The sequence below is a fragment of the Halichoerus grypus genome, chromosome 5, assembly GCF_964656455.1.
Source record: "Halichoerus grypus chromosome 5, mHalGry1.hap1.1, whole genome shotgun sequence".
Lineage (NCBI taxonomy): Eukaryota > Metazoa > Chordata > Mammalia > Carnivora > Phocidae > Halichoerus > Halichoerus grypus.
In genome coordinates, this window is record NC_135716.1 from 123,087,904 (window position 1) to 123,159,992 (window position 72,089).

The 72,089-nt window shown below is 35.5% G+C and overlaps 2 long non-coding RNA genes across 3 annotated transcripts; one reads left to right on the top strand and one right to left on the bottom strand.

The window, feature by feature from the left end:
- Positions 1-16,890: 16,890 nt before the first annotated feature.
- On the bottom strand, positions 16,891-38,447 carry LOC118523546 (uncharacterized). 2 transcript variants are annotated; one of them, XR_013447559.1, is made up of 4 exons: positions 38,381-38,438; positions 23,139-23,225; positions 21,529-21,729; positions 16,891-17,995 (listed from the first exon to the last, which is right to left on the bottom strand). It is a non-coding gene; the product is annotated as an uncharacterized LOC118523546 (long non-coding RNA). The 2 variants fall into 2 exon arrangements; XR_004911158.2 differs by lacking the exon at positions 23,139-23,225 and having other exon boundaries at positions 38,381-38,447.
- A 14,814-nt stretch (positions 38,448-53,261) lies between these two features.
- On the top strand, positions 53,262-58,784 carry LOC118523545 (uncharacterized). Its single transcript, XR_013447560.1, has 3 exons — positions 53,262-53,409; positions 54,145-54,211; positions 58,549-58,784. It is a non-coding gene; the product is annotated as an uncharacterized LOC118523545 (long non-coding RNA).
- Positions 58,785-72,089: the final 13,305 nt, after the last annotated feature.

Here is a 72,089-nt window from a genome sequence, read left to right on the forward strand (position 1 = left end):
CCAAACTAAAAAGCCCAAATGTTCATAAACAGAAAAATGCATAAGCAAATTATAGACTCATACAAAGAGCGATTTAGCACCAATAAAAATGAAAAGACTTGGACTATAAAAATGAGAACAATGTTGATATAAAAAGGAATATGAGGAAATTTTCCAGGGTGATAGAAACATTCTCTATATTGATCAGAATGCTGGTTACATGGTTTTATACATTTGTCCAAACTCATTAAAATGTTCTTTTAATATCCTTGCACTTCGCTGCAGGTAAATTTTACGTAAATGTAATTTTATCTCAATATGAAACATATAAAATAGTAAAACTTAATATGCCTTGGAATCCTTGTACATTGCTAGTAGGAATGTAAAAACGGTTCAGCTGATGTGGAAAACAGTTTGAAAGTTCCTCAAAAATGAAGCATAGAATGACCATATGACCCAGCATTTCAACTTCTAGGTACATACCCAAAACAACTGAAAACAAGCACTCAAACAAGTACATTGTACATGTATGTATGTTCCTAGCAGTGCTCTTCACAATAGCCAGAACACAGCCCGGATGGCCATCAACAGATAAATGGATAAACAAATTGTGATATATGCATACAATGGAGTATTGTTCAGTCATAAAAAAATGACATACTGATATATCCTACACATGGATAAACCTCAAAAATATTATGCCAAGTGAAAGAAGTCAGACAAAAAAGGTCGCATGTTGTATGATTCCATGTATATGAAATAGCCAGAAAAGGTAAATCCATAGGGACAGATACACATCGGTGGTTGCCGAGGGCTGGGGGTAGGTGGGAATGGGGAGAAATTGCTTAAGGGCTGTGGAGTCCTGCGTTGGTGCGCTGGAAATATTTTGGAACTGAACGGAGGTAGTTATTACACAACATTGTGAATGCACTAAATGCCGTGGAATTGTTTACTTTAAAATGGTGACTTGACTTTAGGTGAATTTCTCCTCAATAAGCTTTTGGTGAATGTCTCCTCAATAAGCTTTTTAAAAGGAATACTTCATATTGCATTGTCAAATTAAAAATTCTGAAGTGTAGTAATGAATGAATAAATGTTTGATCAGAGTACTTTCCAAACCTGAGGATCTACAATTTTCTGATGCTTTTATTATGGAGAGAGAAAAACATGCTCTTACATGTTTTCACTTTTTATTGAAGTAAAATATATATACAGAAAAGTACCTAAAAGTATGGCATGACAATTTTTCTCAAACCCAACCTACCTTATCACTAGCCCCAATATCAAGACAGCAAGCAGTATGGAAATCTCGCTAGTATCTTTTGAGAAACAGCATTTCTTGATTTTATTAAAGTTTAATTTATTAGTGTTTTTGTCTTAAATGATTTGTGCCTTTTATGTCCTGCTTAAGAAAAATCTTGGCCTACCCCAAGGTTACAAAAATATTCTACTATATTTTCTCTTTATATGTATGTTATATTATCACATTTATTTTAGCTATTGATCTAGAATTGAATATTTGGTGTAACATAAGGACCAAGATACTTTTTAATCACATATAGATATGGACTTGACCCAATACCATTGAAAAGGTCACTCATTTCTCATTGTATTTCAGTATTGTTTTTATTATAAATTGAGTGGTTATGTAAGTATAGAATTTCTGTCTTATCTAATTGGTCAGTTTGTTTATACTTGTGCTAATACCAATTTGTTATAATAATTACGGTTTCATGATAATCATTGATGTCTGTACTGTAAGTACTAAAGATTGGTTCTTCTTTAAGAATATCTAGGTAAAATTGTACGCTTTGCATATCCATGCTTTTATATATATATTTTTAAAGATTTTATTTATTTATTTGAGAGAGAGAGAATGAGAGAGAGAGAGAGTACATGAGAGGGGGGAGGGTCAGAGGGCAAAGCAGACTCCCTGCTGAGCAGGGAGCCCGATGCGGGACTCGATCCAGGGACTCCAGGATCATGACCTGAGCCAAAGGCAGTTGCTTAACCGACTGAGCCACCCAGGCGCCCCATGCTTTTATATTTTTAGTAAAGAAAATTTTCATTATATCACCCATCCTTATTGTGAAATAGGAAAAATATAGAAAGGTACAAAATGGAAAACTATTACTCATATTACACTTCCCAGAATTACCAAATTTTATCATTTGAGACATTCTATTGTTTCTGCTTATTTTTGGAATTCAGATCAAATGATATACTGAAATTGCATTGCCTGGTTTTTCAAACATGAGATTTGTGATTATACAATCAATGTAATAATTTTATTATAAAAAGTGGGAAAGAATATTAGAAATATTTTTAAATATTCATTTATCATTATTAAAATTTTGCCAGATTCATCGACAAATTTTAAATGCTTTTTCTCATAAGATTATGATATAATTATGTTTAAGCATCCTGAACTGAAACTTCACATATCATAGTAAAAAGATATAAAGTAGAATTCCTGATAGAAAATGTCTTCAACAGAGTAGTTTATGGACTTCTCACAATTAAAAAAATTCAATGACTCAAGCAATTTTTATGAGTTTTAATGGTGCAGAATGTCATTGTTCAGGTTCCTTGACGATGAAAATGATAATTATGGTTCTCAAATCTACTTTAATTTTTAGGATTTGAGAAAATGAGAAAAAAAATGTGTTTTTGGATAGTTCTTCTCCAAACAGTTAAACAGTTTAGCCCACTGAAACAATTACTGGATTAAAACATTGTTGGTTATTTTCTAGGTGGAATTCAAATTTGCAATATAGTCTATCCAAATGGGGGGGCAAGCTGGAAATTTATAAACAAATTTCTTAGAACTTGCAAAATGCATGAGAAAGAACTGCTGAGGAAAGGACAGTCATTTACTCATAGATTATTAAGTCTAGCTAATAGATATTAAATTCTTTAATCTGTGGCCCAAAGTATGAAAAGGAAAAATACCCAGCCCTAATTCTGTTGTGTCCTGTTATTTTATATCAGTCTGTATGAACATATGCATTTATTTAGCATCTCTTGGTCAGCAAGAGTAGTTCTTAACAATTATTATAAAATTTGGGGTGTGTAGTTTATTTTCTGATTTTCTTTCTGGTATATTGATTTTTTTTCCTATTACTCTCATGTACTTCGCTATATATAAAATCTTTGGGTTACTGCCTTTTTTATCTCATACCTCTTGGATAGTATTCTAGCATTTATTAGAGTGGAGGCTTTAGCCTTTGCAACTTAGCTATTATTTTTTTAAGCATCTATATGATGTTTTTTTTTCCTTTATCATGGAAAGTAAAATATTTTATGAACTTGTATCTATGTATGGAACTCTATGGATTTATTTTACAACTCAGCCTTTTACTTTGTATATTTATTTTTCCCCCCTCTCCCATGGCTTATATCATTATTTATTGCTTCACTTTCAATTAGCTTGTCTCTTTTCTAAGATAGACTTATTCAAATTAAATTTCATTTCATTATCACCCATAGCTTTCATCTTTTCCTTTGTCAGATTCACTTTTGGCCATTCTCCCTGCATGATCAGGGAATATTTCATGTTTGTTAACCATGTCACCAATTATGTCTTTAGTGGCAATTCTTTTATGTTTTTAATGTTTCTGATGCTTATTTCATTATGCTCATGCACTTATTTTAATTTGCCCTTTTCTTTGCATCTCTCACTTTTGTCTTATACTGATTTGTTTAAATCTTAACAAGCCTAAACTCTCCTTTTCCTCTGATGTCCAACACCATGTCTTCATGCATTGTATTGAGACTACATTCTCCATGCAGCACCTTGAGTAATCTTTTTAAATCATAAATCTAATCATGTGATTCCCTTGATTAAAATTTCTCAATAAATTCCAGTTGCATTTAGTAAAAACAAACAAACAAGCAGACAAAATGTCTGAAAAGACCCAGCACAAATGTGTTCCTATCCATGTTTTTATCTTCATATCTAGGAATCCTGCTCCTTTTTAAGTGTTTCACATATGCTTATTTAATGTGAAAATTATATTTCTATATGCACAGCATCACAAAAGCATATTAATATTTTTAAAAGATATTTCATGCCTTGCACATTCAACTATTAAAATTCAAATACTCATAGATTATTCTCAAGGATTTTTATAACGCTGAGAGTCTATTGGTTAGAAAATGTCCAAGTATATTAAAGTACAGACATACTTCTCTCATAGTATTTATATGTTTGCTTCAGTGTTTTCCTGTATTCCTCTCACAAACAAAACTAGACATAATAAATTGAATAGACTGGCAGCCTCTGATATACTTCAATAATTAGATTAAAATTGACATGATCATAAACTCAGGCCTCCAGGATGTTTCCATTTTTTAATAAATTTTATTTTTTAGAACAGTTTTAGCTTCACAGTAAAACTGAGGGAAAAGTATAGAGTTCCCATGTGTCCCCTGTCCACACACATGCACAGCCTCCCCCACTGTGAACATCCCCCACCAGAGAGGTACATTTGCTACAATTTATAAACCTACAATGACTCATAATTATCTCCTCAAGTCTATAATTTATATTAGGCTTCACTTTTGGTGTTGTACATTCTATAGGTTCTGATAAAGCTATAATGACATGTATCGACCATTATTAAATGATATCATACAGAATTGTTTCACTGCTCTGAAAATTCTAGTGACCCACCTACTCATCCCTGCCCACCCCACCCCCTACCCACAGCCTCTGGCATCATTGATCTTTTTACTACTCCCATAGTTTTGCCCTTTCCAGACTGTCATGTAGTTAGAATCATAAAGTATGCAACCTTTTCAGATTGGCTTCTTTTACTTTGTAATATGCATTTAAGTTTTCTCTATTTTTTTCATGGCTGATAATTTATTTCTCTTATGTGCTAAAAAAATATTCCATTGCATGGATGTACTACAGTTATCTATTCACCAACTGAAGGACATCTTGGTTGCTTCCAACTTTTGAGAATTATTTTTTAAAAGCTGCAATAAATAAATAAATGTAGAGGTTTTATGTGCATATATAAGTTTTCAACTCATTTGGATAAATACCAATGAGTGTAATGCTGGATCATACAGTAAGAGTATGTTTAGTTTTGTGAGAAACTGCCAAACTCTCTTCCAAAGTGGCTGTACTATTTTGCATTTCCACCACTCGTGAATAAGAGTTCCTGTTGTTCCACATTCTTGCCAGGATTTGGTGTTGTCATTGTTTGGGATTTTAGCCATTTTAATAGGCATGTAATCATTCCCATTGCTGTTTTAATTTGCAAATCCCTAATAACATATGATGTTGAACATCTTCTCATATACTTACTTGCCATCAGTGTATCTTTTTAGTTGATGTATCTGTTCAGATATTTTGTCCATGTTGTAGTAGGGTTATTCATTTTCTTATTGTTGAGTTCTAAAAGTTCTTTATATATTTTGGATAAAAGTTCTTTATCAGACATATCTTTGGCAAATCTTTTCTCCCAGTCTATGGCTTGTCTTATCATTTTCTTGATATTGTCTTTTGCAGAGCAGAAGTTTAATTTTAATGAGGTCCTTTTTATCAATTATTCCTTTCATGGATCATGCCTTTGGTGTTGTATCTAAAAAGTCATTACCAAACCCAAAGTCATCTAGGTTTTCTCCTATGTTATCCTCTAAGAGTTTTATAGATTTGCATTTTACATTTAGGTCTAGGAGCCATTTTGAATTATTTTGAGGAAGGATGTAAAGATGGTTTGTACATTCATGTTTTTTCTACTAGTGGATTGCTAGTTGTTCTAGCACTATTTGTGGAAAGGACTCTCTCCATTGTATTAGCTTTGCTCCTTTCTCAAAGATCAGTTTACTATATTTACGTGGGTCTGTTTTGGAGCTCTTCTGTTCTATTGCTATATTTATTGCAAATACCACACTGTCTTGATTACGATAGCTTTCTAGTAGGTCTTGATGTTAGGTAGTGTCAGTCCTACAACTTTTTCTTCTCCTTTAATATTGTGCTGGCTATTCTAGGTCTTTTACTTCTCAATATAGACTTTAGAATCAATTTGTTGATATCCACAAAATAACTTGCTAGGATTTTGGTTAGCATTACATTGAATCTATAGATCAAGTTGAGCAGAACTGACATTTTGACAATTTTTATCTTCCTATTCATGAACATGGAATATCTCCCCATTTATTTAGTTCCTCTTCAATTTCTTTCATTAGAATTTTGTAGTTTTTTACATATAGATCTTGGACATATTTTACTAGATTTATACTTAAGTATTTTATTGGGGGAGTTCTAATGTAAATGATTGTGCTGAGGTGTCTAGGTGGCTCAGTCAGTTAAGTGTCTGACTCTTGACTTAGGCTCAGGTTGTGATCTCAAGGATGTGGGATCCAACACCACATGGGGCTCTACGCTCAGTGGGGAGTCTGCTTGAGATTCTTTCCCTCTCCCTCTGCTTCATCCCCACTTGTACCCACACGTGCACTCTCTCTCTAAAATAAATAAATAAATCTTTTTAAAAATGATATTGTGCTTTTAATTTAAAATTCCATTTGTTCATTGCTGAGATATAGGTAAGAGGTTGACTTTTATATATTAACCTTATATCTTGCAATTTTGTTATAATCATTTATTAGTTCCAAGAGGGGTTTTGTTCTGTTTTGTTTTGTTCTGTTGGTTAATTCTTTTGGATTTTTTACATAGATAACAATGTCATCTGTGAACAAAGACAGTTTTATTTCTTCCTTCCCAATCTGTACACCTTTTAGTTCCTTTTGACAGCTGATTTTATTAGCTAAGATGTTCAATACAACGCTGAAAAGGAGTGATGGGAGGGAATATCCTTGCCTTTTTCCTGATCTTAGCATAAAAGTGTCTAGTTTTACACCAGTAAGTATGGTATTAGATATGGGGGATTTTGTAGACTTTTTTTATAAAGTTGAGGGCATTTCCTTCTATTCCTAGTTTGCTGAAAATTTTGAATGGAAGTTAGATTTTATTGAATGCTTTTTTTGTATCTATTGCTATTAATATGTGATTTTTCTTCATTAGCCTGTGATGTGATAGATCACACACTAACTGATTTTTGAATGTTGAACCAGATTCACATACCTACAATAAATCACATTGGTTGTGCTTTATCATTATTTTATGCATGATTGGATTTGATTTGCTAATATTTTATGGAGTATTTTTGTATATATGTTTATTAGAGATATTGGTCTGTAGTTTTCCTTTAAAGCCTTTTTAAGATTTTGATATTAGGGTAATGTTGGCCTCATAGAATGAGATAAGAAGTATTCTCTCTGCTTCTATCTTCTAAAAGATAATATAGAGAATTGATATAATTTCTTCCTTAAATGTTTAATAGAATTTACCAGTGAACCCATCTGGGCCTGGTGTTTTCTGGCTTGGAAGATTATTAATTGTTGATTCATTTTCTTTAATAGATTTAGCCTGTTCAGATTATCCTTTTATTTTCTTGTGCGAGTTTTAGCAAATTGTGTCTTTCAAGGAATTGGTTCATTTTATCTAGGTTATCAAATCTGTGGACATAGATAGAGCTGTTCATTAATATTCTTTTATTATATTTTAATGTCCTATAGATTGTAGTGATGACCCTTTTTCATTTCTGATATTACTAATTTGTATCTTCTGCCATTTTTAATTAGTCTGGTTAGAGGCTTATTGATTTTATTGATCTTTTCAAAGACTCAGCTTTTGGTTTCATTTATTTCTCTATTGATACTGTTTTCAAATTTAGTGATTCTGCTCTAATTTTGTATTTCTTTTTTTTCTTGTTAATTTCAGATTTAATTTGCTCTTTTTCTATAAACATCCAATATCTTACAAATATTTAGACATATTGACTTAATCTCCATTTTGGAAGTTACTGGAAATTGCCGAACTGTGCCTTAAGTATTAAGGAAAACTTCATTCATTGAACGAATGCCATATGCTTTTCACCACATTGAAATTCGATTTATCTTCTTTCATTGACTACTCATAACACTCCTTGAAGGCTAGACAATGCTATCTCCATTTTATTAAAGGAGGAACTAAAGCTCAGAGAATTTAGCTAACATAACTTTGACAGAAAAAGTAGGAAATAAACTTATCTTTGTCATCAAAAGCTATTTGGTTGACAAGTTTTCTAGGTATACTGCTTTATGTAGTATACAAGTTGAACTTTAAATTATTTAAGTAAGTGTTCTGTAAACTAATAAAAATATTAGATTGTTGCCCTAACCTTTATTGCAAAGAAGAGCAGTCATTTATTACAAACATATTCTATGACAGATGTATAGTAATTCACGTCATCCCAACAACAGCCTCATTAGATTAGTTACCCCAGTTTTACAACCTATCAATAAAAGGTCCAAAGAGAGACTAAATAATTTGCTTAAGGTCTGCCACTTTCAAACTGTAGAATATATAATCAAACTCAAACACTTTGGACGTAGAACCACTGGTCTTGCCACTAAGCTACCTAATTATGTCAGCAATAGCTTATTCTTAATATACGAATGATAATAGGGAGAATTTGCAATTGTATAAAAGTTTGTATGCAAACTGAGTATTTTGAAGTAGAAAATCAACCCAGTTCATATGAAGCCATCTGAAAGCCCTTAGATAGGTCTTGTCCAATTTATCGATATGATAACCACTTTAATAACTAGAATATTTACTAGGTTTTGATCCTTCAAAATAAAGACAGATGAAAAGGAGCAAATATTCTTTTACCATCTCTTCTCATTAATATATTTGGATTATACTTATGCAAAGAAAATAGAAGCAAATATTTTGAGAAAATAGAAGATAATCTAATTACTCATAACCAATAGGACAATTAATTTAGGAAATTGACTCTTTAATAAATGGAAATATTTCTCTTTTAAAGATCACTTGTTAGTTTATAGTGCTTACTATTTTGCAGCTTGATTTTTAAAGAGCCCTTTTATAACTTAGAGTTATCATTACCATGAAACACAAAAAGCATTCCTAAAATAAAAATGGCATTTGGAGCACATCTGTTTCAATGATATGCTTTAAAGAAATTTGCATCTATTGGAATCTGATGGCTTGTTTGTGTGTTGCTTTGAGAAGGTGCTCTGCATGACTCAAAATTAGCCTGTGTATCAGGAGAGATGGGTGTTGCTATGGTAAGTGCACATTTTTTAATTGAATAGCAAACTAATAGGCACATAAAACCCACATAACTTGTTGGCACATAAATTGCCTCTCCTGGGGCTGCAATTAAACATATTCCTCTTCTGAAATATTTTGCTATTTTTTTTCTCGGTTTTGTTTAGATAGTAGTCATACATCTCCTTTTGCAGCCTGAAGCCTCATTTCCTCAACTACCCAGTCTTTCTGACGTCCCTTCATTGATGGAACTGCAATTTTCCTCATGCAAGGAAGAATTACTTCCTGTACAAATAAGGCATTAAGATGTTAAAAGTTATGCAAACCCATGCTCTGATTTCTAGTAAGTGTATGGAATATTCACTGTAAAGCATGATGTGGGAGCAATATTAAATATGACTCAAGAAATTCCTCAATTTCATTCTAGAGTTCCCCAGAAAACAAGGATTGCTATATAAAGTGATTAAAAATGACCACCTTCTGATTTTACTAGATAAAAGTCATTGGCTAAATTTGCCAACTCAGAACCACCCTGCTCTCTCAGAAGTCTGGAATTTATTGAGTCTTCTCCTTCCTTACACCCCACCCCACCCCACCCCAACTTATCCTGTCCCTTTCATAGACGCCACAGTAAAAGCTTTTGTCCTTTTATCTTTTTTTTTCCTCCGCTTGCATATTATGGACTCACATTTCCTTATTCATCCTTTGCTTCAAAAAGGAAGGCCCTTTCATGGCATTTTGCAGGTGATATAGCAATTTGCAGGATGGTGCCCTGCCTCCCTTTCCCATTTTGAAGATTATTTTTTCTGGTTTTACTTTAATCACAATGAAGCATGTGGAGAGGACAGTCATTTGGACTCCTATCCAAGTTATTTTTGGAAGCACATTGACAAATTTTTAAGTAGACATTGTATTTTACAAAGAATGCTCTTCTGAGATCACTCTGGCTTGAACAATAAGAAAATTCAAGACTACGGGAGGCGAGCACAACAGGATATCCATAAGTAACAACGCCTACTTATCAACTAGGGGGAGCTTAACAGACTTGTTCCTGACTGTGACAAACAGTGAGCAGAATTTTTAGAGAGGCTGTAAGCAGAGAATGAACACAAAAGATAACTTTGGAAAAGATTTGGTTAGTGCACTAAGGCAGCTTCCTGGTGCAAATCAAGAGCGATTTGGAACAATAGTGACTGATCGTTTTCAGCAGCTGCCTCGACTTTCATTCTGTCACCTTGTAGAGTTCACCCACCTTTGTTTTCTCACTTTGACTTCAAAGTTCATTTTTCATGATGTTCATTTTTTATGATGAAAGTGGACCTGTCCTAAAGGAATAGATGAATAGCGCCTCGTGGGTTCAAAGACACCTTCAACGGCTTGGAACTAAAGGAAATTATTATACAGATCAAGGGACTACATGGAAATGTTTCTACAGATTTTAAATAAAATATAAACAGCTGTTAAGAGAAGCATGGCACAGTAACAGTTGTTACCAATCCATTAATAATCTGAACACAAATTCGATCCTGTTCATTATGTGTAACCCACATTCCTCTATGGGGAAAACAGTTTTGAATGTGTAAAAAATGGATTCAACAGCAAATCAGAACAAATATAGAGAAAGGAAATGGTGGATCAAGTCTGAATTTATTATGTAATTTTCTTGAAAGCCAAGTAATCAATATTTTCTAGCTATGTAATGAGTGGTGCTAATAGTGATAGCCTGCTTTTATTGGCTACCATTCAAGGGACTGCCAGTTGAACGATAAAACACAGCAAGGAACTCTTTCCCTCTGTCTTCTTAGATTTCCTATGCTAGTAAAATGAAGTCTTAGTTTCTAATCAGGAGCACTCAGTCTCTCTGGATAGTTGTTGATTAAAACAGAAAAAGTATTTCTCCTTTCTCCTTATAATTCATACATCTAAATCTTAATATGTGACTTAAATTCTCCCAGTAATATGTCTTCCCCAAACCCCCAAGGTCCTTCTGATGTGTACACTCTATAGGGTGGAAATAAGTAAGAGATTGTGGTCTTCTTTCTGAACTCCTTATTCACTTGTGAGATATAGAGCCTAAATAGGAAAGAGATTATGTTCCATTTTGCATTAAAAAACCTAAATGCACCAAAAAAGATTCACCAAAGCAACTCGATTACTATCAGTTGTATTTGTATTGACATCACATCATACAACAGAATAGAGACTATAGAAATCTGACTTCAGAAAAACCATATGAACTTTTTAAAAGTTGGTACACATGGTTAATGGCATTTGGTTTTAAAACAAAAACTGTGGAAAATGAGAGTGCAAACAGCAACGGGAATGTCTATCCTTCCGAATGACTGACTTGCTGAAAGTAGAACAGTCCTTCCTTCTTCAGTGTTCTGGAATGCAGCTACTCTAGGTTAAATTAATTAAACAAAGAGGCCATTAGACTGAGGTGGTTCCAGTACTTCAGCATTCTACCTAAGCAAACCAAAACCTAAGCCTTTAAATGTCTCAAGGGTAAGAAACCATAACCTAAGGAAAACCAATCACCAAAAACAGCCAGGTAGGCTTTTCCAAATAAGGCAACCACGTAAGCTATTGCCAAAGAGGGTGCTTGGGTGGCTCAGTCATTTGTTTACCTTCGGCTCAGGTCCTGATCCCAGAGTCCTGGGATCAAGTCCCACGTCAGGCTCCCTGCTCAGCGAGAAACATGCTTCTCTGCCCCTACTCTGGCTCAAAAAAAAAAGCTATTGCAAATAATTTCCTTGCTTTGCTTCCACCTTTTCTCTATAAAAAGTCTCTCCCCCAGCTCCTGTTTGTGAAGTGCTCCTGAACTCTTCAGGTTTGGCACTGTCTGGTTGGAATCAGTTTTTGCTCAAATAAACTCTTAAAATTATATTAAGCCTCAGTTTATCTTTTAACATCTATCAGCATGAAAATATTTGCTGTAACCATGCTATGCTATGCTAAGCGTAGCTTGTAACTATGCTATCCTAACAGAACGCATTTCTCAAATTATACTCCTTTGGAATACAGTTTGAGAATCATCCATGAGTATGTTATCCTATCTAGCAAAAATCTCCTTAATTTGTAGGTACTCCTTCATATATAGTGTGCACATAAAGAATCTTAACTGATGTGGGAAATCCATGGAATTCGAAGACAGACCACGAGAAATTAACTTAGTTTTGAATAAATGTGGAAGTTAGCTCAAATGTATTTATTAAAGGCAAAGCATTATGATTATAAAATGTTACATAAACATGGTATTAAATATTAAAAAAATCTTCTTCCCTACCTATGAAATAAGAAAAAAAAATCTTGTTTGTGACCTTACCGAAATGTTCATTATCTTCTCCTCTGCAAATTATTTTGTAATTTCTTTCCTCTTCAAGTTTACATCTTTGTAATGTTTGATACTCAGATTTATATCTTTCTAATGTTTGTAGTCATCCCATAGGAAAAATAAATAAATAAAATGGTTTTTAAACAGAAAATCTCTTGCCTAAAGAGTAAATAAATGGCTCCATTTTGTAAGTAAAATGAATCTGTGATATGTTCAGGGGTGACCTAGCACATAATGAAGGAAGAAACATATTTAATATGCTCATTAGTGGTATTTATTAGGAGACTTATGCCAGGAAGGAATGATCATTCAGAAACAACATTTTCATCAGGCAAAGTACCCCCTAGAGAGCCTTATTGTCCCCAGGAAGTCCAAACATGAGCCATGTTAACATCTGAACAATGGTATTTCTAAATAAAGTAATTAACAGGCATATGTGTCCTGACGATCTAGACATCAAAGGACAAAAATTTCACATCAAAATCAAACAATAAAAACATCAAATAAGAAAGGGCAGCCACTGTTGTTCTAGTAAATCCGGTCTGATGCATTTTTAAAGTGTAGTTATAAAAACTGTTATACTGAGTCAATATTTGTTTTTTCTCAATGATTTCCATTTCAGATTTTCTGTTTACAAGTCAGAGATGATTTTTCTCCATTTTTATGTTCCACGATCAGCCTGGGATTTGGAAACCAAACTGCATCCTCACCGTCTCCTCTCCTGGCCATTGATAAAGATCTGTAATTACAATGAGGCCAAAGATTTTCTTGATGATGTCAAGAGGCAGAACACAATCTCCCCTGACCTTTCCTGAACACATTACTCTGCCATGCCACCAGTCAAGGTTTCTTATGTCAGTAAAGCAAAAGGCAGGGCTGGAAGGAATAGAAATAGCCAGAATGCTTCTCATTCTCCTGCACAGCACAACCAAGCTGCACAAACTTTACTGTGTCCTAGAACAGAAAAACTCCTCTACTTGGTAGCTTTGCTCTCTGTCCTAGCTAGAGTCACATTCCAGTTTGGGGCCAAATTCTAGATCAAAGCCCATCCATTTAACAAAGCCAATAAAGTTGAGCTGATTTTGATTATTTAACAGTTAACATTTGCCACACTCCTTCCTTCCCTCATTGTCAGGGTGCCCTCCTCTGTGCATGAGAGGTAGTGTGTGATAGTGGTTAAAAGGTCATGGCCTCTGGAGCCAGGTGGCTGGGATCCATTGTCTGGCTGTGCCATTCAGCAACTATTTGACCTGGGACAACTAACTATATCTCTTAAACCTCATTTTCTGTAAAATGTGGGTGAATACGTACACTGCAATTTGTTCCTAAGGATTGAATTTATAAAACAACTAGTGGGCTTAGAGCAAGGCTTTGCAGACAGTAAGTGCTAAATACATTTAGACCATTGTTGTTGTTATTATTATTATTTGATATTACTTGTATTGGACGCTGATATTTGGCTCACTTAACATATGTTCCAGCATTTGTTTAGTTTCCTTTTCTTTACTATTTAGACCAGAAAGTTAAACACAAGTGTCATTGACTCCCTTCCAGCGAGGCTGCAGGACTGTGATCAGTTTCTTCCAATCAATGCACCTGCATAACATGGCAACTAGTCAAAGGGAAATCAGATGCTCTGGACAGCATGGTGGAATATGGGCATCCATATGGCTGCATAGTTTCCTAAGAATGGGTATCAACTTCACGGTCATTTCCCCTAAAAGAGTTCCATGGTGTGGTTGAGCATTTTTCCTGACTCCGTGAAACACAATCTGGTTCTCTGACTTCTCTGATGTTCCATAAACTATCAACTACACCTTAGTAAATTAATTCCTGCTTAAACTATTTGGAATGTACTCTGCTATCTGCAAGAAAAACCCTGGCTGTCACACAACATCATTAAGATTCCATGGAGCAGTATGGCCCTATATCTTATAAGTGTGATTACAGTATACAGAAAAAGGACCACTCTCATGCATGTGACCAATCCTGCTCCAAACAGTTGTCAAATAGATGGATCCTTTTCCTGTAATTCTTTACGCCACGGTCAGCTTCAGACGCCCAGAGAATTAGAGACATCGGCTCCAATGATTGCAACACATCCACAGTTTTCCTCCTGTACTTGGTGCTTTTTCTATAGCCTCCCTTTCACGTTGAGCCAGAACAGCGTGGTTAGTAAACAAACCCAATGCCAATTTTGTGTTATTGGAAAGGCAAGAAATCTCAGTATAAACAATGTAGACAAAGTTGGTGAATTCCTGGTTTAGAGATGGTCACTTTCCAGAAATTCCAGAAACTTTCCAGAAATTTCTGGTTCCATTGCCAACCCTGCCATTTTTTGAATGGCACTTCAAGGCTTATATTTATTTTCCATCCACTTTAATCAGTAAGGTGTCAAGATTGTTCTCAAGGAATCATGAATCAAAACTTCCCAGTTAGATAAGGACAGAGTTCAGAACAAAACATAGGTCTTGTAGTTGCTTGTTCAGAACTGTTTTTACTACTCTTTACTATCAGTGTTAACCAAACCAGGAGTTATGCTCAGTTCAGGTATGATAGGATTGAGGAAAAGACTACCTTATGCTTTCAGTTCCTTTATATTACAGATACTAAATTATAATTGAAAGCTTTTTAATAGACTTGTCATGGTCATTGACTGAGAGCATCATAACTCTTACCCTAATACAACAGGTAGTAATGTAAGTGTTGCCACTCTGATTAATCTAATTTAATTAAATCTTGGTTATTTTTAAATACATATTTAACCATACCAGCATAGATAATAATAGCAGGACAGTATTTTAGTATGTTATTGTATTTATAGCAATTACATTTAATATCAGGTGATCCCTCGGGGTATTTTATTTGTGATTTGCGATGTAAAAATAGAAAGGTTGTCTGGTGGTAACACAAATGCATCCAGGCATTTAGAAAGTAAATTTCTTTCATAGAGCCTCCAAGAGTCTTTTGGCATTCTCTCTGTCTGCAGTGCTCTTTCTCGTTCCCAACCTTTCCTTCCCCGCCCTCCACAGTTTCTCCCACTCTTCAAGTGGGAGTTATTTTCTTTCCCACCTGGTTCTTCCTCATCACCTGGGCTGGATAAAATTGCTCCCACAGCACTATTCTCTTAATGCATATGGAATTTATTGAACACTGCTCAATATTGCAATTTCTTTTCTACTTAATTTTGCTTCCCCATCAGAGAATTAACCAAATCTTAGAAGACGTATATCAAGTCTCATGCTTCTGTTCTCCGGTGCCTTGGAATGTCTGGGGCTTTTCACAGAGACAATAAATATTTGATGAAGGACGAGGTCGCAAACTCAACCTCCTAAAGGGGGTGGCAAGTCAACATAACAGTGTCACGAAGCCTAATACAAGGAATATGGGTATAAACTGCTTGTACTATGACCTAGCATAAGGCTACCTACTCACATGGCCTCTAAAACGCAGTGTGGGCTTAATGAGAACAAAACAAAGCACATCTAGATGTCATGTCAAGCCCAATGCCTGCCAAATGTGTCCCTTAAATAAAACAGTCAGCCCTCTTTCCTACAGTAAACATCAGCCAAGAAAGCTAAGCCACTTTTCCTGGGGATTGAGTTAATTTTCTTTCTTCCTCTAATCTCAAGTGAGGGGTATCTGTATAGAGGTTGAGGAGTGTTGTACTCATTAGTCAGTCAATGGTTTGGTCTTATTAAAATAAAAGAAATGTTACATTATCATAGATTTATAACTTACAAAATGATTTCAACATGCTTTTTTTTTTTCATGAATGAGAAAACCAAGGATGGAGAAGAGTCAATTGTCTTGCCCAGGTTCATGCACGATAGAAATGTGATGGAGATATCACTAAACCCAGAATATCTGATGCCAACCCCAGGGCTCTTGACACATTATTTCTCTCAGCACCAGAATGCTACTGTTATTTATGGGCCCAGGCTCACCACAGAAGTGAGAGGCACTTCTCATTGAGAGAGGAGCCAGTTATCTAGGGCTTGGGTTTTTCTATACCTTTTGCGTATTTTTTTCTTTTAGTTGACATACAAGATTCCACATAGTATCACGTGCTTATTTTCCACGTAATTATCTGCTATTTTCCATTCACCATTTATGTGTACATGTTGGCAAATGATGACAATTAACATCCTCAAGACTTTATCCACTTTGCAGTGCTTATCCTAAATTCAAAGACATAAAAACACACACATACACACCATAATTTACCTTTCAGAAGAACGTCTACATCGAATAAACCAGCAGCCAAATTGAAAATTCAAAATTGCATCTGGAGCTAATGAAAAACAAAATAATCTACAATAATGCCAGCAATGATCAATAGAATCTGTACTATTCAAGGAGTAATACACAAGTGGTTTTCACTGGCTGGGTGGGTTTTGGACATTGGTCTGCCAACCCACTTTCCTTTCTTCCATGGACTCAGGTAAAATTTCAACTTAGGAAAGGAGTCACCATTTTGTTTTGTTTTGTTTTCCCATGCTCACTCTATCTAGTGAAAAGTTACATGAGCGGGGCGCCTGGGTGGCTCAGTTGGTTAAGCGACTGCCTTTGGCTCAGGTCATGATCCTGGAGTCCCTGGATCGAGTCCCGCATCAGGCTCCCTGCTCGGCAGGGAGTCTGCTTCTCCCTCTGACCCTCCCCCCTCTCATGTGCTCTCTCTCATTCTCTCTCTCAAATAAATAAAAAAAAAAAAAAAAAAAAAGAAAAGTTACATGAGCAAGCCCCCTCAAAATTTAACTTGCTGAGGGACTGGGGGAGAGGATCACAAGCATGACACAGAATGACTGAGAGTGTGGATATGCTGCTCTGGAGTTTCAATTTTGATAAGACAGAAAGAGAAAAAGGGGACGGGGTGGGAGTGGGGGAGAGTGGGGAGGGAGTTTGGGGACAGCTATAGTCCTCTCAAGGTTCTGCTGTAGTGAACCAGGAACACTGGGTATTGGTTATAGTTAGTGAAGAAAGACAAGGGGCAGGAGGAAGCTGAGAGAGAAGCGCAGTGTGGGGTATTTGCTTCAGGAAATTTCCACTGGTATTGACAAGTTTCATCACTCAAAATATAATTATTTCATTATTTTGGTTTGCTAGTTCTTGACAATTATATACCTGTCAGTCCTCAAAGCTGAATCAAGAAACAATAGAAAAATGGAAAGAAAGTGAATATTTTGAAGAATAATGGCTATGTCACCTCTTATTTAGGTGACCTTGACAATATGACAAAACCTTTCAAAGACCAGCTACAAAATGATATCCAAACAGTTTGGTTCTGGATGTGTTAACTGTAACATTTTATTTGAATGTTTCCATTGAGGGTTGTTAAAAAAAATGGCAGAGGGGAGTCTTCAGTTAATCTCTGTGGGTTCTACAGTCTCATATAAATTTGAGGCCCAGAGACCACAGCTACTCAGGAATTTATATTTATAATTATAACTGAATACTTATGTTGAAAGAAAACTAATTTTGCATTAACATAACTTTGTAATGAGGTACTCTGAATGTCACACTCAAAAGAATCCATTGCAGATGTCGGTAACCTGTGAAAAGAAACAGAATATAGTCATGTTTAAATCTGCCAATCACAGGTTTTTCTTTAAGAAAAGTCCACTATAGAATGAGAAACTATCAAAAAAAAAAATACTCTAAAGATCGCATATCTGTATGTTAATATAGTATAATAAATAGGAAAACCACCCTAATCATTTAGGGGAAACATCTGAATTATTTTATTTATGGAAAAGAGGTTTTTTAAAATGCTTATAAGAAAAATCAATATTATTCAGGTTGTTAGTCTTATTACTGGGTAAGCCCTGAAATGACTATTTCACTGTCCCTGAAAAGTCAGTTATTGTAGTGATTGGCAGCATTTTATGCTAGTATTTTTAAGGGATAAACAAACAAAAAAAATTCATTATGATCTAGATGCGAGAAACTTGGTTTTGGGAATGAAATATAACTTAGGAAAAGATAAAAGTCAAAGAAACAAAACCGGTGGTGCAGATTTACATCAGTGATCTCTTCGCCATTCACAAATCCTATGACAATACTTTCAGGGCAGAAGGAAACCAAACCATAAATGAAAAGTGATCCTGACACACTTTCCTTCAGGACACTGGATAGAAGCTTTCTCTGCTTTCCTCTGTGAAATGTCATCTGAGCAGAGAAGTAAAGGAAGAGGAAGACATTGGAGAGCAATAGGGAAGGAGGGAAGAAAAGGAATCTGTCTGGAGAAGGAAGAAAGAAAGGGAAGGAGAATACCCTAATATAGGTTAGAGTAAAAGAGAGATAGGGAAGAAATTCATAGAGGGACATATGCCCATGAGTTAAAAAGAAAGAAAGAACTAGCCAAATGATAGGGGGGGAAAAAGGAAGAAAAGAAAAAAGAAAGAAAGGAAATAAAAGAAACATTATTTACATTGTCTAATAAGTAGAAAGTATGATGCTATTTTTGCCACTCATAATAGAAATTAGGAAACCAAGGAAAGTTCTCTGTGAAGGTTACACTCAGCTATCTCTCAAACAGGAACTCTAAACTCAAATGATGATTTTTGGGGGGGCAAATTATTTAGTGGAGGATAGGGATAAAGAAGTGACTGGAAACTTTGTGATATGTAGTGAAAGGGAAGGATCAATTTACAATTTGTGTTTACAGAATGTAGACATGTTTGTATTTACTTTGGAGTCAGTAGACAGCATGATATGTTGCATCTTGGAATACTTTTTTCCACTGGGTAAAACATGAATTTTTGGAAGTAGAATCCTATGAATAACTGCTTTATTATACCAAAGCTGAACTAAAGTCCCTTGTTGATTTATTTATCCCACCCTGAGAGGCAGCATAGAAGGAAAAAATATTTTACTTCAACATACAGTTAATCATTTCATATTTCTTTGCCAAAACGGAGGTACTTTTAGCCACAATCATGCTCACTTGTGCATCATGCAGCATTCACATGGTGGGGAAGAAAGCCCTGATATACAAACCATCAATTCATGATCCTCTTATGGAAACTTTTCTATACCTTTACTAGAAACAATCCCATTTGGTTCCAAAAGTGCTAAATAAACTGTTTATTACTTTGAAACTTTATCTTTATTATTTGGACTTGATGCTTGTCTACATTCTCACTTTCAAACTAGCCAGCTGGGGAAATAAAGACATATCCTGTTCTTAACATATTTCTGGATTTGCTTAGCTTAATAAAACATTGATATCCACACTTTGAAGGCAAGCCACCTCTAGCCCATCAATTTGACTCCATGATCTTTGAACTGCCCTCTTCATAACCTTCACATTAAATGTCTGCTGGGAAGCAATGAGTTGAGTGTTAGGACCTAAGCCTTGATTTCCCATAATGCTTTGGCTTAGAGTTTAATTCATGTGCATTTCTTTGCATGTCTTAACTATTCCCATGATTCTAACAGAAACTGCATTTGTCAAGCGCACTAATGAGCTCTATATTTTCTAATTCAATTGGCATATCTCCAGCCCCATTTTTTTGAGTAACATTTGACACAATCACTTGCTTTCCTTGAAACCATCAGCCCTTTCTACTTCCAATGTGCTTCCCACAATGGAGAGTGTGTACAGCGAGAATTATGTTTAACAGACTTCCTGGAACCTGTGATTAAAAATGGGATTTCGTTTTGAATAAATCAATGCCTTCTCATGTGAATTGAGAGGCAAAACTCAGGGGAGGGCAGAATTCCTACTGTTTTTGCTGCTTCTGCCTGGCAGGCAGAATCTTCAGAGGATTTATTTCTGCCATGGAACCACTGGTAGAGTTCTCAAAGGCCAGCCATTATATTCAAGAGTTTCAAGAGTGAGGTGTCCATTTTGTTTTCGTAGAGTGTGTCAGAGAACTTTAATTCTAGATCTGGCAGTAATAGTTTTCTGAAACATGCCAGTAGGAATGGAATTCTGTAGTCATGTTGCCTGATCTTAGAAGAGGCATAGTTCCCATGGTGGCTGGGTTCCCTGTTGTAGCTTGAGAATCATTTCTAGAGTTTAGAACTTAAGTCTTCCTTCAGTCACTGAAACAATTCTTAATACTCTGTAATAAAAGCCTTTCTACCCTTAAAACCATCAGTGTTTCCTACATCTCTCTCATTCTCCCTCTCTCTATCTCAGATAAGTATAAGACTGATGTATTGAAAGAACAGAGAGGAGGTGTTAAGTGTAGAAATACCACCTACTCTAGTTTGTATAGGCTCTTCTTTCAACACATCAATCTTGTTCCAACTACCAAGACATTTTTAAGCTGTTTCTTCTGTATCCAACACTCTTCTTCCGTTATTTCTTGTGCTTCACTCCTTCTATTTGCAGGTCTCAGTTGAAATAGCACTTTCTCAAAAAGGCCTTTCCAGACTACCAAAATATTCTGACATCCTGTACATTCCCTCATTGAAAATGTAAAACCTAAAGTTATATTTACTTGTTGATTATCCCTTTTCCCTCATTATAATTTAAGTTCTGCGATGGCAGAGATCTTGCTTGTGTTCTTTCCCACAGATGTTAGAATAGCGCAGACTGTATAGTTAGCATTGAGTAAATGTTTGCTGAGTGGAAAAAAAGATGAACAAATAAATGAATGGTTTGGGAATGTGTTTACTGTTTTCAGGAATTAAAGACTGAAGCTATGTAGATATTATTTATCACATGATTATTTTTTCTTTTACTTGAATACACACACATATCTGTATATATGAAACATATAGAAATTATCATTACTCTTCTTCTTTTAGATCTCTATCTCAACGTAAACCTCAGAAAAGAGAGAAAATCTTCCTTTATTTCTCAAACAATCTTTGTACCTGTCAACTTCCAAGTCCAAGCTTTCAGATTACAAAAATTTGTTATTATTTTTAAAATAAACTTTTTCTTTTAGAGTAGTTCTAGACTTACCAAAAAGTTGCAAAACTAATACATAGAATTCCTATATACTCCATGCCCAACTTCCTCTATTATTAACATCTTACATTAGAAAGGTACATTTGTTACAACTAATGAGCCAATATTGCTAAATTAACTGATGTCCATATTTATCAGATTACTTCAGTTTTTACTTACTGTCTTTTTTCTGTTCCAGGTTCTCATCGAGGATACATTACATTTAGTAGTTGTGTCTCCTTAGGCTCCTCTTGTCTGCAAGTTTCTCAGACTTTCCTTGATTTTGATGGACTTGAGAGCTTTGAGGAATACTGATCAGGTGTTTTGTAGAGTGTTCCTCAATTAGGCTTTGGCGTATGTTTTCCTCATGATGAGACTGGGCTAATGAGTTTTAGCGAAGAAGACCACAGAGCAAAAGTACCATTTTATCAAGAGTATATAAGGTCAACATGACTTACCACTGTTGATACTGAATCTGGTCACCTGACTGAAGTAGTGTTTGTCAGGTTTCTCCATGGGAAAGTTACTCTTTTCCCCCTTTCCAGACTGTACTTTCTGGAAGGAATTCACTATGCCTGGCCTGCACCACCTTTGAGGACAAATTATCTATATAAATTATTTGGAATTCTTCTGCATGGCAATTTTTCTCTAATCCTCTATTAATGTAGTTACTGAATTATTTATTAATGTAAGTATGGACTAATGGATATTTATTTTATACTTTGGGTGATAATCCAGTATTACTTTATTTTGTAGCTCAAATTGTTCCTGCTTTAACCATTTGGGAACTCTTTAGTTGCCAATATAGTTCCTGTGTCCCTTTAACATGTTCCCATAATTAAGGGTGTTTTGTTTTTTTTTTAATTATAACGTCCTTACTTTCTGTCACTACAAGATGCACTAAGCTCATCTTGTGTATTTCCTACCCATTCCTAGAATCATTCCTTTCTCCTAGGATACTTGGTTCCTTTTATTGGAGAATGGTATTAGAAATCAAGATTTGAGCATAGTTATGCTCATTGCTACTTGGGTGTTTTTGCTTCTAAACCCTCTCAGCTGACAAAACACAGAAGTGTGTGTGTGTGTGTGTGTGTGTGTGTACTAACCCATGTATATGCTCATATCTATAAAAATTTCATATGTAACAATTTATATCTCTTTGTCAAAATAAGTTCCAATTGATGTCTCCAATTCCAATCCATTACCATATGAGGCATTTTATCTCCCTCTCCTTGCTGATATGTAATCTTGCAGCATCTGCTGTCAAATCAATGAGCTGTTCAATTCCAGTATGTATGCATAATGGTATCAATAAGAGTACAGTGCTTAGTTTTTTGTTCATTTGTTTTTTGTTGTTTGCTTGTTTCTTGCCTTTAGTTTCAAAGATACCACATGTTTCCAGAGTTATTTATGTTGGTGTATTCTTCTCTTACCTCTTTTAGTGAGGTTGTTTCATACATTTGTAGTATGGTTGATTATTTTGCCACATTCTACATTCTATCCACAGATACATCAACTCCTCAATATTTTTTTAATTTGTATACATGAGGATTCACTCTTTATACTCTGCAATTCTATGAATTTTGACAAATGCATAGTGACATGGATCCATGATTACAGTGTCATGAAGAATAATTTTAACCCCCACCCCAGATATCTCCCTTGTTTCACCTATTCCAATCTCCCCAAAACCAAACCCCTGGCAATCATTGATATATTTACTATCTCTGTAGTTTTTTTCATACAGTGTGAAGCTTTTTCATACCAGCTCCCTTCACTTAGCAACTTACCTTTATGTCTTTTCATGGCTTGACAGCCCATTTCTTTATTATCACTGAATGATATTCCATGTGTAAAGATGCCACAGTTTATCCATTCTGCTATTGAAGGACATCTTGGTTACTTTTAGTTTTTGGCAGTTATGAGAAAGCTGCTATTACATGTGCAAGTTTTCATGTGGACATAAGGCCACTCCAGAGATAGCCATCAGAGATAAAGGAAAACTGCCCTTTACTTATCAAAGAAGCTCTGTAGCTTTCACCTTCTAAAAAATCCAAGTTTTCAGGTGGCAGAAATTGCTCAATACATTTTTCTCTTTTAATTATATATATTTACTCTTTTAATTACATATATAATTCTATAAAACCTTTCCTTGGAACATGTATAGTTCTGGTGTCATAAAACCTTTCATTGGGGCACATATGGTTCCCTTGTTAAGACACCATTCACCCATACAAACATTCACTGATTTATTCCCTGCCAAAAGTCTGTTGGTGTTTTAACCGTCATGTATCTGGCAATGTACCATAATACTTCATTCTAAAAACTGAAAGTCATTTAACATTCATGGAGATTAGAAGATAGCTGAAGATGGCAAAGCAAGACCAGAAATGTAGTTAGGTGTTTAGTAGAATGTTGTGTTCCTCATTTATTACACGTCTTCAAAATAAACATGTGGGTAGAAGAGATGTGGATGGAAGTCAACAATATTCACAAATACCAAATAACGAAAATTGAAACTACAAAGGCATATTTATATACTTTGTGTTTATATGATTCAGGGATACAATAAAGACAAAGTAATCTGAAATCTTGTTACACAAAAAAGTAAAATAGAAAATGAAAGTCCATAATCTATGAAGGAAGACAGACAAAGCCAAATATATTGAATAAAGGGAGAAACCATGGAAGGTATTGATCAAAGTGTCATAGATCAGTACATGTAGATGATTACACAAAAGAGCTGAATATTATTTACTGGTAAATCATATTGTTATAAAATCAATTTACATTTAGTTCTCTGCCACATGGTAAGATCATTCATCTTGTAACACTTCCATTTCTGAAGTCACAACTGCATGAGTGGGCAATGAAGTAGAAAGTGAAAATTTAGGCAATATGGACAGTTAATGGAATTATCTAGATAACTTGAATTAAAGATATTCAATTTCCTTCATTTTGAAAATATTTTTAGGTACAGTGAAAAGACTTCCAGACTTTCTGCATTCTTCAGGTCTTATACTTGAAGATAATTCTTTCAGACAGTTTTAATTGATACACCCATGATGGCCTTAGAGGCTACTCTTCCAAATGTTTCCTGAGCATCTGGAAATGTCTTAGCCCTTCTCACTAATTGTACTTGCCTCCTTACAGGTCTATATCTCATACTGAAGACTAAGTTCTCATGGTAGGCATTTGATACATATTTGCTGCTTCCATAAGCATGTGGTTTAGAGTTGAAAAGACATGGAATTATAAAGACTAACTCTGCCATTTGCTGTGAAAACTTGGCAAATTTAAATGAGCTTCATTAGTCTCTGTTCTTTAATAGGAATGATAGTAATTACTTCTCCTAGGGTAGGTGTACAGAGTCAATGAAGTAAAATACATAGCCCAAAAAGGATAGTGTCTGGACATAGTAGTTGCTCAATAAAAATTAGTTTCCTCTAACTTTTTTTTTCTCCAGAGATGTAATCAGTTACTTTATCCATGAAAGGAGATATATTTGTGTTAAACATATTGGTCACTGCCCAGGTGACAGAAAAGTGCTATCAAAACATGAATATTTTGTTTCATCTACTTTGTTAGGATGCAATATGTTTATGGATCATTAATTTATTCAAGTTTATCAATGATTGCTCCCAAAATTCTTCCTTCCTCAGTGTTTTCTTTTAATCAAATAGTAACACTGTGCCTAATTACACAGAACCTTAAAAAGGAAGTCATTCTTCAAACCATCCTTGCCCATCCCCATTTTCAATTAATCACCCAATCCTGTCCATTTCACCTCTTAAATGTCTCCCATCTCTGTTTATTTTCTCCAGTTATATTGCCATCACCGTAGTCCAAGCTTCTATTAGAGTTTCTCTGAATTATAGAAATGGTTTCCTAACTAGTCTTCTTTACTCTTCTCATTTTCAATCCAGAAACATCTTCATGCTGCATCAAGAGCACTCTTTTTTTTTAAGATTTTTTATTTATTCATTTGAGAGAGTGAGTGAGTGAGAGCACAGCAAGGGGAGAGGAAGTGGGAGAGGGAGAAGCAGACTCCCCACTGAGCAGGGTGACCCACAAGAGGCTTGATCCCAGGACCCCGGGATCATGACCTGAGCTGCAGGCAGATGCTTAACTGACTGAGTCACCCAGGCGCCCCCAGAGCACTCCTTTTAAAATGAAAATATGGCCATGTCAATCTTTATTTAAAACCTTTTTATATCTTCTTGTTGCTCTTAAAATAAAGATCATGCCCTTTGCGTGCTAATAGAAAGCACAGCAGAGTGGGAGCTCCCTTACCTGCCTATCGTGTTCCATTATCTCTATCTCCTGAGACCCTGACCTTCCCTGGGCCATCCACATCAGGAGGTTTGCATATGCTGCTTTCTGTACAACACTATTTCCATCAATTCATACTTCTTTTATTCACATCTCTCCATCCTTTAGGGATCAGTGGAATTTCTTGTCTCAAGGAAACATGCTTTAACCCCAGACTATATCAGATTCCCCCAATTATGCTCTAAGCACGCTTTACCATCCTCAGGACCTCCAATCTCAATTGTAATTTAATGACCACTTATGAAATTAATTGTTTTGCCCATGTGCTCTCCTTGAATATGAGCTTTAGGAGGGCTAGGGCCAAGCCTGTCTTTTTAATGCCCGGATCTCCAGCTCTGGTTTACATAATGGAGTCTCAATAAACATACTTTTAATGAATGAATGGAAGAATAAATGAACAAATGAGAGTAATTGTAAAGAAGTCTGGGTGAGTAATTGTGCTTAATTCCAGATAAGTTTTTAAAAATAAATATTGTCTTCAGTAAGAAAAAAAAAAAAGACATCAACTTTAGTTATCACAGTTGGGATATTCTGTCAGTCCTCAGTGCATATCTTTTATTTATAGATTTCTTACTAGAGAAACTGCTTTTTCCAAGCTGAATTTTGAGCACAGGTACAAATTTGCTATTGATACTTGAAATCATCCTACTCTAACCCTAAGCTTTTGGATTCTAAATGATACCCACTCCAGACACCTTGAAATCTGACTGTAACATTGCTTGTGCATCACCTCATGACCTTTGCTCAGCCAGTAAATTGAAGTTTTATGTCCCTAGAGTTAAGTTGGAATAAACCGGAAAATAGAGTTTCCTTCACTATTAGTTCTAGCCCATCTAATCTTCTTGCTCAAGGGATTCACCTCAGTTCAATTATCACATCCAGAAAAAGATATGAGTCTTAACCAATTGTTCATCGTCCAACAATTTCCAGTGAGGTCATTGATATCCACCAGCCAGAGCCACTGACCGCTCAACCTTACCAGAACCCAAAAGACTATAAAATAATGTGAGATGTGAATTGTGTCTTTTTCTGTTCATAATTTAATTTTGCTAGGCCTCTCAACAGTAGTGGTTGACAAAGCAGATTGATGCTTTTATCTAAGTAATGTAACATAATTATTTAATGTCTTAGATCATATTCAAGTCATGATTTCAGTGAGTCCATACCTAACTAAAGCAGGTGTGATAGTAAGATCGACCCATTAGCCCCAGTAAAGAGATTAAGAATATGTCTACATTTGACACATTTTTAGTATAAAGAGAAATCATCTGTATAGTTAGTCCCCCAAAATAAACTCAGTCAACTGGTTTAAAAGAGAGCTGGACTTACCCTCTAACCAGATCACACATTCTAGTGCCAAACTACATGGCAGAGCTGTTTCAAGTACAAGTATAATGTTTGTGACTTCGCTTTGTTTTTCTAACAATAACTCTTAGGTAGAGATTATGAATTATTATGTAATCCATCTCTGCTCCAAGAGACTATTTGATAAAAAATATTGTGAAGAATTCAGCAGCAAGCAAGGAAGTAAACAGCAAAGGGACCAAGTGAGGTAGGAAAAGACTCTCCCCCAGCCCCAAACTGCAAGTTGCTTTCTAAACACAAAGCATGTTTCTCATATTGTAAATCAGCAGGGTATACAACAAAACATCAAACTTGGGAAACAAACATCTTCTGCCTATTAAAGCTTAAAGAGAAACATCTTCCTGTAATTCAGTAAAGCTTTGCTATAATAGGATATAAAGTCTTAGTTGCTTTAATCTATATCACCCTGATGATTCTTAACACTTTTTTCTTGAACTGATCTGTTTTTTCCATTCAGTAATTAACTTCCTTGTTAATAGGGGCAGGATTTTACAAACCCTCTCTAACTCCCCAGCACCTAGCATAGTGCTGGGTGCATACTAGATGCTCAGTAAATATTATAATATTTATAATAGAATACAATATTATCTCAGTAATAGAATAATTAGTTTTGAACCGGAGTGATTATACAGTAACATGGCAAGATAGAAAAGACACTATCTGCTGCTCCTAGCTTTACTACTATTCTCTCTGCTTAGAATTCCTGTCTGCCCCTCTTTCATTTGGCCAACTCCCTAGGCATACCTCAAGTTCAACTCAATATCACCTCTTCACATAAAATCTTCCTTAATATCCATAAGGTAAAGATAGTATGCCAAACTTTGTGCCCCTGTAATTCCCTAATCATCAATCTTTTAGCATTTACTGACAAAATAAAAAGTATTTGTGAGTACTCCCCTTTCATCCCAGATCATGGGTCTGCTGGGTACAGAGGTATACCTTTTCTCATCTTGGAACTGGATTTTAAAAAAGGGTTAATGCTAGAAATAGATTTTTAAAAAAGAAAAAGATTTTTAATGAGTCAATAAATCAAGGAAGAGGGATGATGCATGCTGATGGTAATTTACATTAAATTGTAGACCTAATTTTTACTCTTCTTTTGTTTTCATTTAAAAAAATCTGTGGGGCTCCTGCATAGCTCAGTTGGTTAAGCGTCTGCCTTCAGCTCAGGTCATGATCCCGGGGTTCTGGGATTGAGCCCCACATTGGACTCCCTGCTCAGCAGGGAGTCTGCTTCTCTCTCTCCCTCTGCTGCTCCCCTCAGCTCGCTCTCTCTCTCTATCTCAAGTAAATAAATAAAATCTTTAAAAAACTAACAATAAAAAATCTAAGTATTATATCTTCACTCTAAATGTGAAATACACTGTTATTTAAATATTCATATAAAATTGCTTAAATAGCAAAGTTATCTTTTAAATACAAGTATCTTATTTAACATAAGAATTTAGTCAAAATCTAGAGAGGAGGAGCAAGATGGCAGAGGAGTAGGAGATCTAAATTTCATCTGGTCCCAGGAATTCAACTAGATAGGTATCAAACCATTCTGAACCCCTACAAACTCAACAGGAGATCAAAGAAAAGAATAGCAGCAACTCTCTGAACAGAAAAGTAACCACTTTCTGGAAGGTCTCTTCTGATTTGTTTAGTGTATATTTTTCTGGGGTTGTTGTTAGCTTGTTAGCATTTTGTTCTCTCATTCATCTGTTCTCCTCTGGACAAAATGACAAGATGGAAAAACTCACCTCAAAAAAAAGAACAAAAGGCAGTACCGACTGCCAAGGACCTAATCAATACAGACATTAGTAAGATGTTGGAATTAGAGTTCAGAATGACAATTATAAAGATACTAGCTGGGCTTGAAAAAAAGCATGGAAGACATTAGAGAAACCCTTTCTGGAGAAATAAAAGAACTAAAATCTAACCAAGTTGAAATCAAAAAGGTTATTAATGAGGCACAATCAAAAATGGAGGCTCTAACTGCTAGGATAAATGAGGCAGAAGAGAGAATTAGTGGTATAGAAGACCAAATGATGGAGAATAAAAAAGCTGAGAAAAAGAGAGATAAGCAACTACTGGATCATGAGGGCAGAATTTGAGAGATTACCATAAGACGAAACAGTATTAGAATAATTGGGATCCCAGAAGAAGAAGAAAGAGAGGTGCAGAAGGTATAATGGAGCAAATTATAGCAGAGAATTTCCCTAATTTGGGGAAGGAAACAGGCATCAAAATCCAGGAGGCACAGAGAACCCTCCTCAAAATCAATAAAAATAGGTCAACACTCCGACATCTAACAGTAAAACTTACAAGTCTCAGAGACAAAGAGAAAATCCTGAAAACACTCGGGACAAGAGGTCTGTAACCTACAATGGTAGAAAGATTAGATTGGCAGCAGACCTATCCACAGAGACCTGGCAGGCCAGAAAGGACTGGCATGATATATTCAGAGCACTAAATGAGAAAAATATGCAGCCAAGAATACTATATCCAGCTAGGCTGTCATTGAAAATAGAAGGAGAGATAAAAAGCTTCCAGGACAAACAGAAACTAAAGGAATTTGCAAACACGAAACCAGCCCTACAAGAAATATTAAAAGGGGTCCTCTAAGCAAAGAGAGAGCCTAAAAACAACATAGCCCAGAAAGGAACACAGACAATATACAGTAACAGTCACCTCACAGGCAATACAGTGGCACTAAATTCATATCTTTCAATAGTTACCCTGAATATAAATGGGCTAAATGCCCCAATCAAAAGACACAGGGTATCAGATTGGATAAAAAAAAAAAAAAAAACAAGATCCATCGATATGCTGTCTGCAAGAGACTCATTTTAGACCCAAAGACACTTTCAGATTGAAAGTGAGGGGGTGGAAAACCATTTACCATGCTAATGGACACCAAAAGAAAGCTGGGGTGGCCATCCTTATATCAGACAAATTAGATTTTAAAACAAAGACTGTACTAAGAGATGAGGAAAGACACTATATAATACTTAAAGGGTCTATACAATGAGAAGATTTAACAATTGTAAATATCTATGCCCCTAACATGGGAGCAGCCAATTATATAAGCCAATTAATAACAAAGCAAAGAAACACATCGACAACAATACAATAATAGTGGGGGACTTTAACATCCCCCTCACTGAAATGGACAGATCATCTAAGCAAAAGATCAACAAGGAAATAAAGACTTTAAATGACACACTGGACCAAATGGACTTCACAGATATATTCAGAACATTCCATCCCAAAGCAACAGAATACACATTCTTCTCTAGTGCCCATGGAACATTCTCCAGAATAGATCACATCCTAGGTCACAAATCAGGTCTCAACCAGTACCAAAAGATTGGGATCATTCCCTGCATATTTTCGGACCACAGTGCTTTGAAAGTGGAACTCAATCACAAGAGGAAAGTCGGAAAGAACTCAAATTCATGGAGGCTAAAGAGCATCCTACTAAGGAATGAATGGGTCAACCAGGAAATTAAAGAAGAATTAAAAAATTCATGGAAACAAATGAAAACACAACTGTTCAAAATCTTTGGGATGCAGCAGAGGCGGTCCTAAAAGGAAAGTATATAGCAATACAAGCCTTTCTCAAGAAACAAGAAAGGTCTAAAAAAAAAAAAAAGAAAGAAAGAAAGAAAGAAAGAAAGAAAGAAAGAAAGAAAGAAAGAAAGAAAGAAAAGAAACAAGAATGGTCTCAAATACACAACCTAACCCTACACCTAAAGGAGCTGGAGAAAGAACAGCAAATAAAGCCTAAACCCAGCAGGAGAAGAGAAATAATAAAGATCAGAGCAGAAATCAATGAAATAGAAACCAAAAGAACAGTAGAACAGATCAACGAAACTAGGAGCTGGTTCTTTGAAAGAATTAACAAGATTGATAAACCCCTGGCCAGACTTATCCAAAAGAAAAGAGAAATGACCCAAATCAACAAAATCATGAATGAAAGAGGAGAGATCACAACCAATACCAAAGAAATACAAACAATTATAAGAACATATTATGAGCAACTCTATGCCAGCAAATTAGATAACCTGGAAGAAATTGGATGCATTCCTAGAGATGTATCAACTACCAAAACTGAACCAGGAAGAAATAGAAAACCTGACCAGACCCATAACCACTAAGGAAATTGAAGCAGTCATCAAAAATCTCCCAAAAGACAAAAGCCCAGGGCCAGATGGCTTCCCAGGGGTATTGTACCAAACATTTAAAGAAGAATTAATACCTATTCTTCTGAAACTGTTCCAAAAAATAGAAATGGAAGGAAAACTTCCAAACTCATTTTATGAGGCCACCATTACCTTGATCCCAAAACCAGACAAAGACCCCATCAAAAAGGAGAATTACAGACCAATATCCCTGGTGAACATGGATGCAAAAATTCTCACCAAAATACTAGCCAATAGGATCCAACAGTACATTAAAAGGATTATTCACCATGACCAAGTGCAATTTATTCCTGGGCTGCATGGTTGGTTCAACATCCACAAATCAATCAATGTGATACAATATATTAATAAAAGAAAGAACAAGAACCATATGATCCTCTCAACAGATACAGAAAAAGCATTTGACAAAGCACAGCATCCTTTCTTGATTAAAACTCTTCAGAGTGTAGGGATAGTGGGTACATACCTCAATATCGTAAAAGCCATCTATGAAAAACCCACAGCGAATATCATTCTCAATGGGGAAAAACTGAGAGCTTTCCCCCTAAGGTCAGGAACACAGTAGGGATGTCCACTATTACCACTGCTATTCAGCATAGTACTAGAAGTCCTAGCCACAGCAATCAGACAACAAAAAGAAATAAAAGGCATCCAAATCGGCAAAGAAGAAGTCAAACTCTCACTCTTTGCAGATGATATGATACTTTATGTGGAAAACCCAAAAGACTCCACCCCAAAACTGCTAGAACTCATACAGGAATTCAGTAAAGTGGCAGGATATAAAATTAATGCACAGAAATCAGTGGCATTCCTATACACCAACAACAAGACAGAAGAAAGAGAAATTAAGGAGTCGATCCCATTTACAATTGCACCCAAAACCATAAGATACCTAGGAATAAATCTAACCAAAGAAGCAAAGAATCTGTACTCAGAAAACTATAAAATACTCATGAAAGAAATTGAGGAAGACACAAAGAAATGGAAAAACGTTTCATGTTCATGGATCGGGAGAACAAATATTGTGAAGATGTCAATGCTACCTAGAGCAATCTACACATTCAATGCAATCCCTATCAAAATACCATCAATTTTTTTCAAAGAAATGGAACAAATAATCCTAAAGTTTGTATGGAACCAGAAAAAACCCCGAATAGCCAGAGGAATGTTGAAAAAGAAAAGCAAAGCTGGTGGCATCACAATTCCAGACTTCAAGCTCTATCACAAAGCTGTAATCATCAAGGCAGTATGGTACTGGCACAAAAACAGACACATAGATCAATGGAACAGAATAGAGAGCCCAGAAATGGACCCTCAACTCTATGGTCAACTTATCTTTGACAAAGCAGGAAAGAATGTCCAATGGAAAAAAGACAGTCTCTTCAACAAATGGTGTTGGGAAAATTGGGTAGCCACATGCAGAATAATGAAACTGGACCATTTCCTTACACCACACACAAAAATAGACTCAAAATGGATGAAATACCTAAATGTGAGACTGGAGTCCATCAAAATCCTAGAGGAGAACACAGGCAGCAACCTCTTCGACCTCAGCCACAGCAATTTCTTCCTAGAAACATCGCCAAAGGCAAGGGAAGCAAGGGCAAAAATGAACTATTGGGTCCTCATCAAGATAAAAAGCTTTTGCACAGCAAAAGAAACAGTCAATGAAACCAAAAGACAACAGACAGAATGGGAGAAGATATTTGCAAATGACATATCCGATAAAGGGCTAGTATCCAAAATCTATAAAGAACTTATCAAACTCAACACCCAAAGAACAAAGAATCCAATCAAGAAATGGGCAGAAGACATGAACAGACATTTTTCCAAAGAAGACATCCAAATGGCCAACAGACACATGAAAAAGTGCTCAACATCACTTGGCATCAGGGAAATCCAAATCAAAACCTCAATGAGATATCACCTCACGCCAGTCAGAATGACTAAAATTAACAAGTCAGGAAATGACAGATGTTGGTGAGGATGTGGAGTAAGGGGAACCCTCCTACACTGTTGGTGGGAATGAAAGCTGGTGCAGCCACTCTGGAAAATAGTATGGAGGTTCCTCAAAAAGTTGAAAAAAAGCTACCATAAGACCCAGCAATTGCACTACAGGGTATTTACCCCAAAGATACAAATGTAGGGATCCGAAGGGGTACATGCATCCCAATGTTTATAGCAGCAATGTCCACAATAGCCAAACTATGGAAAGAGCCAAGATGTCCATCAACAGATGAATGGATAAAGAAAATGTGGTATATATATATATATATATAGAATTCTATATATATATATAGAATATTATGCAGCCATCAAAAAAACCAAAATCTTGCCATTTGCAATGACGTGGATAGAACTAGAGGGTATTATGCTAAGCGAAATAAATCAATCAGAGAAAGACATGTATCATATGATCTCACTGATATGGGGAATTCTTAATCTCAGGAAACAAACTGAGGTTTGCTGGAGTGGTGGGGGGTGGAGGGATGGGGTGGCTGGGTGATGGACATTGGGGAGGGTGTGTGCTATGGTGAGCACTGTGAATTGTGAAGACTGCTGAATCACAGACCTGTACCTCTGAAACAAATAATACATTATATGTTAAAAAAAAAAAAAAGATAGTAGGAAGGGAAAAATGAAGGGGGGGATATCGGAGGGGGAGATGAACCATGAGAGACTACGGACCCTGAGAAACAAAATGAGGGTTCTAGAGGGGAAGGGGTGGGGGGATGGGTTAGCCTGGTGATGGGTATTAAAGAGGGCATGTATTGAATGGAGCACTGGGTGTTATATGCAAACAATGAATCATGGAACACTACATCAAAAACTAATGATGTAATGTATGGTGATTAACATAACATAATAAAATAATACTAAAAAAAAAAAAGGAATTTAGTCCAAATCTAGAGAAATGAAAGGTTGCATGACTGTCGTATCAATCAACTACAAACTGGTTAAAGCAAGTTTCTGAAGAGAAACTTGAGAGTGGCTTTTCCATTCTCTTTTGTTGTATCTTTTAATTTAATTCCTTCAAATATAACTTTAATACAGAATTCTTTGAGAACAAATTTCTAGTGCTCTCCTTTAATAAACAGAATACCAATGTCACATTCTGAAGGGCTTTTATTTCCCACATTTTTCAGAACATGACAATAATAGTTTTGTGCATTTATGTGTTTTAGTTATTATTATGTTTTTTAAGGTTTTCCAAAAAACAGTGATTTACTTTGTAAATAATTTTCTACAATTCAGGATTTCATGAAAAATCCTAAGTTTATATGGCATTAGATTTTTTTTTTCCCACATTGGTCTCTGGTGATATATTTTCAAGACTTTTAATGTCTTATATTTATAAGCTTCACCTCCATGTTGAAGTACCTCGAATCCTCTTAATGCCTAAGGATTCCTGGCAGCTTATATTTGTATGTGTAAAAGATAGGCCAAATCTCCATGGGAGAACATTCAAAATAGAAACAAATGTACCCCTGCTTAGTTTATGCATTAAACATTTTTCTCCAAATATTTCAGGAATGAGAGAGTTTTTAAAAATTAATATCCTTAGTATTTGAAAATAATGTTCTTTTGTGAACTATTAATTTTTCATATTACGGCAATTTAACATCCTTGGAGATCTGGTGTCTTTATAAATTCTCTTCTATTCTTCTCCCATAGAACCCGTTTTCCTATGAAATCATATGAAATATTTTTTATGAATACAAATTTACTTACACTCCATGATTTTATTTTAAACTAAAAGCTCAAAAGTTTTAAGTTAATAAAAATCTCAACACATCACGTCTACCTTTATTGGGTAAATTTGAATTAACGCAGATATGGGCATTTATTATTTTTCAGAACAAACAAGAAAACCTAAGTTGCTTTAAAATAGTCAGGCCCATGTGAGGTCTAAGGCTTTTAAAAAACTGAAAAGTTACATTAATTACAAGGGAACCTCAATACAAGCATCTGGAGTTACTCAACAGATTTCTTAAGGAATGTCAATTTTGCACCTGGACATGAGTATTTTCACTTCTGCGAATCATTATGCTTAATGTTGGCTCTAGGTCCTTTACTCATAGATTATTGCACATTAATGGCACCATTCAAATGCCATCCCTAGCTGGAATCATGCACCTCCATGCTCTACTGTTTATAGTTTTCTAGGCACTCCTCTATCAATCTCCAAACCTGTTCAGATACGTTTGAATCCTATTTTCTTACGACAGGTTTCTCACTTTCAGACTCAAGAACGTAACGGCCCAGAATTTCTCCCCTGCCATCTTTAAAATCAATAACCTTAAAACAATCTTATTACTCTCTTCTGACTTAGGACCAAATCTATATTCCAGCTGGAGTCAGACAAGCCACATAACACATACACACACACGTACATACATGAGAATTTTTAACCACAGTTTCTCCTTGTGTGGGAACATGGGATTTCAATCATGTAACTTCTAGATGGGGAAATCTGATGCCCTGGCTGTTCATTTTTTAGGAGCATTGAAAAGCCATTAAAAGTATGTTTCTTTGGACAGCTATAGGACAGTGCAGATTTTCCATCCTACTTTCCTATATGCAGTTCCTTCTTAAATTGTATTATTCACAACATTTCAAAGTCAATGTCCTAGAGGGACATGAAAAAGGTTACAGAGAAAGAAATGCACATTTAAGAAGCCCCCTAGAGAATCACAGATAAGACGTTTCAAGTTTATTTAGACCCCATGTATGCAAGATTCTATATAAGCAAATTAGGGGATTAGAGAAAGATAGGCAAAATATCACATCTCCATCCAGCTTTTGTTTCTTCATAGTACTTGTTCATTTATTTATTTATTGTCTCTCTTTATGCACCAAATTAAAACCTTGTAAGAGTTGGGGCTTTGCCTGTTTGTTCACTACTCAATTTGGCCCTAGAATAGCACCTTGGACATTATATATACTCAAGGAATATTAGCACAAAGAATGAATGAATGGACATAAAAAAGATTCATATTCAAAGGAAGCTGTCTGATTTCCTTTCATCGTATTGAAAGGATTTTATCACCAACATAATCTTTCCTTATAGAACATAAATGGTAAATGAAGACTAAATATCTCAAGAAACACAGCTCAGTGTTCACTAAAAGCAAATTCCTATTTACTGCCTGAGAAGCAAAATAAAGTAGGGAAAGGAAGACTTAGTTATTAAGCCAGAGGCATTTTGTACTGTGTTGAACAACACAATCATCACTGGTACTGAAGGCAGCTTTGAAAATCAGAAGCAGGGGTGTAGAGTTCTTCTATACCATGAGCTGATGATTGATGATTGCATTGTGATAGAAAAAGCATCAGATTCAGAGTTCTATCTCAATTAATGAGTAAGCAATTAGTATTAATATTACATTTTTTATTATTAGTTATACTATATATATGTGTGTATTTATATATTACTATGTATAATAATTACGGAAGTCGGTTGGATTTGGTTTCAAATCCTAGCTCTGCCACATGCCAACTGGTGACCTTGGCACGATACTTAAGCTCTCTCAATCTAATGTTCTCATCTCTTTCCCTGAATCATTGTAAATACTAAGAGACATAATGTTTAAAGTGCTTTACCCATGTCTGATATGATAAATGGTGATGATGATGATTATAATGGCAATGTTGATTCATACAAATTAAAGTCAGGTAAATGGAATGAACTAAAGTATTGACATACTAAGGAAAGTTTTCTTTCCAGGCAGAAACATAATTTGTGAGAAAGACCTTCAGAAAATCTACATTTCGTTCTATGTCCTTGATACAATTCTTAAGAGTGGATGATGTGACCCTAGATATCACCGAGAATTATTGCAACTGAAAGAACAAAAAAAAAAGAAATAAAGAAGAGAATATATATATATATCTACTGTTTTATGAACAAAACACAAATATTTCAAAGATCTTTAAAAATAAAAAATATTTTAACAATAACTCAAAGTTGTTATTTTCAACTCACTACTATGAACTATGTTGGTATATCTTAACATAAAAATTCTTTACCTCCAGGCCTCAAAAAATATATTTGGCTATTCCTCTGTTTGGAGTTTATTTTAAGGCTCAGATATAGACTGATGAGCTTATTAATGGTCCTTGTTTTCTCCTTGTTCTCCGAGCACTGATTTTTTTCCCAATGGATAAAGGTTTGTTGTATATTTTCATACCCTTTAAACACACATATGCTTGCACATTGACTCTATTTTCAGTCAGGCAATATATTACTTTAAATTGTCACTAGTATATATCACAACTTCATCAGATCCCCCTTCTCATAACAACAATAAAATACATATACTGGAGAATATGCTAGTAACCCTGTCAATGAGCAGCTTAACCCATAAACGAGATGCATACAGCTATCAAAACTTAAAATATAAAGAACAAAACAGAATCTCAGCCACCACAGTGGCAAAGACATTATTTGTATTCATACATTCCCTAGGATTAAGCAAGAGTTCTTAGTGCTTATCTGGATAGATGACCATAAGGTAAAGAACAAAGTTTTAAAATAAGTCAATTTTCCCTTGGTGTTCTTCACTTCATGTTTTGAATCTTTTTAAATTCCTGTCTCCAGTACCTGAAGACCATACCAGGCCTCCTGGTTACCAAAGACCAGTCCCAATTTAGTCTTCCAGCAACACTGCTTCAGTGGCGAGTGCCCAGGCTACAGAAGTCTGTATGGACCACACATGTGCCCTGTGTCCCTTGCCCTTATGACACGATTGTCGTCCGACTACAGATTGCTTTAAATCAGCGCTGCTGCTCATATCAAAGCTTGACCATCTAAGGCCCGGAGGCCAAATCCAGACTGTCATCTCTGCACACAGGTAAAGTGTCACTGGAACACAGCCACACCCATTCACTTACACATCATCCATGGTTTCTTTGGTACTACAATGGCGGAGTGAGTAGATGCTGCAAAGACCCTATGGCTCACAAAGCATAAAACATTTACTCGTTAGCCCTTTACAGAAAGCTTGCTGACCCTGCTTCACCACTGTACTGCAATCCCTCAGACCACATCTTCTAGATACTGTTTTAGTGTCGCTTCCCAGGCTGCCTCAGGATCTGGTTCTGAGGACCTCAGCTTTGAAACTCTTATCCCATCTCCTCTGACTTACCTTTTGCCCCATGGACATGTTCTCTGAGACAATTCCTCTACAACCCCTCTGCCTCCTCTCTTCAACTGTAATGCACACCCCTTGGACTACAGCTACTCTCATTCACTTGAATGCCGGCCAAGCCTGATCCTGTCTGGCTTCCACTCAGCTTCAGCCCACACAGCTGGAATTCCTTTTAGATTCACCTGTTGCTTCAGATAAGGCCTCTGGCAAGTGTACTGAATGTCAATGCATTAGCTTTCTAAATTAACACATACAGCTGTAGAAAAACATTGTCTTGCCTGATCTTCCCTCGCCATATGACTTTTTTCTCCTTTGAAACAGTAGACAGGCTTCAAGCAGTTGAGTTATGTTTCCAAAGAAGAAATGGCAAATTAAATTTCTTTAACTTGCAGGGTCCCTTTAAAGAGAGTAAATTTAAAGGATTCAGGGAATTTGGGCTAGAAAGGACCTTTTTCCAAGTTCACCTGTGGCTCCCTCATTCATCATGGTGTTCAAGTTCCTGCCATATTTTCTCAATTTGTTGTACATTTATATCAGAGAGAAACATACTAAGGCTTATAAATTGGAAACTGATTCATAGAGTCATTCATTTTGGTTAGGATTGAGTCCTGTTTTCAGCTTAAAAAATATTTATTTGGGAATAAATTCACCTTAGTTTAATATACATATTATTGCCTGTAGTAAAAGACAATATGTTTGAATTTCACAAGTCTCTAAGAGCTCTAAACTCTCTTGCATTGCTTGGTATAGGTTTCAACCTCCGCCAATTTTTTTTTTTTTTTTTTTTATAGAAGGATAAGTTTTAGAAGTGAAAAAGCCTAGGAGCCTTAAGGCTAATAAATAGATTATCATGACTTAAATACAACCGTGATTAATGAATTTTTCTAATAGCCATTCCCTGATCTCTCTCTTTAGACATGACATTTACTCCCAGATAACAACTTACTTAAAAGTTTCACCAAAACTTAAAGGAACAAAAGACAGCATGAAAAGGCTTTCATTTTTGTATTTATCTTTTTTTTTAATGTTATCACCACTTTGTACATGGCTACTCTGTTTGCCTACAGACTCCCTACTCTAAAAGCATCTCATTCATTATTTATAAAGAACATTAGGATACTTTGAGTGTGGAAGATGCTACAGAAAACCAATTCTCCTCTTCTTATTGTGTTAATCCTGGATTAAAATTAATGAGTTTTATATTTTTTTTTTTTAAGATTTTATTTATTTATTTGAGACAGAGAGAATGAGAGAGAGAGAGCACATGAGAGGGGGGAGGGTCAGAGGAAGAAGCAGGCTCCCCGCCGAGCAGGGAGCCCGATGCGGGACTCGATCCAGGGACTCCAGGATCATGACCTGAGCCGAAGGCAGTCGCTTAACCAACTGAGCCACCCAGGCGCCCTAAAATTAATGAGTTTTATAGCAGAAAGAAAATGAAATAATACATAAAGCTAATATGGCAAATACAATGGAATTCAGAAAATTAATTTTTAATACATTTTACTTTGTAACTTATTGGTTGAGTAAGATGTGATGTCCACCTTTATTCTGATGTCTCTATGGTAAAAATTATTACAGCGTATGATCTGTGTTCACTAACCTAGCAATAGTGAAGCTGTCCTAAGATGAAATATGGATTTAACCACAACAATGAATCAACCTGCCTCAAGCCATCACGTGTACCCTTTATTCCTATAATATCTATGCTCTGCACTTTCCCATCTGACAACTTCATGTTCAAGTTACTAGGATTAGAGGTTATTTTACAGCATTGGACTCATGTTATAGGAAACATCATCTAAGCTCACAAAATCTTGTTTAAGTGAGCATTTGGAACAAATATAGGGAAAAACTAAAGTAAGAGATTTCATCAGCATCTGATTTCCTTAATGCGTTTCATGCAAAATATTTAATACCTGTATGGTTTGGGGTAAAGTAGCTTTGCCACTTTAGGCATCATTTTTTGTCATCGGTAATGTGAGGGGTGGATGTGAAGTGGGCTGAGATGAGAATATACAGCACTGTTGTGATAATTAGCCAAAAACGTCTCTCTCCTGATATGGGCAAACCCTAAGAGCACAGCTTGGTTACATCAGAAGGCATTCTTTATGCTGGGAAGACATAACCCTACAACAGAGTAAAAGACTTGACCAACAGAGTGGAAATTTGGCTTTACTCATCACTTTTTCCCTTAGCTGGACACACTTGCACAATGAGCAACCTGCAGAAACGGGTACGGTGGCTCTAGATAAGTGTTAGAAAAGTAGACAGCCCCTAGTTTCTTCATTTCTATTCGCTCTTTCTGTGACTATAATATGGAAACAACGTGTTCAGAACAAGAGAACTTATGATCAGACCAGACATGGAAAACTGGGTACATTTCTGTGTACCTCAGAGTATACTTTGACAACCTGAAGCATGCATCTACACATGGTGTAAAATAACTACAATGGTGATAGTCACTAAACTATGCCATAGAGAAGAAGTGGATAAAAGGACTGAAAATTCTAGCATGACAAAGGAATGAATAAAGAGAATCAAGGAAGAAGAAACAAAACAAGAAGATGCATCTTTTTTTCTAGATGTAAATAACAACAAGGCAGATTTTAATATAACATAAGAAAGAAATGTTAATAGAACTCTTCAAGCATGAATTAAGTTAATTCCAGGAATAACAAGCTACAAATGATTAGAAGTGTTCAAAGTAATGATGGTTGGTCACTGGTTTGGAATACTCTAGAAGAAATCTATTTAATCAAAAGAGATCAATTTTTGTGCAAATGCATTAAGATAAACACAAAGCTTTAAGAGATAACAGTTCTACTCCACAGCACTGTTTGAACACATGAATATTCCAAGTTCTCTACCATCTGCTAAGAATATGCACATAGATAAGAACAAGTCTTTATTTTTAAGATACAACAGAACATGAAAATAAATATATACAAAATTAAATATGCTATCAATATAAACAATACTATTAGCTCTTATACTATTAGAAGAAAGCAAGAAGGCTTCTTGAAATAGTTAACATTTGGTTGAATCATAGGGACGGCTGGACTAGAATTTCCCAAAACGGGGAATACTAAAAAAGAAGAGATTGGCTGCACAAAACAAGATGGCTTCCTAGATAGGAACCTACAATTTAACATTTACCTTGACAAGTTCACTGTTATGCAGTGACCAGTGAACAAAAGTATTCACTATGTTACTCATTTGACATTAATAGAATACCCTACATAAAAACAGAGAATATACATACTTTTCCAGTGCATACAATATATTTACCAAGACTGATCATATCCCGGACCACAAAAGAGGTCTTTATACATTTAAATCCATTCAAGTTATTAAAAGCATGCCCTGTGACTACAATTAGATAATTTAGAAATAAAAAATGGAAAGATCTCTGATAAATTCCTAAATATTTGCAAATTAAATAGCATACTGTAAATAATCATGGGTCAGAGAAGTGAAAGATGTTAAAGATTATTTTGTCTGAGTGAAAATGGAAACACAGTATATCAAAATTTGTGGGGTGCCACTAAAGTGGTACTTAGAGGAAATTTTGTGTCACTGAATTCTTATAATCGAAAAGGATCAAATCAATGATATCAGCTTTTACCTTAAACTGGAGAACGAGTTGCACATTAACTTCAAAGTAAGTAGGAGAAAGAAAGATAATTGTGAAATCAATGAAATAAATGTTTAAAAAAGAAAAGAAAAAATAGGGAAAATCAATATAACCAAAAGCTGACTTTTTGAGATTAATAAAACTGATAAGCTCTAGCCAGACTGATCAAGAAAAAAAAAAAAGTTACAATATAAGGAATGTGAGAGGTGATGTTACTGCAGATGCAGATTCTACAGATACTAAGAGGATAAAAAGAAAATATTTTGAACGAATTTATGCCAATAACTTCGACATCTTATAGGAACTGATCCAATTTTTAGAAAGAGACAAGCTACCAGACATCTTTTCCAGGACAAACTACAGAAGAAGCTATATTGGTAGCTTTCTTGGTGAGTATGAAATTAGAAAACATCATCTTAGAATTCAAATGATGGCCTCTCTACAGGAATGGAAAAGCTGCCTGGAGGGTAAAGAAATTTTGTCAGCCTCGAAGATGAGTTTTGCCCCAGGAAGATAATTGGTTGGACACGCAAAACATTTGCCTCTGTGATTCTCTTTTTCTATACTTCCATGATTTATAAATACCTCTTTTGGAAATCATATTCATTCTTTAGATCTATATGGACTATCAGATTAGGACAAGGTTTCTCAATCTCAGCACTACTGACAGTTTGAGATTAATACTTATTTGTTATGGGGGTTGTTAAGTGCATTTTAGGATGTTTACCAGCATCTCTGGCTTCTATCTATTAGAGTAACCCTCTCCCAACTTGTGAGAAACAAAAATGGCTGTAGACATTGCCAAATAACCCTTTGAGAGCAAAATTGTATTTTAGGGGGAATCACTACGTTGCACTCAAGTGTTGCTGACTTAGGAACTAGTCTCTAAGGTAGCCCTGTATGGCTTTATTATCATGCATTGTGTTGATTTCTGAGTTCAAGCTTGTGAAAACAATATTTTTTTAATCCTTGTTCTCCACATTTCAACAGTAAGTAAGAATTTCCCTTGTAAGGGGCACTAGTAAATAGTTATAAAAGACATTTCCATCAGAAAAATCAAGATGAGCAAAAGAATGTGGAAGCAATGTACAGTTGGAGAAAATCCAGAGCTAAGAGAGATTAGAGTGTATCTGACAGTATTAAATCCTTGATTTAAATATTAACCCTTTTCATTCTGTACTGATAAGTAGCAATAATTAACACTGAAGTTTAGAACATGTGAAGGGAAGTGTCAAGAGTTACATTTATTACATTATTCAATACTTACCTTATGAAGTAAGTACTATTATTATTCCCATTATGTACATGACAAAACGTAAGTAACTCAACCAAATACATATAATAAGTAGCAGAACTAGTTTACAAATTCATCTTGTCTGTTTCTATAATCTGAATTCTAGACAATGTGCTCTACTACAGGGATAAAAAAAGACAAATAAGACAATCTTTCAAGAAGCTCATAGTCTAGGAAATCCTCAATAATCCAGTTTTATCTTTATATACTAGTTTATCCTTTTAGAATATCTAACCATTAAATGTCAACTTAAATAAATATTAATTACAAATTACTCTGTATTTTATTCATTTCCTAAGCCTTGACGATAATATAGCCTGAATATTCATGTCTTTGGAAATTTTCATTTCAAATATCATACCCCTGAAATCAATTGCTTCCCATCATGTCTGCAAGAGGTAAAAGTAAACAAACAATGGGGGGAATATGTAGTGATGTGACTACGCTTAGATTTCAAAGACCCAGTGGAATCAGCTACCTCCAGTGCAAAAGCATTGGCCAAGAACATTTTGACTTAGAAAATTATTTGACAAACTTTAAAGGAATGTTTTACTTAGACTGGAAAGCAATGGCAGTAAAGAAAGAATGTGTAACTCTGTATGCAGATGATTTTCTGTTGTTGTTAAAGGTAAGGCATCTTTATGTTTTCTTTTGCATTATTTTGGGAAACAGGTAGACTGAAATCGGAAAACTTTTTTTTTTTTTAAATTCACATTGATGTGAATGTGTTTTCATCACCCTAAAGTATCTGTTGTTTACAATTTAATCATATAAGAGAAACAGGGAAAGGCATCCAGCTGAGACAAGTGGTGCTCGGGTCCCCTGTTTGATGAGAAAAAGACTATCTGTTCATACACTCAAAGATTTTTTGATTGGCAGACTCCTCTCAAATGTTTGGATTTGCATCCTAAGTTATGTGCAGGGTTCACCAGGTTAGTGCCGGCCTCTGTCATTTCATCCTGTACAAAGTATGTCACTTGCTGTCAGTACTGGTAAATAGGAAGCAATGATTCGAAGGAAAAGGTCACATTTAGTTTTTTTAAAGACAGTATTCTTTAAGGAGAAATTTTCTATTCTGCAAGATGGCAGGTCCACAAAAATTCTGTCAGATTTTTTTCCAGAAAAGGGCATGGAGGAATGTGACTAATAAAAAAAGGTAAAGAGACTTTGTGTGTGGTGTGTGTGTGTGCGTGTGTGTATAATTTTATAACTTTCCTCCAAAAATGTTTGAAGAGGCTACCAAAGGAGTTATATCAGATGTGATGGCTTATGGACAAGGACAAACAACATTCTTGTCTTCAGGATCCTTTTGAGAAGACAAAACCTTTTTCTTCACTGATGCTTATGTACTAATTTTCATTTATTTAGTATTTTAAAGTTTTCCCCTACCTCAGAGTAATATCAGTAATAGCAAAAAAAAAAAAAAAAAAAAAAAAAGGACAAGACCTTTCCAAAGATTCTCTAGTGTTTAGTATGTGAAACCCACCTGCAGTATTTATTTAAAATATAGGTTCTTGAGTTTCATCTCAGAGGATGCATCTCAGAGGAGTAAGTAGGTCTAGGATGAGGTCCAGGAATATTCATTTTATAAGTCACCCAGTTGATGAGTTGATCCCAGGCCACAATTTGAGAAACATTTGTGAAGAGAGCCCAGCAATATGGTATAAGATATATAAACTTTAAATCCTTTAGGAACTAATTATTCACTAAGGCCATAATGAAAGAAAAACATTTAATATTTCTAAACAAAAATTCCAAGTCAAAGAGAACTTATTCTGAAGGCCCAGAGGTCTAGAAAAGCACGCTTGAGGCTAATGTTAGACCTAGAATCTCCTCTGCCACAGCATTCACGAAAAATTCAGCCACCAGATGGTGGACTCAATCAACAGATCAAAGAAAGGCAAGCATCCGCATGAAATCACAACATATCCAGTGGTAATTTATTATCTTTTTTCCAAAAATTTTAGAAAGGACAATCAAGGCAGTAAGATCCCAAGCTTAATTTGAACATCCCAGTCTGAAATTCTTGCTTCCCCTATGTTCCTTCAACAATAACAAAGGCTGCAGAAATTATTTGAGTGAAGATTATACAGTCCAAATTTACTTTCCCCTCTTCTTTTCAAAGCAAACCATTTTGGGTCTGTCAACTTAGCTCTCGTCTAGCTGATTTTGATACTTGTCTAAAATGATCTGGGAAAAATAGTCGTATTTTGCTGTTTGTGCAAGTAGAGTTGGTGCATGTATTTTTTAATGGATTGTGTTTGTGACAAGAGCTTTCCTTTACCACTTGATTTTAAGACATTTCCTTAAGTGACAGAGAAGTAGTTCCAGTGGAATCAGCCATTTAAAAGAACGCAAGAAGATTGTATGCTCCTGTAACAAGTCCTATATAAAACCGACCAGAACACTCTACAACAGGCTAAAATAAATTAATCCTGAAAGAAATCACGGGACTGGAGAGGCACAGTGGTTAAGGGCACAAACCCCACAGCTGAGCTGCCTGAATGGAATTCTTGTCACTAGCTTGTGACTTTGGTCAAACGACTTAACCTCTATGTGGAGAATCATCTTAGTACCTATTTACTGATGGTTAGGAGGATTACATGACTTAATACATGTTAAAGGGCTTAAAACAATGGCTGACTCAGGACAAACAATATTTTATGTATTTAACAGCACTTCTGTAGTGTTCCATGTGCAAAGGCTGAGGAAAACTGTGAGGGGATGGCTGAGAGAAAAGTTATTATATGGTAGCTACAACTAAACATTTGAATGTCTTTATCAACCAAACACAATAATTATATCATAGCAAATTCCAAATGAAAAATAAAAAAGAGAGAGAGAGAAAAGAAATGTTTTAGTATTTAGATTATCTAACTCCAAATAACTACTCTTGGCTAAGACAAATGCATGAATAGTATCGAAATACATTCAAAATTTAAATATTTAATCAGACATTTAAAAAATTGAGAGAAAGGAAACCAGTGGGGTTTAAGCAAAGGCAAAAAGAATAATTTGAAGCGCCCTGCTAACGAAGCAGAGCACACACGTGGTCCTATGCCCACGGTTCTCTGGAATACCCGCCTGTTGCAACCGAGTAAGCCTCAGATCCTATCAAATGGTATCTAACAGGTCCAGTGTCAATGAGTACATGGCACCTTTTCCTGAGGCAACACACTGACAAGCTCCATGTCAGTTTACTATAGTCGAGGGGAATAGTGAGAAAGAGGGTACTTACCAAGGAGTAATCAGCCTCTATGAGGTCAAGAGACAGAGGAGAGAGAACAGAGAAGGAGGTAAATGTCATTTCCCACCCCCACAGAATGCATTCAAATGGCTTTGTTTCTGGTTATTGCTAACTAGGGATCGGGGATAGGTTGAATAAGACATGATTCTCTCCCTGCACTTGATGTAATAGCACAGATGGTTCATTTGTAGAGATAGGAAAAAAACCAAAGCACACAATTTTGTCAAGTTCAGTTGACTTCACTCCTGAATCTGCAAAATTTGGGTTGAAACCTTGTGAGACTCAAGTTTCTTGTGAGATTTCTCCGCTTTCAGATTCCATTCAAGTGGAAAATGAACAGGCTCCCTCTCAGCAGCATACTGTTTCTGCTCAGGGTAAATCAGAGCCATCTGGGGTTGAGGGTCCACGAACCCGCCAATGCTAGCATACTGTATTTAGTTTTATATACTCTAAGTTCCAAGGAAAATCTGCCTTCCCAACCTTGAAGCTCTTGTTCCCTTTATTTTGCTAGAAATGCCTTCATATCATTCGTTCGACATTGACATCCATCATTAGTCCCTTTTGTTCTCAGAGTAGCATTTGCTGTGGAGTGACAGAGAAAGGAGAAGGGCAGTCCACGTAAGAGAAACGGCACGTGCCCAGATGTCACAAGGAAGATTTCTGGATTAAAGGATTTGGAACAAGTGATACTGGATGTGAATAAGAGCACCATCCTGAATCAACATTCAATGTGAAGTACCTAAAAGAAATACTTCTCTTTAAACAGTGATTGTAATATTCATTTTCTTCCATTTCCTTTCCCCATCAATACCTAGTTCTCCCAAAATTGCTGTTGTGAAACAGCAACTAAGTTTTCTCACACCTTCTTCCTTCACCTTCAGGGTTTTAAAGCATCCTTTAGCCACAAGACCAGTCTACTTCTTAACCTAATAGCACAGATGGTCCATTTGTAATGATCACATTAAATACACACACTGGAAAAGAGCAGTGGCTCCTTCAGGAAGATAGTTACTGTGAATACTACTAAGCATAAACAGCTCTGAGCTAGTGACAGACAACTGCCTCTCCTTAGGCCCACGAAAAGCCCATGACTGTGCAGTGACTCAGATGAGAATGGAGGTAATAAAGCTGCAGGAGAAAGCAACAGGGATGTTAAGGAAAGGAAAGGGGTGGGGGATGGTACCTGCCAGACGAATGAGCTTCCCATGTAAATAAAGTCTATGAACAATCCTAACCTTCTTATGTTCAGAGATTTCTGTCTGAAAGCCCATTCTGGGTCCCATTTCTAGCTGGGGCCCACAGTTAAAACAAGGCCTTGAATAAAATCGCACTTTATTTTACTAGATAGACCAGTTTGGAATAAGAGCAGCATGTGATCATGAAATTTGTTTTAAGAGAATTGCTTGTTCTATGTATCTTTTAAGTTGTAATGGGGAATTACGTTTGTAAAGTGGTGTTTATGAAACGAGTCTCTTTTTCTAAGATTAAGCAGTTTAGTGAAGCAGATCTAACTAGACTGCTGTTTGGTACACCAATGACCAGACCTTAGGAAAATAAGGCTCGCTGACATTTAGAGTTATATGTTAATTGCAAGGAGTTTTTTGTAAGATTCATTTTGGGGAGGGCTTTTCACTCTTGTAAGTCTTGAATCTATTTCTTGAAAAAAAAAAAACTTTCACAAAAAGCTACGTCTGGCAACTGGGGGTTAAGGGAAGGATTCTTTTCAAGTTTTCATGTGCACAAGAGAGCTAGGTCATTAACAGTGGTTATATACACCTTTCAACCAATTCTACAGAGGCAGATAAATAGTTTTTAATGTGCATTTTGACAAGACTGCATCTTGAAATAAATAGATATAAACCAATAAAATATCACTTCTATTTTTCATTAACGAGGTTATGAGAGGAGAACAGGACAAGAGAAGGATTGGGGAAGTCGTTAACTGTAGATACAAAGAATGGTGGGTGGGTAGTTAAGGATCTGCAAAAGTTTTGTTTTGTACGTCAGTTTTTAAAAAATAGTTAAATTTACTTTTTAAACCATTGTGTTATAAAGTTTGTCACAGTAGGCTTTCTTAGAAGTCAATATATAGAGAGAGTCGTTTAAACATTTTTTCATATTGGACCAATAATATATAATGGAGTTTCTGAGGAAAAATTGAACTTTTCTCAGCACGTATGATGTGACTTTTAATAGACAATATAAAAATATTTCATTAGAGTTCCTTGGAACATTCTTGTGTTTAAAATGGATTGTCAGAAAAACTAAACTCTAATATTTTTATGGAGACAAGCAGGAAGAGAGTTATTCTGGACTAAAGCCAACACACAACACATCGAAGAGGTGTGGCTTTTGTGATAAAGGTAAAAACTGCACACTTGCAAAGGTCATTTTTTTTTTTCCTTTTTTCCAAAGGTCAGATGGAGTTATATTTATATTGCTCTTTAAAACTGTGATTAAACATTTTTATTTGTACTGTCTATAGCTGTTAATCAACATCTGGGTAAAATGTCAGAATCGCTTTTCATCTTTCTTAAGTGCTTTTCTTACTACTCAGCAGCTGGGGTAAGAGTCACACTGAAGGAATGGCTGTTGTCTCTGCCTTGCAGTGTGGGCTGCCGGGGGTGGGGTGTGGAGGGGGTGCTCAAGGCAGATGGTCTTTGTTTTAAACCCTCATCCGTGCACTTCACCTCAATATGGTCAGTCTGACAGCATGTTCCGAAAGATTGATTTGAAAACAGTCACTTAATGATCAAGGTAAAAGAAAAATACATTTAATACTTAAGGGAGTGATTTTAAGGACTCAGACTTTAATTATGATTCAACTGCATGGTTGTTGACTTTTTTTTTTTCCCAGTGTCAGAAAACAAGACCAGGATATAAGGAAGTGGTTTAGACGGGAATCATCAACACAGAACAAATGTGCAGTCAAGTCCTATTTCTGCCCTAACCTGTGACTCACCAATGATGAGTGTTCAAATGAATGGATCTTTTGCTTCATGTTGCTTCATGAAAATAACAGCCCAACAAAAGAAACGGTAACTCTATTTTTTTTTTTATTCTAGTAAGAAGCAGAATCGCTTTTATTTAGGCAAATAACACAGAAGGTAAATGGTAACTCTTAAGCAAGTTGCGTTCTTTAATTAATGCTCAAAGGATAGTTTAATATATTTAGACACAAACCTTTATGAAAACGCAAGGTAATATGATAATGCGTTTTAATTGGTCAGGCTAAATTAGAAAATTCTAATTTAATTGTAGCAGTTTTCTTAGTGCCCTTTGCTAACACTCACTGATAAATCTATGAGATATCCTTTTATACTTGGGCTGAGCCTGGAGGGGACTGAAATGAGTAAATGACTCCCTTAGCACACAATGTTCAACCATGTGAGGTAGTTTTCTACTTCCAGTCCTCCAGAGTACTCTCCATCGTGTCAAATGAAATAATTCCTCCGAACTGTTCCTCAGTGGCCTAGAAAAGTGAAATCTTTGCATACATAGGGTAGAGCCTCATAAACTTATGGTGAATAGTGGTTGCTCCAAATTTCCAAAGTTAACACTCAATGTTGAAGTTGTGGTCAAATCAAAACAGACACTGAAGAAACATTTACATTTCTGAAAATGCCTAAAACCTTCAGTGCTATTTTCCATCTGGAACAGGACTCCGTGACAGTTCAAGCCTTTTGGACAAAAAGAGGAATTAGCTATTGTTTGCCCTTTAAGCCACAAAGGAATGCCGGACTAGGGTCCTGTTCTCAACCCTCTTCAAGAGGAACCAGGCCATCAGTGCAGTGACTGAAGGTTACAATGATCAAAGGTCTCTCGCACACACAACCAAACGTCTTGTCCTATGGTGGTTCAATGTGCATGTCTTAGAACCTAAAGGAAATGCTTTTCCTTTAAGAAATTATTTTATGAAAATAACAAGTGAGAACATTTTCCTGTCATTTACCTTTTTGGCCTGAATCATGACATATTTTCTCCCACGGAAGTTAAATTTTAGTCAAAATAGGATAAATTATACTTCTCGAGGTGGTCCTAAAATGCAATCCAACATCCCAAATTATTTAAGTTCGCAAAATGTTTCCCACTCTTTCCTCCTACCAAAAGCAAGAAGCATTAATAGCCTCAAGAATTATGCTACCCACATAAGCATCCTAATTCTGTCTAGGTGTCAGCTAATTCCTCCTCATTATGGATGGACCTGTGCTATTCTAAGTAAGTAGTGTAACTAAAATTCCATTATAGCGCTATTATACTTACAAACTACAAATACCCGAGGAGCTAAGTCTCCAACCAACTCAGTGATTTACCCAGTACCAGCACCAGTTCAATTCATGCCAACTTATTTACACATCAGTCTCGGCTGAGTCAGCACACTCGCTCCATCATGCAAGTGGAAACACATACTCAGCCTACCTGTTCTGTCATGAACCAGAAAATTTAAAAATATTTCTGATTAACATACCTCAATCCGTATTACTTCCACATCATAGCAGGCTTGCCAGAAACTGATCTGGGGTCTTTGAAGCAGAAAGAGTTAGAGACAAATCTGGAGAAACCATGTCACTTGTGACTTGAGTGGCAATTTACAACACTGAGTTAAAACATCTCGAACTGTCTGCAATCCAGAGTGAACCAGACAAGTTTTGTCTAACGCCATAACAGATCGGAACGCATGATGCTAAGCAGAGCGGTGTAGTGAAGCCTCAGCTTAGCAATGACTGCCCTGTCATAGACAGATCTAGGACAACTTGCCACCATCATTCTAAGACTGGCTTAACTTTCATTTATTTTAGAGAAGTAAACGCAGACAAGGCACTTCCACCCATTGAATGTGTCCTACTTTGGTGACACTGTTGGGACTCTCTTTCTGTCAGTCAGTTGAACGTTACCTAAAAGCCCCAAGGAGTATCTGCTTTCATCTTCTTTACTGATTCGATCCAATATAATTAAGAAGAGTAATGGATTATTTCTAACATATAAGAAAAGAAGGTTTTTTATTTTTAATATCTGTTTTTTTTTAATTTGATCATCTTCATTGTTTAAGGAAAAGAATCATAAATGCTACCCTACTAACCACAAGAAAAACTTCAATGAAAATCTAGTCAAAATTAAAGAACTCTGCTGTTTACGACCATGATTCTTGACACCAAAAAGCTTGGAGAGAAGGAAGTGTTAAAGATTAGGGTTTTATTTATTCAGTTGGTTGTTATTCCATATCGTCACACATTGATACCTTTCAGGCATGCAATTACAGAGTTAACCTCTTTCTAGCAAAGAGTGGAATTTAGGTTACTCAGCAGCCACTCCCAGGAATCCATTCACTCCTGTTCTGGAACGGGTCTTCAACCTTTCTATTTTATCCAGAGATTCATCCTTCCCTTTTGGCTCATGACATCAGAAAGGAGACCTGTCAACTCTATGCTCTAGGATGGAGAATGGGATTTGGGCCCAAGTTGATCAGGTCACTGCATTCCACTCATGATGGTAAATGGCTCTAAGGACAGCATATAATCTAAGACAGTTCAATTAAAATAGTGAATCTTATGACTTTTGGTAAATATATCTAAAACTAAGATCTATCTTTTATACTGCAGTTTCTACTGGATAAATAGAAAGGGATATGAAGATCTGCAAGAACATTTTTACATGACAAATGGAAGAAGAGGCTGTGAAAGCACCAGTACAAAGGAATGTGCTAAGATACACAGAGAGAATAACCAGAACCTTGTAACCTAGTAACATTGCTTGAACCCTGGATCAAGCTTCCCACGAAGCAGAGTTATTGTTACGTTTAAGAGTTATGAAAGCCGGGGCGCCTGGGTGGCTCAGATGGTTGGGCGTCTGCCTTCAGCTCGGGTCATGATTCCAGGGTCCTGGGATCGAGCCCCGCATTGGGCTTTCTGCTCGGCGGGGAGCCTGCTTCTCCCTCTCCCTCTGTTTCCCCCCTGCTCATGCTCTCTCTCTCTCCGTATCTCTCTGTCTCAAATGAATAAATAAAATCAAAAAAAAAAAAAAAAGAGTTATGAAAGCCAATAAGTATATTTCCTTTTCTATAAGCTATTTTGAGTTTTTTGTCACTTCTTTGTCACTTCATAATTGACAGTTTTATTTATCTTCACAGCAATTATATGGTGTAGATAGTATTATTTACATTTACAGAAGTGAGGAAACTTAACCTCAGTGAACTTAGGCAAACTGCCAAAGGTCACCAGTTGGTAAATAGCAGAGTTGAGTTTTGAAGCTATATTCACTTCACTGTAAATTATACCTTCTTAAACATTACAAAATAAAGGCTTCTCTGAAAGGGGGGTGGGGATAATGTGATTTCAAAATCAACTCCTTACAACTGATCTGTCACCTGTTTTTACTGGCTTCAAGTATGTGGACAAATAACCCCATAAAGACTGAAATAAATATGTTTGAATAACAAAGTCAGAGAGCTTGTGAATAGTGTGTACAACATATGTCATATGATTCAGTTGTGCTTGATATAATTTATACTTCTTATAATTGCATAACCTTCCTCCCAATAGTAGAATGAATCCTAAACTGACGCTTTCCTCTCCCCTCCGCCTGGCTCATTCTGGACTGGATATGACTCATTCTGTTGATCTTAGCTTCACCATAAGTCTTCCCAAGGAAAACTTGTTTTGATTAATATTTAAAGTACCTTGGGGATTGTTTCCTGTTTTTCCTCAGCTGTCTACCCCCTTGTCATTATCTCACAGATGATTTGTTAGGTGTGCAGGTTTGTATTGTTTCTGATACTACAAGAAAAACAAGTAGGGCGGTGTTTTTCCAACTGCTATGCCCAGGAAGCTGTGGAGAGGAGTGGATTTTACATGGTAAGTTCCTGAGTACAATTTCAATTTTTTTTCAAAACAGTGCTGTGTTTCTTTTTAAAACATTTAAAATTCCTAACTAAAAATTTCCTTTAGAATTACATTACCTGTATGCATGTTATGATTTAGATTGTCTCTGTCCCTTAGATAGTAGCACAACAAGAACAGGGGAACACCAAGCAGTACAATTTAATTTATAGCTTGCTATGCAACCTGGAGTAAACAGCTCAACTTCTCTGATTCTCAGTTTTATTCCTGTAAATTGGAGATAATAACAGAGTGCAGTGTGATGAATTCTGGAATACAGATATGATGATGACGTTAAGGGAGAACATTTAATCCCCACCCCAGAAGGAGGAGAAGAAAGATTTCTGAATTGATGTAATAGCTAATATGAATTTTATAATTCAAGTGTAAATTTATCTGAAGGAGGTGGGGGAAAGAGTAGGACAGTTCCAAGTTGAGTGTACCAAGTGCAAAGAACCAATATATTTAAAAATCTTGTGCAAGAAAGAGTGTAGGGAAAGTAAATGTCTAAACCCATTGTGCATTAGTAAACTACAAGTAATTCAGTGTAAAAAAGGCAGGAAGTGGATGATAAATCAGGATGGGCAGAAGAATAAAGATTTCTTAGAAATCAGATTAGAGATTTTTATCCTCCAGCAAAGAAAGAGGCATGGAAATATGATAAAAGGTTGAGAAAATTTATTGAATTTACATTTCTAAAATATTACTCAGGTGGCAGTGTGCAAATGTATTGGATGGACCTCAACTCTTCACGACATGGTGACTTGATGAGACGAAGGTGATTTCTCTCTCCGTAGAAGACTGGAGGCTCCTAACTTGGTCCTCAGGGTAAATGATGATGCTATTCATTGAGAAAGTGTCATTCAGAAGAAGCAGTAATATTTGGTTGGTGTGAAGGGACACCTTTCATTCTTTTATTACTTTGGTAGCTAATCATTTTGAGTTTTGTTTTTTTTTTAAAGGTTTTATTTATTTCTTAGAGAGAGAGCACGAGTCCTGGGGAGGGCCAGAGGGAGAAACAGATTCCCCGCTGAGCAGGGAGCTGGATGTATGCATGTGAGGCTTGATCCCAGGTCCCTGAAATCATGACCTTACCCAAAGGCAGATACTTTACCGGCTGAGCCACCCAGGTGCCCTGGTAGTTAATCATTTTGTCCTAAGTAAATAATTCTTCATTTTGAAGATCCCTTACTGAAATAACATATTTTTTCTGTCTCCTGAATTGACCCTTACTGCTATTATATGTTTAATTACATAATTATTAAAAATATAAACAAAGAAATAATATACAAATAAAAATAAGTAGCTATGATAACTAACAAAATAAGAAAACGTTGTGTTTTAGGAGAACCTTTAAAAACTCATTAACCAAAGAAGAAATAAAAATGGAAATTAAAAAAAAAAGAACTAAATTAAATGAGGATTCTTTATGTGAAAACTTCCCTATGCTAGAAAGCAAATTCAATATTAATGATCTAAACTTGTAACTTAAATTAGAAAAAAATAGCAAAATAAAAGTAAGATGATGGAATGAATGAAAGGATACAGCGGAGATCAACAAAATAGAATACAACCCACAATAAAGTAGAACAAAGCCAAAAGTTGGTTCTCTGAGACAACTGATAAAAATTATAAATCTCTAGTTAGGTGAGTAAGACAAAAAGGAAGAAGGTACACATGCCAAAGGAGTAATAAAAATAAAATCATAATCATAGTCATTAGTGTTTAAAAATGAAACATAAATATCTTTGTTTTTAAAAAACTGAAAACTTACATGAAATGGATGAATTTCTAGAAATGTAAAACTTAACAGGCAGTGCAGCATGGAAGCTTCAAAAGTTTGGATTTTGGAATCAGCTGCCTGGGTTCAAAGTCTGCCTTTGCAAGCTGCTGCCAGAGTCCCCTTGGGGAAGTGATAAACTCTCTAAGCCTACATTCTTTAGGTGTAACATGGAGGCAATAATAGTTCCTAAGACCAATAATTCCAAAGCAGATTAAGAAGAATTAAAATATTTGATTGGCCTTATAACCAGCAAAATAAATCAGTAATTTAAAAACTTTCCAAAAAGAAGACTCTCCATCCTAATATCTTCCTGACGAAGTCTATCAAATACAGAAGAAAGAAGTAAATGAAATTTTACACTTTTTTTGTTTGCTTGCTTGTTTTTTAGCTAAGAGAGAAATAAAAACTTTCTCCAACTCAAATTATGAAGCTAGCATAGACGTGATAGCAAAATAAGACAAGATTAGAATGAGAAAGGAAAATTACATTCATGGATATAGATGCAAAAATCCCAAATAAAATATTAGCAATCTGATTCAGCAATATGTAAAAAGAGAATTCAGCATCGCTTAATTTAAGGCATTCGGGATAACAATATTAGTTTAACACTAGGAAATCAGTTAACTTGGTCTACAATGTCAACTGATTAAACAAAAATAAAAACATAAATTATGACAAACTGACATAGATAAGGCATTTGATAAAGTTCAACAATATGTTCTAGAGTCAAACGTTTTGGGTTCAAGTTATGGCTCTGCGTTTACTATGTGTATAACCTTGCAAAGTAGTTTATCTTTGTCTCTCAGTTTTCTTCTCTGTAAAACAGAGTTCATTATAGAATCTTCTTTGAAGGAATGTTGTGAGGATAAATTTAGATAATTCAGGTAAATCCTTTAGAAAAACACCTGGCAGATTATAAACCAGCATTGTGATTATTTCATCATTATCAGTATCTGTGGCATTACTACTCCAAGATGATGCCTATCATTAAACTCTAATCTCCCAACATTAAAAAGTTACCTCTTGGGGTGCCTGGGTGGCTCAGTGGGTTAAAGCATCCGGGTCTTGTTTTTGGCTGGGGTCATGATCTCAGGGTCCTGGGATAAAGCCCTGCCTTGGGCTCCCTGCTCATTAGGGAATCTGCTTGAGGATTCTCTCCATCTTCCTCTGGCCCTCCCCACCCTCTAAAATAAATAAACAAATCTTAAAAAAAAAAAAGTTACCTCTTGGGCCACAATTTCTCTTCATCTACTACCCTACCACCAGTTTCTGTTATAGCAACACTAAGAATTTTCTATAAACTCTCTCCACTCTACCTTTATTCTATTTCAATTTCAATCACGTTTTGTCAAAGTTAGCCATGACCTCTATTTTACTAAATCTGATGACACTTTTTCTGTCTTTGTCTTGTGTATACTCTCAACAGAATCTGATACAGTTGGGTATCTTTCTTTCTTTCCTTTTCTTTCTTTCTTTCTTTCTTTCTTTCTTTTTCTTTCTTTCTTTCTTTCTTTCTTTCTTTCTTTCTTCTTTCTTTTATGATATTGCTTTGATGTCACTTTTCATTCTCCAGATCTGTATTAAATGTAATCTTTGATGCTCCTAATCAGGGATCTCCCAGTCATTCTACAGCATTATGCTATCATTTTCCCATAACACTTATGCCATCAAAAATGATCTTAATTTTCCTTTTTCTTTTTAATTTCAACTTTACTAGACTGCAAACCTCACAAGAATAAGATCTCCTCTATCTCAGTCATTGCTGTACTTCCAATGCCTTGAACAGTATGCCTAGTGGATTATAGGCACATGCTGGTTAAGTAAATTGATAGAGTAAATGACATAACACATAAACAGATGTCTGACATGAAGTAGACACTTAAGGAATGATACTTTTTTTTATCTTTCTAGTTTATATACATCTGAATGAAAGTTATTAATGGCTTGTTTAGTTAAATGATCCTGAGTGGTATGGCTAGATTCTCAAGTATAACTCCAAAATAAGCATGGCCCAATGTTGTCCCTACTCTAAACCGCCATCCTGTATGTTCCTTTCTTTTCTCAGTCAGTCAGAAATTGCCATCTCATTTGGATTATCAGCTCTTTTCATTCTCTCCGCAGAGCAGTCGGTTCTTCCTTTATCCTAGCCTTTGCCTCCCAGAGACGCTGTGCCTAGAAACGTCACTCCTTCACCTAAGTAGATCTGCTGCTAGCTTAGTCCACTCAGCCAGATGTCTCCTCATGCTCATGATTTTTTTTTTTCAAAACACCCATTGTTTCTCTGGCAAGCTTCATTTCTTTGAGCAGTGTCCATTCCCTCGCTTAAGTTTGTGCTTAAGAAAACTGCAGTAATGGACATGATTCAAGTTCTCTTCTACTAAATTCCATAAACCCATGTAAATTTAAAAATATGACCAGGCATGTGCTCCAATGAACATTCTGTGATAGGTCAAGGAATTCTCCAACCATTCTGTAGTAGTTAGGCTTGTCTACCAGAGAACACTGAGGGATGGAAGTAGCTTCATTCCTTCACACGCTAGCCGAAGACTCTCAGCTCTGATCCCCCAAACAGTGTTATTGCTGTACCTTTGCAATATCTTAAAAATCAGTCAATGCAGTAACACACACAATCGTTTTTACAAGAAGTAAAACTGCTTTGAAAGATTGAATTGAGCACTTGTTTTATTTAACTGATCAATAAGAAAGAACTGACCATCGATGGCCTGAACTGGACACTTAAACAAAACACTATAATTCAAATTACGGTTACATACATTATTTTATTTCATTTATAGCATTATGAGAAAGTTAGAACTACCAAAAGCTATTATCACCAGAAATGACCTAAGTTGTCATCTACTTCAATTTCTTTATTTCTATAATAGTGGTGATAATGACACCACATTACTGATTTGAGTTATCTTATTCTTTTGTTAAGATGCTTAATATAGTTTTAAAATTAACTTTAAAATCGACTTTGACTAGTCAGTGTTCTGTCTCAGTAATATTGCAACCCATGTCAATTATTCCAGATACATGATATTCTATCCTATATGGCAGCAGATTTTTAATACTGTTTAAATTAAATATAGGAAGAAAATGTAAATTAGAAAATTTAAAAGATGAAGATGCTGTAACATATTGGCAGTTGTCATACATGTATTATCTTTTATTTGAAGACATGGCAAACGCACAGAACTCATACCATATTCTGCTAACTCTGATACCAAAGCTTGACATGTGCTTAAATGTTAAATCTACCAATGTCATTTAGTAGTACCTTCTGTGAAAGTGTATTCAATTTTTTTTATGTCAGTTTTCTTTCTTTACAGATATGATTTCGGAAGTTTCATAAGGTATTCATGACCAAGAGAACTCTATTAATTTTTTGTCCTGGTAATTTTTAACATGGCTTTATGGAATCTGTTCAGAAGAATATAAATACCTGGAAACTTACAAGAAATTTTGTCATTTTTCTGTATACCAATTGCCTATCCATAAAAGAGAGACCGTTAGTTTCCATTAACAGCTACTACCAGGGTAATCATGGAGTCATCCAGTAACCCTAAGATACTATGGCAGATTAGCTTTGCCAGTCTAACTGCCACATCCTTGCTGTGAATCTCTACATGCCAAACAGACCTTTTCTGGGGAAAACTGAAAGGGAGAACAAGGTTAGAATCTGTGGGTTCATTTGTTTCCATGATTGTTTTGAGGGCGTGGGGCTGGGTTCAGGTATGTTTCATATTTTAAGCAACTTCCAAGAAATTATTATTTTGTTGAATCATAGATGTTACAGTTTGAAGAGTCCAGAAAAAAAGTTTCTCCATACTGATTGTTCTTACCCAGGTAATAAATCATAATTTCACTTTATGGATGAAGTAGTCGAGTCTCTGAGAGTTCAAGTGCTTTGAAAAATAACACACAGTTAATTCAACTAGAAATGGGCACTTAGTACACTGTCATAATTGCCTATTTAGTTCTTATTTGTTGGCCTCCTCAAAAGATCCTAAGCACCAAAAAGTACACATGAAGAGATCACGTTCATATTTATCACTTGAATCACTGACTCCTAGCATTCTGCTTGGCACATAGGAGTTTGATGTTATTGGGAAAAAAGTAATAAATAGAGAATGGTAGCTCCAGGACTGCCCACAATACACTACTCATGGGTGGGTATGAACAGGTATTTGTTTTAGTTAGAAACTGTGAATGATGCATCTTATTTGCATTTAGTAAAATTGTGAAATCAGATAATTTTTTAAAATAGGAGAGGACCATATTATACCATACCCCCCCCAAAAAAAAGAAAAGATAAAAAAAAGTTGTTTTCTAGTCTTTCAAACTATAAAATGGAGTATGGAAATTGAAACAAAAAATGGGCAACAACACTTATTTCATACTGTTCAATGGAGCCCAAATGAGGCTTTATTTCTTAGGGTGATTGATACCCTTTATGAATAGAATTTAAAAAACATTTTGTAACCTCTTCAGGAAGTGTTATGTTTTCCTTCCTCTCACCAGAGGAGTTTCTTTCTGAGCCAGAGTACCCAATAAATTCACATTGAAAATTAACTTCAGAACTATCGTGCCTCCCTACCATCATCATTATTAAAGGCCTCCAGGTGCCCAGTCCTCAGCCTCTTTCAGGCAGGAAAACTGTTCAGGTCTTTTTGAAAGATTTCGAAACAGAGAACCAAAAAATCCATCTGTAACCTCAAAGACCTATCTGTCAGTTGCAGACTGACAGGCCTTTGTTTTCTTTTGTTTTGTTTTGCTTTGCTTTAATTTCCTTTATCCTGGGGGCACTAATGGCTGCTAATAATTGGGACATAAAGATAATCAAAGAAGAGACACAAACAGCATCATATATTAGAGAATACTATCAGATTGCCCTAAGCATCATTTTTTTTTTTCTCATCTCCCACTAACATGCATGGGTTTACATAATGTTTCTTTCAAATACAACTGTCAGAAAACATCAAACCAAATTGATACAATTTAGTATTCAGGTGGTCATTTATTTTACCAGAGAAGAATGGAAACAACATATGAACAGAGTAACTTTCCTGTAGAAAACACCTACTCTTTTAACATACTCTTATTTACCAGAGCTCTATTATTATATGAAAAATCTCTTGGGTTTTGAATAATCATTTATCAGATCAACTTTGTAGTGATTTTATTTATCAGCCAACTGGAAATTCATTCATATTCACAAAGTCATTGTTCTGTCAAGTATATTGACTCCAAAAAAAAAAAAAAAAACAGGAAAAGAAGGAGAAAAAAAGAAAGAGAGATGTTGCTTCATGAAATGTTTTATTCTGATGCACAGATGATTAGGTTATTCTCGGGTCTCTCTTTCTCTGTTCTACAATCCAGAAAATGAGCTTCCTATATTATTCTATTATTATAATTTAAAAAGTCCTGACTTCTAGAGCAGAAACTTGAGTTGTTTTTAGTTTTGAAGATAATATATAAAGTTTGCATAAATATCTATTTAATTGATGAAAATTGCTCAGCAATTTAACTTTCTTGAAAACCCTGAGGAAAAATATTGGAGAATAATAATAGAGGGCTGTATTTGATTTTATATTGGTTGGCAGTTTTTCCTTCTTAATTTTAATAAACATGCAAGCATCATGGGTCATCTCATTTCCTTGTTTCTACTCTGTTGCTATAAATTTTAACGCAATAGCTGATCTGAGGGGGCATTCCTATGATCAAAGGCAAAACAAACTTTAAAGAGATTTCTCTTTTTCCTTAAAGACTATTGTAAAGGCCTCAGTGGAGTAAGACCATTTTTTTCTTTATCTTACTTGGAGGTTTCTTATTTGAAGCTAACCTAGAGAAACCAACTAAATGAGAAGTTTATCTTCAGATTTCTTGGATTGTCCTATGAAAGGACATCTTTCCTGGTCACACCATGACATCTGAAACAGTCCGTCATTCCCAGTGTCCACCTCTGTAATGCAATGCAGGTGTATGCTTGTCCTTTATGGAAGTTATTGTGAATTGTAATGAGGCTCCGTTTATCTGGGTATCCCTGACTATTCTAGAGATCAAATTCTGATGTCAACACGGACATGGAGGCAGTGACCTATGATGAATCCTGCCAAGTACAAAAATTTGCTTGTGAGAGGTGCTCTGTACCATACAGTGACTAGTAAATAAATTGTATCTTCTCTCTCAGGGCTTTTAATTATGAGACAGACAGAGAGACAAAGACAGTAAAGTGGCTTAGAAGCCAAAAAACATTTGGACTATTATGACTTTGGATGCTGACTGCAGCTAATAAAATACTCTGTCCCAAACTGGATTGAATAATAAGGAAACTATATTTTCTTCCAGAAAAAATCCAGAAGCAGGTGCGGTGTAGGGGAAACATTTTAAGGCTCCAGCCCCACTTCCCAGTGCCTCATGCTCTGTCCATGGCTCTGGTCTCAAGCTGGAAGCAAAATGCATGCAGTGGTTTAACAAGCAAAATTCCAGAGCCAAGAATACCAAAAAAAAAAAAGTAGATATACCATTTCTTCTAATACTGTGCAAGGAAATACTTCTAATAGTGCAAGGAAACCTTTCCAGAATACCTCCATTCACCCTCCTTCTTATACCCTTCATAGCCCAATCACCAGCAGAGGGAATAGGATTATCATGATTTACCCAGTTTAGAAGATTCATTTGGGGAACATTACCATTTAGGGGATTCAACTTCAAGGAAGAGGGAAGTATCAAAAACAGAGAGAGTAAGAAAAAAGAGTTAGAAGAACAAAGCTGAGTCAGGATAACGATGAGAATTATTTTGTCTTGAAAACCTATCAGATCTCCCTAAAACCTTGCTGAGGGTATATAAATGATTCTATTTTCTAAGCCTACTTCCCTGTGTATCTTTGCAACAAAATTTCATAAGTTGAATTAATTTTAACGTATTCCTATCAACTTCTAAAGACTCCAGTACAGCATCCTACTTACTATAACACCCCAAACTCCAGACCTTTTCTTACTGCTTATCCTGTGTTGTAAAGTACTTTTTCGTATCTTATTCCTTTAAGCCTTACTCTTTAATATTTAGAGTAAAATGCCATTAAGTGCTGTAAGTTCTTCCCAGATTCAAAAGGTCCTTGGTCTAATTGGAACCTAAAGATAAGTAGTAAAGGTGTTTGCTTTAGGCCTCTCTACCTTACTGTAAAAGATACTCCCTGTTTCAAACACTCTTTCTTACTTTCTTACTCCTTAGCTGCTGTCTCAGTTTGCTATTGCTTTCCTTCACTCAGTCATTGCTGGAAGGAAATCCATCATCATGCCACCTATGATTCTACTGTTGTTGGTTATTCACCAATAGTTTTCCTTCAACCGCCATCACTGCCATGGCCACCAAAAGAAATCCTATAAAGGGAGAGCCTTCTCCTGTGACTACAGTTCTTTCGACCAACTCAACAAACTACAGCTCTTTTAGCAGTGTAGCCTTTAAAAAGTCTATTCCTTTTCTGGTGTTGTGCAATACATTGTTGCAAACGTAACACATTAAAACAATACAAATTTATTATCTCAGAGTTTCTGTGGGTGAGAAGTATAACATAGTTGGCTGGGTCCTGGGCTCAAGGTCTCAGGAGGCAGTAACTGAAGTATTGTCTTGGACTGAGTTCTCTTCTGCATACTCTTCCAAGCTCACAAGATTATTACTAGAATTAATTTCCTTGCAGCTGTCGAATTCATGGAGCTTCCTTTTTCAATGACAGCAGGAAAATTTCTCTGACTTTAGGAAAGCCCAGTTCCTTATAAGTGTTACATAATTAGGTAAGTCTCATCCAGGATAATCCCCTTTTTGATTAATTAAAACACAACTGATTTGGGACCTAATCATGGGGGTGATAATCCATTATATTCATGGTCCCATCCAGACTCAATGGGAAAGGATTATAAAAGGTGCACCAGAGGGTGCAAAAATTGAAGAGCAAATTAAAATTCTGCCTATCACAAAAGGCATCCTTCATTTTCACTTTATAGTCTTTATGTTGGGATAAAAAGATGAATGAGAATTTATCTATACTCTTAGAGAGTTTAATCCAGAAGGCATATGTAAAGATATTAAATAAAGGCAATGGGATAAGTATTATGATAAAAACAGTCAGGTATGCAATAATTCAGCAGAGGAGAAATGCTAATCCAGTTTGGGGGAGGAGAAAGAAAGAAGGGTCATGACTTCAAGAGGTGAAAATTCTCTTTAAAATTGGATGCTCTCAGGGATGGGTAAGCATTGTTCAGGTTAAAAGTTAGAGAAAGGAGAAAACAAGCAAAAGTAAGAGAAAAGAGAGAGAGAGAGAAAACAGTCATAGGCCTTGAAGTACATATTGTTAATTAAACAAAGAGGCCATCAGACTGAGGTGCTTTTAGTACCTTAGCAGCCTACTAAGCAAACCAAAGCCTAAGCTTATAAATGCATTAAGATTGAAGCACCTGGGTGGCTCAGTCGGTTGAGCAACCAATTCTTGGTTTGGGCTCAGGTTGTGATTTCAGGGTCATGAGATTGAGCCCTGAGTCAGGCTCTGTGTTCAGTGGGGAATCTGCTGGAGATTCTTTCTCTCCCTCTCCCACTGCCCCCTTCCCTGCTTCTCTCTCTCTCTCTCTCTCCAAAATAAATAAATAAATCTTAAAAATGCGTCAAGATTAAAAAATCAAAACCTAAGAACAACAGCCACAGATAACTAGACGTTCCCAAATAATGCAACTTCTTAAGCTATAGCCAAATAACTTTCTTGCTTTGCTTCTGCTCCTTTCTGTTTAAGTCTTTTCCTGAGTTCTTTTGGTGGAGAGTTAACCACTTCATGTTTGACACTGGTCAGTCTGGATCAATTTACTCAAATAAAACTTTAAAAATCTGTAACATGCTCTAGTTTATCTTTTAACGGTATCAACATGTAGCATCCTGTAAAACAGTAGCCATTTTTCATTTTGCTACAGTTTGAGGTTGGAGGCAGGAAATAGAAACTATTAAAAATAGTAGCATTACATTGGGAATAGTGAATGCCCCTGTGTAGTGTGACCACATAGCCTATTGTGAACGGGAAACTATTTAAGAGACTTTGCAGGAAATTATTATTGTATTTGTGTTCTTAGTATATCATATCATCTTGCTGATCATGTGAAAGATGGCTAGCAGAAAGAAAAGAGGAAAACATGGGGCAATAGGTTATTGCAGATTCAGGTCAGAGATATGAAAGTATTACAATAGCATCAGAGCTACGGAAAACAGGAGGAATCATGGTATGTTGAGGGGCAAAGTTGGGCAAGACTTGACAATTGCCAATATTGAGGGAAAAATGCAGACAAATTCCCAGTTTCGCATCTTGGCAATTAAGTCTTTAGTGGTGTACTATAAGTAGTAGAAAGCACAGGAGAAGGATTTATGGGCCTGGAATTGGGGAAGAAAAGACTAGTACAGTATAAGAAAATTCATTTTGAGGTTCTTATGTGATGTCCAATTGTAATGTCCAAAAAACCATTTTATATACAAACTAAAGCATATATATGAAGCATAGAAGGAATTCAAAGATCTGGACTTTAGAGTCAGCAGCATATAAGTTTTAAATAATCATATTGAAATGCCCAGGAAGAATATATGGAGGGAAAAAAACAATAAGCCAATAATTGAAAAACGGTTAAATGGTGGGAGAAGAAGGATCTTCAAAGCTATTAGAAAAACAATAGCCTAATAGCTAGAGGAAGTTGGACAAAGAAGAATCATAAGAGTCCAAGAAGAAATGTCAATTATGTTATATAAGACTGCATAGAATAAGATAAAGACCAGAAAGCCCTTTCCATTTGATATGGCAACTAGAAGGTCATTGAGTACCTTCCTTAAAGAAATTTAATGAAGTAATGGAGAGAAAAAGCCACTTGAAATTGTCCTAGGGATAACAGGAGGTGACAAAATGGAAATAAAAGAGAAGACTATTCTTTAAGAAGTCTACACATGAAGGAAAGAAGTTTAAGAGAAAATCTAGAGGAGATAAAATTTTTAAAAAACGTAAAGTTTGGAGTATTTGTAGGTTGCATGTAATAAATCAACACAAAAAAGTGTTAAAGTAAAGGACTCAGAAAAAATGATGAAAATAAATCATGAAAGAGAGAATGGAAATCAGAAGCACTGATAAAGGGGATTGGTCTTGAGAAGGAGTGATGGTATCTCTCCTACTGAGACTGAACAGAAGCAGGAATGGGGGGCGCCTGGGTGGCTTAGTCAGTTAGGCGTCTGCCTTCGGCTCAGGTCCTGATCTCAGGGTCCTGGGATCGAGCCCTGCATCAGGCTTCCTACTCAGTGGGCAGTCTGCCTCTCCCTCTGCCCCTCACCTCTGCTTGTACTCTCTCTCTCACACTCTCTGTCTCTCAAATAAATAAAGAAGCAGGAATGGCAGAAATATAACTTATATTAGACAATAATATTTTGTTAATGGAGCTCAGACCACATTACAACTTGTTTTTTGTTTGTTTTACTAAAATAAAAGTGAGATTAGGGTAAAAGGTTTGTTTAGAAGACTTGGTTTAGGTAAGTTTTTCAGAGGAACAGGAGAAGAGCTTTAAGAGAGAGAGAGAGAGAGAGAGATGCATTGGGGATCCAGGTGTAGATTACATTTAGCATCTTATGATTCCGAACAGAACAAGCCAACAAGGTGAGTTATTAAACTAAGGAAATAGATCAAGTAGCGTGAAGGTCCTACTTAAGGTTATGAACGTAAAATTACTCCCGTCGACATGATTGTGTGTTTTTATCCAGCCACATTCAGCCATGTTGGCACAAAATTAAATGGACAGAGACTTCGAATCAACCTTGAGCCTTGATTATCTTATTGACATTTTTACCCTTAGTGCTTAAATAAGATTCCAGTTGCCACCAACAGAGCTGTTGGTATTCAAATGCATTCATCTTTATTTATTTTTTTTTTATTTAAAGATTTTTTAAAATTATTTATTTGAGAGAGAGAGAGAGAGAGAGAGAGAAACAGCGTGAGAGGGGAGAGGGTCAGAGGGAGAAGCAGGCTTCCCGCTGAGCCGGGAGCCCGATGTGGGACTCGATCCCAGGACTCGGGGACCATAACCTGAGCCGAAGGCAGTCGCTTAACCAACTGAGCCACCCAGGCGCCCCAAATGCATTCATCTTTAGAAGCTGGATATCATGTCATACAATTGATCACGACTTCCTTCCTACAACACGTGCTATTGATTCTTTCTCCTAAGTATATCTGGAATCTAATCAAAATACCTTCAGTTCCAAAGCTGCCACATTGGTTCAAGGAAGTACTATCTCTCCCATAATCCAATTTGTATCTCTCTTCATGTTCACCCTTCTTTCTCTCACTTTAATTATGAAGTATTTAAGAAAGCTGTTGAAAACAATGGTAGATATTTATTTTGTCATATATACTACAGAGATCTAAAAGGAACATGAGATTAAAATACAGCTAAAATCTTTTCTACTTCTTTCTAATTTTATCCCTAGCTTCTCTTTCCAAGAGTAAGCACTGTCCTGAATTTGGTGTCTATCACTTCCATGTATGTTTTTAAAATAAATTTACCACATGTTCATTATAAATTAAAATATATGAATGTTGTTTTTCATATTTTAAAATCATTTAAATGATATCATACTTGATGCTCATACTAGGTTTCATTTTTTAAAATATGATTTAATTTACAAGAAATTCAAACACATAATTACTCAAGCATTTTTAGCAAAATATGCAAAATATAAGTACATGTTGAAAAGAACTGTTATGTTTATGAATTGGAAAATTCAATATTGCTAAGTGTCAATTCTCTTTGAGCTATAGATTCAACACAATCCTTTTCAAACTTACAGTGTGATTTTTTTTTTCAAATACAAATGGCCAAGGTGAATCTAAAACATACATGAAAATACAAATGATCTGTAATAGCCAAAACAATTTTTAAAAGAAAGGATAACAATAGAGATGATATCATGTTTCAATATTTACTATCTATCTAGATACATTAGTCAAGACTCTGGTATTAAAAAAATAGGATAGACAAAGGAATTAATTCAACAGAATAAAGTCCAGGAATAGATCCACAGTTGTGTGGTCAATCATTAACTCAAAATACATTATAAATCTAATAATAAAAACTAGAAGAAAATCTTTGCAATCTTGGAGTAGGTCAATATTTCTTAGGACACATGCACAAATAATAAATGAAAAACAATACAATGGATTTTCTCAAAATTATAGACTTTTTCTTTAAAAAATATTCTTAAGGAAATGCAAGACAAGACCCAAAATGATGGAAATATTTCTAATACCTATTTATATTTACATAATATTTAATACATATATCTTTAAAAAGAACTTGTATTGAGAATATTTTAATAATTCATAATACAATAATTAAGACAACTCAATAAAAATAGCCATTGTAAAACATACTTCATAAGAGAAAATATATGAATGGTCAAGGAGCACCTAAAAAGAGATTTAATATCATTAATTAGAAAACGAAATTAAAATTACAGTGAGATTAAAAATTTGTTAGAATTGCTAAAATTAGAAAGATTGACAATAGCAAGAATTGGCAAGCATGTGGAGGTACTGGAATTCTTACTGGAAGGAAAAATGGCATAACCACTTAAGATAACTGTTTGGAATTTCCTGAGTCCAATACACCCCCACCATACAACTCAGAAATTCTATTCATTGGCATTCAGACTAATACCAATTATTATATTATTACTAATAGCCAAGCTCTCAAAACAGGTCAAGGGTCCATGAACAGATGAAAAGATAAACAAAATGTGATATGTTCATATGGAATACTACTTAGCAACAAAAAAGGAAAGAAGTACTAAATCACTCAACATTATAAATGAAATTAAAAATCATTTTGTTAAGTAAAAGCAGCCAGACATGAGCACATACTATATTACTCCAGTAGTATAAAATTCAAGACAATGAAAACTGACATATAATGATAGAAAGTAGATTATTGTTTGGGAAAGGGGTTGAAAGGAGTTGTAGTCTGAAAAGGTGCACAAAGAATCCACCAGAAATGATGAAAATGCTCTGTATCTTGATTTTACACTTCAAATGGGTGCAGTTTATTGTATATAAGTTAAATGAAATAATACTGTTACTAAAAATTTTAAAGAAAGAAATTAGAGATACAACTATACAATTTTACTGAGTTAGCCAACAAAAGAATTTTAAAGCAGTAATAAAGCTTTCAAAAGTGTATTCAGGAAAAGAGGAAATAAGGACTTGAGTGAACAGATCTTCACCTGCATTGCACGTATGAAAATTGACAGATTAAGAAACAAATATGTGTATTTTTTAAAGTTATGGAACAGAAATACCCAAGAGTTTAAAGAAAGGAATATTTCTATGCTCTCCTCTGAAGAGCACATTTGGAGTAAATGTTTAACGGAGCAATATATCATACTTATATTATTACTTGTTTGTTTTTAATAAATTCTTCATGACCATTTCACTTTTTTCTCCATGCAGATCTATTATATGATTTTTAAAAGACATTCCTCTCAAATAATGATAGTTTTTCTAGACATAGTGCATGTCTTTTCTTTCTTAGCTATAAGCTCTAGACGTTCGCCCACACACCTTGTGCCTTGTTTTCTTTACAGAACATTAATCCTGCCTGTCCAGGGAACTGAAAAACAACCCCAAAATAACCTTCATCATTTTTCCCAAGAAGCCTTATAATAGAGTATTTTTACGCAAATAAGATTCCTTGTAGCTTTTTCTCTGTAACCTTGTGTGTATTCGTAAGAGCTATATCACTTTTGTCTCCCAAGCTATGAAATTAGAGCCTCATTCAATATCCAGGTGACATAGAAATTCCCAGGTGGAAATTCCCAGATGACAAAGGCAAAACAGCAGAAGAGGGGCTTTAGGTCAGAGGCAAAAGCAGTGGTTTAGGCTACATGTGCAGAGATATAGTGAGAACATAGAAATATGGTTTAACCAAACATAGGATGCTAGAATTGGAAAGAAACACATTGGGCCCAACTGATGAAGCTGTCTCAGCTGGTCCTCGGTGATGCCCGTTGCTAAAAAACATCAGCAGGTATTAGAAATTGGCCTTTAGGTCTCAATGTATATTCTCATCTGAATTTCACTATAAAACCCAAGTTTCAAATGTTCAGAAAAAGATGGGTTTAATTCTTTTATTGAGCTTCACAAATATTTTTATTTACCGTTTTTGACATCTACAAACCCCTGAGATTATTCCAAAATCCCTAATAATATTGCAAGCATGACAAAATGCTAACAGTTATTTTGTCTGGAGCTAAAAGTGGGGGGTGGAGGAGTGGAATCTAAGGATGTTAAGCTCTAATAAAGTTTTTTAACTCAAAAAACATTGACTTTAACACAAAAATTTTAAACAATGTATCCACTGGGAAGAATCTATTTCTGTGCTCATTTCTACATTCTAATAGAAACAAATAAACTGATCAGATTGTAAATCCACATTAGAATGAATAACTTCTATGTATAGATATTTAAATATATATTCCAACTGAATGCTTCATTTTGTCTAAGAATGAACAGATAAAAAGACTTTGTGTTCAAACTTAGTTATTGATATCCTTTAAAATGATGATAATTAAACCTCAGAGGAAGATTCCTATGTCTTCATTCTGAGTCCATGGTGGTACCTGGGAAAAGTATTTATCAACTAGTATTTAGATTTACTTCTGAGAAAAATGGAAGTTTTTAGTAATATCCATCTCTCTAATTAAATTATATTTAGGGGTGCCTGGGTGGCCAGTCAGTTAAGCAGCCGATCCTTAATCTCAGTTCAGGTCTTTATCTCAGGGTGGTGAGTTCAAGTCCTGTGTTGGGGCTACTAAAAATAAAAATAAATAAATAAAAATAAAAAATTATATTAAGTTAACCTTTCTTAAAAGCTTTGACTCCCAAGTTCTAGCCAAATGCCTGACACAAAGGTCTAATGACACAATAAATGCCTGATGAATTACTGAGTGAATAAAAGAAAACAAACATATTTAAATTTTTTTTAATGTTTATTTATTTTATTTGAGAGAGAGAGCGGGGAGGGGGGCAGAGGGAAAGAATCTCAAGCAGACTCCCTGCTGAGTGGGGAGCCTGACGTGGGACTCCGTCTCAGGATCCTGAGATCATAACCTGATCCTAAATCAAGAGTCAGCCGCTTAACCAACTGAGCCGAGCACTCCAAACATCTTTAGTTTTTTATTTGGAAGTTCTTCATGCCTAAATTATTCTCTAAAATAATTTAAGCACCATCAGTAGTCACACTAGCTTTCATAGAACTTAGAACATGAGATAAAAAGAACTTCAAAAAAAAATTCCTACATGCCTGAAAAAGTCAGTGGAGCATGTTTCGATTGTCAAAACCCAAGTATTTTAAATCAACTTGTTAATCAGAAATTGCCTTTTGGTTCTTCCTATGGATGAACACAGTGATATTGACAACAATAATACTGTGAAGTAGTTATGCTTTATATTTTGTCTACATTCGCAAATATCCAGATAATTTGAGTGCAAGTCAATGACTATTTTACTTTGCATTTTCAGTGATTTGCCTTTTATAAATAGCCACTGGAAGAGATTTAATCTGATAGGGGTTAGGAAAGGAGAGATTGTTAAATTTTCAGTTTAAAAGTTTCTAATCCCTCTATGGAAGAATCAGCACATTTTTTTATCAGAAGTTTTTAAAGAATTAAATCAAAAGGGGAAAAGTTTCCATTATCTCATATTCAGTATTCAAAATGAAGAAATGATTTATAAATTTTATTACAGAAACTTTGACCACATTTTTAAAAAGTTTCTGAAAGGTGAATCAGTTGACTGATAAGAACCTGAGCTTTTCCATAAGGAATATATTTTAAATTAGGGCTTAGATTTATCTACCATATAGCTTTTATATAAAAATGTAAAATTATAGATTTCTTAAAGCTTGTGGAATTAATATTGCTGTAAGAATATTTTTCTCTCTGGGTATATTTAAATATGTCAATTTCATGTAAATGTCCATCTTGTTTTCATTGTCAGTGGTAGAATGGAGAAATGTAACATTTTACAAAACAACAAATCTCCAAAATAATCACTACTGAGAAGAAATCTGGCATAATATTAATAAAATAAGATGTCTGCCTACTAGGTAAAATGATATGGGCTACGATTAAATGTCACCTTTATTTTTGTAGATACAGTCTAAAAATAGGGATCAGAGATGTTCATAAATTCACCCATTGAATATACAAATATCATTGAGAAAACCTTATCAGGCACATTCCATGAAAACCTTCTGAACTTTAATCATACATGGATAATGAAAAATTTGTCATAGAGTTCATGAAGTGAGATTGTGATTTAATTTGAAAACATGTAATGAGAGAGGCTTGCATAAGATAGTCATTAATTCAGGTCCTGAAGATGCATAACCAAAGACACCCCTCTGCAAATTTTCCAAGGTGTATACTGTATCTCATTCATTCTGTCCCTGGATGTCTTGCCTAAAGACATGCATGGTTTTTCAGTTCCTCCTTCAACTCTGTGAGCTGCGCAGTTTTTTCCCCATAAATTACTCTTTTCACTTAAGTTATCTTAAAATTTGTTTAAGCTAGCTAGAGTTTGCTTCTGATTGCTATCAAATAACCATAATGAATATCAAAATCAGTAACAAGAGTAGGTTATGGGCAACATAACCTTGGAAATGTGGAGCATTTGGAATTGGTTACTAGGTTGAAATGAACCAAAAGACTGAAATGCTAGTTCATATTCTACTTCCTTTTTGATCTGAAGCCACATGCCTACCAAATATTTAGCTCCTGGTATCGATTTTTGTATTAGAATCCTTCACT